The following is a 72,089-nucleotide window of genomic DNA, read 5'->3' as shown; positions in this document are numbered from 1 at the left end:
GGATGAATGATCAGTCCTCAATAAAGGTCTCACCTTCATCCCACTACGCTCCTGAATCAATGCATTCAACACGCGTTGCAACATTGAATTTTTCTTCTGCTACCTTCGCTCCCATGCTTACTTTTCCATCAGGACTCCCACCCACCCTCCGAGGATCCCTTCTCTCACCTTCAACACACCCCATCCACCTGGATACCTGTGCTGGTCTGCTACGCGCCCTCGATCTCTTCATTTCCAACTGCTGCAGTGACACTGTCTGCCTCAACCTGTCCACCCCTCCCACCCACTCCAACTTCTCACCCTCACAACGTGCAACCTACCATTCCCTCCACTCCAACCCCAACCTCACCATCAAACCAGCAGACACAGAGGGTGCAGTGGTAGTTTGGCGGACCGAACTCTATACCACTGAAGTCCGGCATCAACTAGCAGACACCTCGTCCTACTGCCGCCTTGACCATGACCTCACCTCCCATCACCAAACCATCATCTCCCAGACCATCTACAACCTCATCACCTCAGGGGACCTCCCACCAACAGCCTCCAACCTCATAGTTTGGAACCACACACTGCTCAGTTCTACCTCCTATCCAAAATTCACAACCTGACTGCTCCAGTCGTCCCATCGTCTCAGCCTGCTCATGCCCCACCAAACCTATCTCCACATACCTTGACACCATCCCGTCCCTCTTGGTCCAGGATCTCCCCACATACATTCCAAGACACCACTCACGCCCTCCATGACTTTCATTTCCCCAGCCCCCAATGCCTTGTCTTCACCATGGACATCCAGTCCCTGTACACATCCATTCACCATGGCAAAGGCCGACAAGCCCTCCATTTTTTCCCCTCTCCCACTGACCCAACTAGTACCCATCACTGGCACATTCATTCAATTGGCTGAACTGATCCTCACCCTCAACAATTTCTCTTTCAAATCCTCCTACTTCCTCCAGACCAAAGGGGTAGCCATAGACACCTGCATGGGCCCCAGCTATTTCTGTCTCTACGTCAGGTACGTGGAACAGTCCATCTTCCACAGCTATACTGGCACCATTTTCCACCTTTTCCTCCACTACATCAATGACTGTATGGTGCCACCTCTTGCTCCCACAAGGAGGTTGAACAGTTCATCAACTGCACTAATACCTTTCACTCTGACCTCAAGTTCACCTGGACCATCTCAGACAGTTCCCTCCCCTTCCTGAACCTCTCCATCTCCATTTCCGGTGACCAACTCAGCACGGACATCTACTTCAAACACACTGACGACCACAGCTACTGGACAGCACCTCCTCCCACCCTGCCTCCTGTAAAAAAGGTATTCCTTATTCCTAATTCCTCTGCCTCCACCACATCTGTTCCCAGGAGGAGCAATTCCACCATAAAACATCCCAGATGGCCTCTTTCTTCAAAGACTGCAGCGTCCCCTCCCATGTGGTGATGACACCTCCAGCGCATCTCCTCCACTTCCAGCACCTCTGCCTTTGAACTTGCCCCTCCAATCACAACAAGGACAGAACCCCTGGTCCTCACCTTCCACCTGACAACCTCTGTATACATCACATCATCCTCCACCATTTCTGCCACCTACAAACAGACCCCACCACCAGGGATATGTTTCCCTTCCCACCTCTATCGGTGTTTCAGAGAGACCATTCCCTCCGTGACTCCCTTGTTAGGTCCATGCCCCCCACCACCAACCCACCCTCCACTCCCAGCACTTTCCCCTGCCACTGTAAGAAGTGCAAAACCTGTGCCCACACCTCCCCCCTCACCTCCGTCCAAGGACCAAAGGACCAACAGAGATGTATCTGTACTTCCACACACCTCATCTACTGTGTCCATTGCTCTCTGTATGGTCTCCTCTACATTGGGGAGACAGGACGCCAACTTGCAGAATGTTTCAGAAAACATCTCTGGAACACATGCACGAAACAACCCCACCACCCTGTGGCCGAACACTTTAACTCCCCCTCCCACTTCACCAAGGACATGCAAGTCCTGGGCCTCCTCCACTGCCAAACTCCAGTCACCCAACACCCAGAGGAAGATTGCCTCACCTTCCGCCTTGGGAGCCTCCAACCACACGGGATCAATGTGGATTTCACCAGTTTCCTCATTCCCCCTCCCCCCACCTTATCCCAGATCCAACCTTCCAACACAGCAGCACCCTCTTGAACAGCCCTACCTGTACATCTTCCTTCCTACCTACCTACTGCTCCACCCTCCTCTCTGACCTATTACCATCAACCCCCCCACCTTCATCTACCTATCATAATCCCAGCTACCTTCCCCCCCAACCCAACCCCCTCCCTTTTATCTCTCAGCCCCCTTGGGCCACCCCCTCATTCCTGCTGAAGAGCTTATGCTCCTCGGACGCTTTTCCAGCACCACACTCTTCGACTCTGATCTCCAGCATCTGCAGCCCTCACGTTCTCCTGGTTTTCCTTGGAGCAGAGGAAACTGAGAAAGAATATAATTGAAATGTATAAAATTATGAGGGGTATGGACAGGGTATAGAGGAAGAAACGTTTCTTCTTGGTGAAGGGAAAAATGACCAGAGGCATAGATTTAAGTTAAGCCTTGTGAGGTTTAAAGGGGATTTGAGGACGTTTTCTTCCACCAAAAAAAGTGGTGGGAACCCAGAATTCACTGCTTGAAAGGATGTAGATACAGAAACTCTCACAACATTTAAGAAACATTTAGATGTATACTTGCAATGTCAAGGCATATAAAGCTAAACGCCAAGTGCTAGAAAATGGGATTAGAATAGTTAGATAGCTATAAACCTCTATGATTCTTTGACTATGACTAAATCTCCCCTTGACCTTCACTATTCTAAGGAGAACGAACTCAGTCTCCCCACATAACGGAAGTACTTCATCTATCTATGGCTTTGTGATTTTCGTAAGATTTTTATATTTTTTCTTCACCTGATTTCCACTGTTCTGATTAATGCAATAAATAGATAATGTGGCAACTGTGGTACTGACAATTGCTTTTGCCAATGGTGAAAGTAAGCCAATGGCTTTCTTTAACTTGTACCTAATTGAGGAAAGAGGTGAAGAAAGAACTGATGGATACCTGCCATATTTGACTGCACCAGAGGTATCTGTCTCCACCTTCATTGCATGTAGAGACAGAAAAGCAAGTACTTAATTTTATCAGAGGATCAGTGGTATGCAACAGCTCCTAGTCAAGATGAAAGCTGTGATAGGTCAATGATATAAATGAAGACAATACTAATCTGTGGTCTTTTGTGGACTATAGTTCTTTACATTACATGGAAAACCTTTGCAGTGTTGACAAGAATTATAGTGTCTTGCTTATTGGAGAGATTGCAGATAATGTCAAAATATTTATTGAATAGCACTGATAAATCCTCTTCTCTTTGTATTTTCTAGTGGTTAAATCAACTCAAAAGCTTAGAACACTATTTAAAACTCTCAGTTTCTAATCAGCAGGTATCTCAAATCATGCTAACGTTGAAGAAGCCCCATTATTCATGTAATTCTGTAAATAGTGTAGAAGGTATTGGATATAGAAGCTATAGAAGTATTAAAGCTATTCACAGGAAAACACAGTACATGTTGCATTCTTGGGCTAAATTTTGCATTCTATGGTGGCGTCAGGCTGAAAGTAAATAATTTGGAAAAAACAGACGATAAACCCTGAGCAGCAGGAGGTCAAAAGCTGATCATGGCAACCAGGGAATAATGCCACAGTCTCAGAATGAAATAAGGGGAATGACTTATATTTTTTAAGAAGTGATTTGCAGCAAGTACAGTTAATAGGCTACAAAATGGTGCAAAACAAATGTTTCATTATTCAGGATGTAGAAATAAGTAACAAGTAATTTGTATTTATTGGGTGCTTTTCCCAAGTTCAGTATATCATAAACTTTAATACTTCTATAGCTTCTATTTCCAATACCTTCTGATCAGAAACTGAGAGTTTTAAATAGCGTTCTAAGCTTCTGAGTTGATTTAATCACTTGCTAGTGACACTGTCAGATTCAAAGTCAAACCATTAGGATTTCACAGGTTATTCTGAAACTCAAAACATCTAAAAGTGTCATTACTCAGTCAGTCAGCAGATGGCAATCAAATTCCACTTTTCCTTTCCCACTTGAACAGAATCTTTTGCAAAGTTCAAGACATCCATGTTCCAAATAACATCATTATTCCTAAATCACAGTAAATGTTTTTGAAAATCATCACGCAAAGGGTGATGCGTGTATGGAATGAGCTGCCAGAGGAAGTAGTGGAGGCTGGTACAATTACAACATTTAAAAGGCATCTAGAGGAGTTTATGAATAGGAACGGTTTAGAGGGGTAAAGGTCAAGTGCTGGCAAATGGGACTGGATTAACCTAGAATATTTGGTCGGCCTGTACAAGTTGGATCAAAGAGGTGTACAGCACGGAAACACGCTGACTCTAAAACCACGCATTATGTTAATCACCGTTATCAAGTCTTCTATTAATGCAGACTACTCCCTGGGGACCTCTAGTTTGTTCAGTCTCACAATGTATTGCAGTCTCTCATTGCTGATAGCATCCCAGTAAATCTCTTCTGCACCCTCTCAAAAGCTTTAACATCTTCCTATATTGAGGAACATGAAATTGAACAGTCTCCTGCGTAACCAGTATTTTAGAAAGTTTTGACATAATCTCCTTGTTGTTCTTCATTACTCTATTTAAAAAGCATATTAGATATTTGGCTTTATTAAGTTTTCTCAACTTAATCTGCAACTTTCGAAGATGTATGTACATAAACTTGTAGATTTCTTGCTCCTTCGCCCCAGAAATTTGACCATTTAGCTAAAATGGTCTCTTTTCATTTTTCTTAGCAAAATGTCTCACCACTCTTCATTATATTAAATGTCACCTCCCATTTAATCTTCCCATTTCAATAATCTGCCTGTCCTCCTGATATCTGTTACTATCTTCTTCACCATTAGCCACATTTCTGAACGTTGTATTTTCTGCAAAATTATGTCCTGTATACATAAGTCGAATTCATTAAGATGTCACAGAATAGGTGGTGATTGTATAATGCTGTCAATGGAACACCATCATATATTTTTCTCCAGTTTAAAAAATAACCATTCACTATGTTCTTACTTTTTGTCCCTTAACTAATTTTGTATCCACATTGCCGCTGTTTCTTTAATCTGATCACCCCGTCCCTTCCCTTCACAACCATTTTAAATTTGATGCGTTTTTAAAAGACCCTAGTGCTCACTTTTATGTTAGCTATCTATTCCAATACTCTGTCCTTAATTGCTTTGTCTTTCAAAATCAGTACTTTCTATATTCAGCTTTCTATAGTACTATGATTATTAGTGACCTATTGGAGGATTCAAGACAGACATCCATAGTTCACAATTTCACCCTTTAGTTTGGTTCAATTTTATCTTGATTCAATCAGATACCTTAGAGTCAGCCAGCACTTAAGAAGTTATAAAGCTCAAAAGGTGGGCAGTTCTGTAACTGGAACTTGAGGGATCACAAGTTAACCAGTTAACCATGCTATCTGTCTAATCACTTTACCACTGCAGAATGTTGCACATATGAGGCTGGCTATTTGTATCATTCCAGAAAACTAATGCCTAATGCAAACGCTTCTATTATCATCATCTACAGGCAGAAACAGGGTTTTGTGCTACTCATTGCATGAAGGAGTAAGCTTTACATTCTTTATTAAATAATATTTCTGTCCATGAACCAGTCATGACTTTTTGCACAGTCACTTCCTGAAATTGTCAGCACACAGTAAGTCATTAATGGGAAGATTGCATGGAATCCTATTGGGATCTAACAGCTCAATGTCAACATTTTTAACAAGTTGCATTTATATCGTGCCTTTAAGACAGGAGGATCCCTAATTTGCTTACCACGAGCATTATCAAACAAAATTTGACACTAGGCACATAAGGAGATATTAGGGTTGATGAGATCAAAGTGCTAGATTTTAAAGAGCATCTGTAAAGTAGGAAGAGGCAGCAAGGTAGACATTTATGTAAGCAATTCCAAAGCAAACAGCCCCATCGGTTTAAGATAATGATGGAATCAATTAAAATTGAGGATACACAAGACTAGAATTAGAGTATGTTATCTCAGAGGATCATTGGACACGAGGTGGTTAGTTCTTGGGAGGATTTTTAAAATAAGTATGAGAACTTTAAAATGGAGGATTTACTTAACCTAGAGTCAATGTAAGCTGACAAGTTCAGGAGTGATATGTAAATGAACATGTTGGGGGTGACGAAACAGAGTTTTGTATGAGCCTATTTATGAAGTGCAGAAAATGACTCATCATACACCAGAATAATCAAGCCTCAAATTAATCAAGGTATGAACAAGGATTTCATCAGCAGATGAGCCAAGTTCAAGATAAGGTGGTGATAAGGAGATAGAAATGAGTGGGCTCTGTAATGGTGCAGATATGTTGTCTGAAACTCAGCAGAATCAAATGATACCAAGGTTACAAACCAGTTCAACTTCAGACAGCTGCTGGAGTGTGGATGGACTCCATGATTCAGCAAGAGAGTTCATGGCAGGGACCAAAGACAATGGTTTTAACATCTTGATATTTAATTGCGAGGAAATTTCTGTTCTACTGCTGGAAGGTAACAGTGGAGGAATTCAGAGGGGTGATTGTAGAGTACAGCTAGGTATCACCAGCATCCAATTGGATCTGATGTTTTGGGATAATAATAGCAATGAAACAGGAGAAACCAAGTACAAAAACTTGAAGAACCCAAGATAACACTGCAATTGCAATATCAGGAACATAAGAACATAAGAAATAGGAGTAGGAGTAGGAGTAGGCTATCTGGCCCTTCAAGCTTGCTCCGCCATTCAATAAGATCATGGCTGATCTCTTTGTGACCTCAGCCCCACTTACCCACCTGTTCCTTTACCATTCAAAACTTATCTTCGCTTTAAGAACATTCAATGAGGAAGCCTCAACTACTTCACTGGGCATGGATTTCCACAGATTCACAACCCTCTGGGTGAAGAAGTTCCTTCTCAATTCCCTGCTTCCATTTTATCTTTTCTCTTCATAATCTTATATATTTCTATAAGATTCCCCCCTCATTTTTCTAAATTCCAATAAAGATAATCCCAGTCTACTCAGTCTCTCCTCATAAACCAACTTCCTCAACTCTGGATCAACCCAGGGAACCTCCTCTGAACTCCCTCTAGTACCATTATATCTTTTCTCAAGTAAGGAGACCAAAACTGCACACAGTACTCCAAGTGTGGCCTCACCAGCACCCCCATATAGCTGCATTATAACCTCCCTGCTTTTAATCTCTATCCCTTTAGCAATGAAGGATAAAATTCCACTTGTAGAAATTCCCAACCTTGTAATTCATGCATAAGGACACCCAGGTCCCTCTGCACAGCCGCAAGCTGCAATTTTTTACCATTCAAATACTTGTCCTTTTTATTGTTATTCCAACCAAAATTGATGCCTTCACATTTTATTAACATCGTACTCCATCGACCAGACATTTGCCCACTCACTTAAACTATGTCTTTCGGCAAAGTTTCATAGTCCTTTACACACTTTGCTCTACCATCATCTTAGTGACAACCACAAACTTTGACACACCACACATATCCCCCAACTGCAAATCATCGTGTAAATTGTGAATAATTGCAGTCCTAACACTGATCCGAGGCACACCACTAGTCACTAATTACTAACCAGAAAAGCATTCATTTATCCCCACTCTTTGCTTCCTGTTAGTTAACCAATCCTCTATCCATGCTATTACATTCCTGATAGTGCCATTCATCTTTATCTTACACAGCAGCCTTTTGTGCGGTACCTTGTCAAATGCTTCTTGGAAGTTTAAAATACACCAGCGACTAGATCTCCATTGTGCATGATACTCAAAATGCGTTCATAGAATTCCAGTGGTTAAGCATGACCTGTTTTCCATGAACCATGCTGTGTCTGCCCAATGGGACAATTTCTATCTAGGTGCCTTGCTATTTCTTCCTAGAAAGTAGATTCAAGCACTTTCCCCATTACAGAAGTTAAACTAACAGATCTATAATTCCTCATCTTTTGTCTACCTCCTATTTTTAAAAGTGGTGTCACATTTGCCAATCTGCTGGAACTGCTCCAAGTCCAGCAAATTTTGGAAAATTACCACAAATGCATTTGCTATTTCTCCCGCCATCTCATTTAGTACCCTGGGATGCATTCCATCAGGGCCAGAAGACCCATCTATCTTTAGCCCCATTAGCTTGCCAACACTACCTCTTTCGTGATAATGATTGTTTCCAGGTTCTCACCTACCTTCATCTCCTTGTCAATTAACTGGCATGTTGTTAGTGTCCTACACTATGAAGACTGACACAAAATACCTGTTCAATGCCTCAGCCATTTCCCGATATCCCATAACTAAATGCCCCTTTTCATCCTGCAAAGGACCAATGTTTACCTTAGCCACTTTTTTGTTTTATATATTTAAAGAAACTTTTGCTATTTGTCTTTATATTCTGAACTAGTTTACTCTCAATCTATCTTACTTTTCTTTATACCTTTTTTAAGAGAGGTCAGAGCAGAAACTTTTTCACTTGTGAATAAATACCTAAGAATGGAAACAGACAAATACAGTCCTAACTTGCTCAACAATAGTGAAAAACTTATTTTCTTGGGTTGGGGGGGGGGGGGGGGTAAAGAGTTGGAATTCATACGGTCAACCATGCCAAAAGCTACAGGCTGTTTATGAAGGACATTGGGATAGTTTACCATGGATAAAATCTTAATGATTTGGTACTATCACAATTAGAAAGTCACATGTTTTGATGAGTCATTTTGATACTCTGGCAGGGATGAAAACTGATTGAAGGAATTTTAAAATAAATCTGAATTAGGCAATTATTTGTGAGGAGAGGTCAAAGGTTGGCTCGGGGAGAGAGACGATATCTTCAGATTTGAAGAGGATCCAGTCCAGCCATCCTGGCAATGAAAATATTTGAGCACACTGTTGATGATTACTTTTTCAAAACCAGAACCTCAGCAAAAGGACCTTTGGTTTATCCTATTTAAATGTCAAAGAGCATGATTAAATGGATTTTTAACAAAAGATGTATCATGTGCCAGACAACATTCAAAATTGCAGGCAATGATGTCAATCAGAAAGCAATGTGATTGCAGAGTTTTAATTACAACTGGAGTGGGTATGAGAATATGTTGAAGGAACCTTTCATAAAGTGCAACTCTTGACAGAACAATACCCCTCTTTCTTGCTAGAGGCCTTCCACCTGCCCTCTGAATACATTAAATTTAAACAAATATAGAAGAAATCTGGTCTACCATGTCCAAAGACAGGAAATAACTACAAAAAGTCATTAATATACACAAACTTGGCTTGCTGAGCTTGAAGGTTTGTTTTCAGCCGTTTCATCACTATACTAGGTGACATCATCAGTGAGAGTCTCCATGAAACGCTGGTGCTATGTCCCACCTCTCTATTTATAGGTCTTGGTTTCTTAAGGTGGGTGATGTCATTTCCGGTTTTTTTTCCCCAAGGGGAGGTAGATAGGATCTAAAACAATGTGTTTATTGATGGAATTCTGGTTAGAATGCTACGCCTCTAAGAATTCTCATGCGTGTCTTTGTTTCACCTGTCCTAGGATATGTGTGTTGTCCCAGTCAAAGTGTGTCCTTTGTTTGGACGTATAGAAACTAGTGGATAGTAGGTCGTGTCTTTTGGTAGCTAGTTGGTGTTCATGTACCCTGGTGGCAGGTTTCCTGCTCTAGGAACTCCCCTCGGACAGACGAAACAAAAACACGCACGTGAATTCTTAGAGACATTGATTTAGACCCTATCTACCTCCCCTTGAAAAAAAGAAAAGGAAATGACATCACCCACCCTAAGAAGTCAAGACCTTTAGGTAGAGAGGCAGTACATACCACCAGTGCTTCACCAGAGACTCTCACTGATGATGTTACCTAGTATGGTGACAAAACATCTGAAAACAAACCTTCAAGTTCAGCGAACTAACTTATCATCTACCTGAGCTACAAATTTTCTCAAAAATCGCTAACAAACTTTATTCCACAAGATTTTAAGACAACTCAAATGAGCAGTATCCCAAAGAGGAAAATAAAATAAATTTATTACACAGTAAATTCCAGGATAAATGTACCAAAGAAAGGATAAAGTGAATGCAAACCTCATTTCAACATAATGCCATGGAGACAATTTTCATTACATACAATTAAACAAACTGAATACAGAAAATAAACAATTTCTATGAAATCGCTAACATTTGAGTTATAGATTAATGCTCAACAAGTGATCTACAAATGATAATTACACTTTTTTTTGCTTAAACAACACTGTATGGTGAAACAGCAAAAGGCAATAAAACTGAATAGAAATAATTTTTAGAACAGCAAATTCAAAAACATTTTTGTGAAACAGTCAGCATGTGAATTTGTCAATAGATCTTCCAGGGATGCAAGCCAGATTGGATACAATATTCCAGACTACAATTTTATTAACATTTGGTCCCAGTGATAGACAAGGTTGCCTGTATTATTTTTATATGTGAGAAAAAGATGGACCACTTTAAATTAATACTTTGTATACTGTATTTAATATGTGCTAATGTGCTTTGGGGATCAAATTAGGTGCGTTTGTGATACTACAAACATAATAATCAAGATCATAAAGCACAGGCACTTTTCTGCAGATTAACTTGTTTCAGCGGAATGGAAAGGCAATGATCATACCTCGTTTTATACTAGTACAGCATGAACTGTACATCCCCAACTTCATTGTGACCTGTCAAAGTTGCTACAACTGTCTACAATACTTCGTGGCTGGCACGGTGGCACAGCGATTAACACTGCTGCCTCACAGCACCAGAGACCCAGGTTCAATTCCCGCCTCAGGTGTGTGGAGTTTGCACATTCTTCCAGTGTCTGCATGGGTTTCCTCCCACAGTCCAAAAATGTGCAGGTTAGGTGAATTGGCTATGCTAAATTGCCTGTAGTGTTAGGTGAAGGGGTAAATGTAGGGGAATGGGTCTGGGTGGGTTGTGTGTTGGTGAGGACTTGTTGGCCCGAAGGGCCTGTTTCCACACTAAGTAATCTAATCTATTTATTTTACCATTATCATCCATGTTAGTCAGACCACAGGTGGAATGCTGTGAACAGTCTTGAACCCCCTATCTCAAGGAAGATACACTAGCATTGAAGGCTGGCCAGAAATGTTCACTAAACTGGTAACAGCTATGACAGGACTATTTTGTGAAAAGAGGTTGAGTAGGTTGGGCAATGTACTTGTTGGAATATGGAAGAATGACAGGCAATTTGATTGAAACACTCAAGATTCTTATGGAACTTGACAGGGTGGATGTGGACAGCTCGTTTCCCCTTGTGGAAGGGTCTAGGACCCGAGGGCATAATCTGAGATTAAGGCTTTTATATTTGCGAAGAGAGGGGGAGGAATTTCTTCTCCCAAAAGATTGTGAATCTGTGGAACTCTTTACCAATAAAGACTTGGTCATTAAACATATTTAAGACTCAGACAGTTTTTTTTTAAAATTAGCAAGGGTGTTGGGTGATATGGAGAACTGGCAGAAAAGCACAGTTGAAGATTATCAGATCAACCATGATTTTATTGAATGGAAGAGCAGACTCATTGGGCTGAATGGCAGTCTTCTGCTCCTATGTCTTAAGATCTTACTTTAGGGAATGTCTTGGATCAATAGTAAAGTTGAGGAAAATATCTACAGGATATTGTACAGAATCAGTACAATATTGCATCTTAACATTGGTTCAGATTAATCTGGTGCAAATAAAATGCGCTATTGCTTCTAGAGGCTGGGAAGACCTGCAGGAATAAATTCTGACCTGACTCATTTATCTGAAAAGGTTTTTGAAATTCAACAAATTCAGAATTGACCAAACCTAGGGAAAAATCTTATCTTCCATTTTACATTCACATTTTATTCTTCAAGTAAGGCACATTGTTACATGTGGTGTATCATGAGGATTTTTAGTAAGGCACACTGGTTGGTGTAATAAAATTTTGATCCATATCTGCAAACTGTCACAATAACCGATTGTATTGTTCCAAATGTGGATGCGCCTGAAGAATACACTTAAATCTTAATAACAGTAGAAAATATTGATGTTGAGAGATCAACTGACAAATCAGGTATACTGCACAATATTAAAGTATTTTGACTCAAGTGTAATGATCCTACAATGGAGTTAACACCAATGTGCTGAACAAACCTTATGACAACACTTACTGTAATATTGTTCGTTTCAAACTGGCCAGCTTGAAAGATTCCATTGAAGCGTCGGAGGCTGAGGGGTGACCTTATAGAGGTTTATAAAATCATGAGGGGCATGGATAGGATAAATAGACAAAGTCTTTTCCCTGGGGTCAGGGAGCCCAGAACTAGACAGTATAGGTTTATGGTGAGAGGGGAAAGATATAAGAGACCCCTAAGGGGCAACTTTTTCACGCAGAGGGTGGTACGTATATGGAATGAGCAGCCAGAGGAAGTGATGGAGGCTAGTACAATTGCAACATTTAAAAGGCATTTGGATGGGTACACGAATAGGAACGGTTTGGAGGGATATGGGCTGGGTGCTGGCAAGTGGGGCTAGATTGGGTTGGGATATCTGATCGACATGGACAAGTTGGTCCGAAGGTTCTGTTTCCGTGCTGTACATCTCATAATTATGACTATGACTCTATAACAAAAAGGGATAAAAGCCTAGCTAACATGGTGTGATCACAGTTACTGGATTTGTTGGCTATCATAACCACACAAAAATTATTAACATACAATTACGAAATATAACATTTTTGATCTGAAATTTATTAAGTTGGCATATGTGGAAGGTTACTGCAAATGCTGGCACACGTTTTAAAAATCATATTTCCAGACAAGCGAATGAGTGAACTTATTAACAAGTTCAAAAATTGAGAAAGTTGAATTACTGTTAAATTATGCAGAAACAAAAATCTCCAGCAATTAATAATTTTTAAAAAATATCTAATCCATGCAGCATTTGCCTGGACAAAGCTTTCTTTTTTAACCAACGTAAATTTATGAGGATATAAATTAATTAGAGAAATTCCAACACTTTAAAGTCTTGTTCAACATTCATCTCATGAATACTGAAAGCTTCTTGAATGATCTAGGAAAGATAAATTATACAAATGGTCCTATGTGCAATTCAGATAGAAAGACAGACACTGAATCAGTAATATTATCTGCAAAATATTTCACTCATGGAGCAATGGCACTTATCAATAAAGGTTAAAAAATAACAATTGCAAGGCTAGCTTCTCCAGTGGTATTATAAACACAGATGTTCCAATGAAATTTATTAAGTGGCAGTCTCTTTGTATTACTGGCTCTTAATTCACAGCACTCAGAACATATATTTACATTGGGTACAATTAATCAGACTTGGATAAAAGCTATTTTTTAAAAACATATAAAAGGAACATTTTCATGAAACTTTCACCAATTGTTCTTGTGCAGTTGAGCTAGAAAGCCAGAAACCACCCATGATCGTGACTTGTTCCAATAATAATGAAATATTTACATTTTAGGTTTGATTTATATTCACACATACCATGGAAGCAGAGGTTTGATAATAATACAAATCTCCGCTCAGAATTTTCAGCTATAACTTGATAAAATTTAGAAATTAACTGTCTGAGGAGATCACTGAACGGAAGATAACAAGCTAAGGCTATGGCTGAAACCACAGTGGACTAGTTTTCTTTCATTAATATAATGGTTCAGAATCATGATTTGCCAATCCATATGGTGATAACACAAGGAAGGAGAAAGTAAATACAAATTGTCGGAAGATCACACTATTTAATGGCGCAAATTAGACAACGATTTGAAACTGTGCATATTGAAAATTGCCTCTTGAAAAGCTTGCATTGCATCCCATGAGTTTAGATTTTTGTGATTGCCACAGACTCATGAATTAACGTGGATTTTGAAATACTGTCAGTGAAATACCAAAACTATTTACCAACATAATACTGGTAGTGACATGATGACAACAACAAATTGTGTGGATTTTAATCTTTGCTCCACTTAGCAAAGCTCAGTATAGGCACAACAATATAATGAAGGTATAATTTCAGCTGCTTAACTCAATTATGTAATTGCATGAATCAATTCAGATAGAGGAACGTAATGGCCAGAGACAAATCCATCTCAGCATCAATATTAAATGAAGCAGAATGTGTGCTCTAATTACTTGTGTTTAGGCTACACTACGAGAAACATTCTTCCTGATTCAAACTTACAAGTGCCTAAGCACACACCATAAACTACACATAGTTTTGTGATAATCCGCATTGCTTACGGTACAGTGTATTGTTAGTATTGTCAGTTATTAGTCATTGAAGACTTCTCAATTCAAATGTTGATTATATAGAATCCTATTTATGGCTTTTTGTGTAAAGTGTAGAGCCGAAATGAAGATATTTTCTGTTGAGACTTTTTTTAAATGGTATTTTTTGTGTATCTTGTCAAACTTCTTTGGTACCAAACAATTCTGCAAGTAGCTAGACTTTTCTGTTAACTAACAAGATTTTGAAGATACTGAAAATCCCAGACATTTAGTGTCTAAAGAAAAACAGGTTTCTATAGTAAAGAAAAATCATGCAACTGGTCACGTCAAAAACATCAAAATATGACCACTAATATATGAACTGCTTTTGCATGTCCACACTGCTCCATCAAACTTCTTTAGTAAGGAGCATTTTCACTGTTATAATGTTCTTAGTTATCATTATCCTTGGAGAAAACAATTAACAAAATGAAATATCAAACTTGTTGGAGTTGTTACTTACTGGTTACATTCAAGACTTACATTTCTCTTTACACATCACAGAGCTCTGTTTCATTTGTCTGATTATAGGTGGGAGTTAAATTAAGGTCCTGATGGCCATGTGTCTTGCGATAATTAGCTCCACATTTTTTGTTTTAATGGTATATGGGTGGCAATGGCAAGGCCAGCATTTATTGCCCATCTCTAGATGTCTTGAGAAGGTGATAGTGAGCAGTATTCTTGAAACACTACAGCTATTTGGTTTAGGTAGACCTAAGGGCGTTAGGGAGGGAGTCCAGGATTTTGACCCAATTGATAATCCAGTGTCTTCTAATAATCATAATAAATTCCCTCTCACATTCTCCTCAAAAAATACTGTGCCAGACATGACAAAACTAAGATTTATAAATGAATTATTTTTAATACATTTAAAAGGATCAATGCCATTTGAACATTTAATATTGACTTGATTATACAAATGGATAAATACCAGACAAAAAGCAAAAAGACACAAACATAAAATGTGAGCAAGTTATTGTCCAACAATGCACAAATACAAAATAGAAAGGGCCCATGTTACAAATATCTTTCTAAGGGACTTGAGCTATTGAGTCAGCTTCAACTACCAGTATCATGTGAAGGCGACAGACCACAGGTAAAATGTGAAGGTAAATGAATGGAACTGCAGCTTAACATAGGTTGTTTTGACATGGAAGAGGAATGGCCTTTTTTCTCCTTTTGATATTTTCAATTATATTAATAAACCAAACATTCAAAACAAAGTACACAGTACTTTAACAAAAAAGGTTTTCTATGGTACTTCACAGATAAATAATCAGATAAGAACTGATGCTAATGTCGTCAGGAATTGATTTTTAAGGGATTCGAATCATAGAAATGCATGGTGCAGAAGGAGGCCATTCAACCCATTAGACCTGGTTGGCTCTTTGAAATAACTATCTGATTAGTTCAGACCCATGCTCTTTCCTTGGAGCCTAGTTCGCTTATCCTTCTCGAATACATGTCTGATTTATTTTTGAAAGTTCATGAATCTGATTCCTTACTTTCTCAGTTGATGCATTCCTGATTTTCACAACACACCGCATGACTACAATTCTCATCTCCTATCCCATAAAGGAAGAGAGGGAGGAGAGGGAAGAAATTCCACAATATAGGGCGGCACACTGGTTCAGTGGTTAGCACTACTGCCTCACAGTACTAGGGTCCCAGGTTCGATTCCAGCCTTGAGTGACTGTCTGTGTGGAGTTTGCACATTCTCCCAGTGTCTGCGTGGGTTTCCTCCCTCAGTCCAAAGATGTGCAGGTCAGGTGAATTGGCCATGCTAAACTGCCCATAGTGTTAGGTACATTAATCAGAGGGAAATGGGTCTGGGTGGGTTACTCTTCGGAGGGTTGGTGTGGACTGGTTGGGCCAAAGGGCCTGTTTCCACACTCTAGGGAATCTAATATGTAATGGAGCATTATGCACTAAGTGCCTGCTGGAGGAATCTCGATTTTGGGTGAGACTGTGAGGGACATTTAGAGGGACAAAAGAGATAACATTCGTTGCAAAGAGCAAGATCAAGGAGGACAAATTTGAGAATAATTTTACATAAGGGATGTTAGAAAACTGTGCTTAGCCAAGATATGGTGAAACATGAACAGGATCCAGTCTGGGGATACTTGAATGAGTATAAATCTGCATAACAGTGCTATTTTACTGGTCAGAGACAAGTGCAACTATAGCGCAATGCAAATTAATATACAATTAGACACAAATGACCTATCTTCAAAACAGCCATGTTTTCAGGACAGACACAGGTCCATGCCAACAGTTCCATCTTCCGGTATGTTGGCCCTAATTCCCTTAGGAAGGCAAGGACTAACCTAGTCACAGAGTGACAGACTGAACAGCAAGTCACCCATAGCTGATGCTGCGCACATACATTCATACGAAAGAGTGAAGTCTGGCAACCACTCACCTGTTTATCCACCCACCCAGCCTGGAAGTCCTGGAGATCTGCAGGTAGCTTTGTTAATATTGAGGTTATTATTCAGATGCATTTGGTACAACAGCATCATACCACAATATATACTAGAATGCCTTAATTAACTAAACAGGGCAATCTCACCCCTTTCATCACAAGCTCTGCAGTTTTTGGCACACTAAATTAAGGATACGACCACAAACTAAGCAAATGGTCACTTACTTGGCCTTGCATATCAAAAGGGTTAACAAAAGGGTTGCCTTTGGTAACTCCACACTGCAGAGGCAGCACTGCCTGCACGCTTACAATGTTTAAGATGTTACTATAACTGTTATTTCAGGCAGCTGTTAGCAGAAGATGGCACAGATCAAAACTCAGCTGAAAAATACTACACTATTATCTGGTAACTGCAAACAGTGCGATTTACTCTTCTTTATTGAGGGTCAAGCAAGAGGAAATGGAGTGATGGTTTGAGGTGAATGCAAACAAGAGACAATGAGTGAGGGGGTGAGGGTTCTGCTTAACAGCAGACATGATAATGCAAGTGCAAACTAGTATGGTCACCAGTCATTAGCAGTGGGAGAAACCACATATATGCTAGCAGACAGTGCACAACTGTTTCCTTGTAATGTCAGGAATTAGAATGGATCAAAAGAAATTTTGAGAAAGCATACATAAAGCTATGGCCAGTAGCAGTTTTGATTTTATTCATTTTTAGGCTATAATGGCTAATTAAAACAATTTAGATCTGTTGCACAAATTATCTTGGCTCGAAATTGAAAGGAAATCGGCCTTTTCAGTGTGGGTTACGATGGAAGTTGTGCAAATGTAAGAATGGTTAAAAAGTAGAAAACGTACACGTTTGAGAAAGGTTGCTTTTGCATGTATTCCTGATGCACCTATATCAAAGTTAAGACATTTCAGTGGGAGATTAAGTATATATTATGCACATTTATTGAGTCAGAAATGTTCATTTATGGCCTTGAATTTATGAAAATCAGTAAAGTTATTTTTTTGCAAACTGGGAGCCAACTTTATCAAGTTAAGGTATTGAAAACAATGTGTATGGACAAGACAGATCACAATTATCAGCACAAACTTATAAAACTGCAGTTCATTGAACTTGAGAAATAAAACAACCAACTGAGACTCAACATTTCATACCCTTTTAGTCCAATTTCAGATATGCCAATCTGTTTTTACTCCTGTAAATGATCCTTTTATGTACAGTAGTCATTTAATCATACATATTTAGCAAATCTAATTAGAAAAATTCTCTGGCTCAATATTTTCCACTAATTTTGAATGTTGGTCAATATTTTCTTCTGAGAGTAGCAAATAAATTTGTGGTAAAATTTGAAAATTAATTTTAAATTTTCAGAGCTTTAAATTGGCAGAAAGTGGTTTGTGTAAACTCTCTTGAATCCACAATGGTCAACCGGTTATTGAGAGTTACATGAATATGAAAGTGCAGAGTGGAAGGCAACATAATATAAGATGCGGAGTTCTTTTCAACCCTCGTACTGCTGTTGATACCGTAAATTAAGCTCTCGTAGTTCTCGCTCTCGTACTCTCCGTGACTTGTTAGATTTTGTTGATCTACTGGATCTTGTGGACTGGGCTGATTTGGTACTTTGGCATCGAGATGAAGCTCTCTTCAAAAGGTTCTGAGAGATAGAACGATGCAAGTTCTTCATGGAGGAGGAGGCTGCCATGCTGACAATCCAAGGGTGCTTCAAGGCTTGGCCCACTGTTAGTCTTTCATTGGGATCCACAGTCAGCAGTCGGTCTATAAAATCCTTGGCTAGATTTGATACACTGGGCCATGGCTATAAGCAACATAAATAAAAAAAAGATCATTACAACTGCAGAAAAAGTCTGACAAACGAGTAGAACATTTCACCTTGAATACTACAGTGGCAAAACATGCTGACACACCAATTATCTACAGCTTTTGAAACTTTAAGTTTCATTTTATCATTTTGCTGTGCCAATATATTTTTTTAAGCTAATAGCAGTGGGTGCAGTTTGATTCTTTAAGTATTTTACCACATGAAAGTCTAAGTGTATACAATGTTAATGACAGTTAATTTGAGTTCAAGATAATAATGCCTCTACGTAATTGGCACCTGGGGCATTAGTTTATTTATGGACAGCTCATCAGCATGGCTAACATCAGAAAGGTTCTGGTCCAAACTTTTACTACTCTGGGATAACTTTCAAAACTCACTATTGAGTTCAGATCAGTGCCAAAGTCATTGCCTGGGCTTTAAATTGTGCAGCTGTCTGGTGGAGCCCCAATTCTTTATAACTTGAACTAAAATGTCAATTGAAAAGCTTTGTGCCAACTTTTCAATATTAATTCCTTCTCCAAGATGAGAACCTACATATTGTGCAAATATAGTACCAGGACACAGTTCAGGATTTCAAGCAATAGTGTAGAAAACACCATACTGAACAACACAGGAAATAGCCTGCCGTTTCTGATATCTATGCGATATATACGGAAACACATGTGTAACACTTTATTTGACAGTGAAATGTTGGATTTTCTAGGCATTTGAATTAATGAGGCAAAACATACTCCACTCCACACTTCCTTTTCTCCAGTTCTGCAAACTCAGCACATGCCAACAATTTTGTTAAAGAACACATTTTTGATGCTACCAAGTTAAAATAGTGAACTAGTTAAAAAGTATATTTTCACAATTAATTGATACTGGGGTCAAAATTTAAGATAGGAAGATTGAGATGAGAGAAAACGAAAACAACAAAAAAAAACACGCCTGCTCGAGTTTATCTGGTGTTACTGCCTCTAAGCATAACCAATAATCATTTAGCTACACAAAATCTTTAATAAGTTTCACAAAAACAGACAATGCTGGAAAAGTTCAACAGGTCTGGCAGCATCTGCAAAGAGAATGTTAATGACAGTTATTAATGACTTGGATGAGGGAGCCGAAGGGTGGGTCAGTAAATTTGCAGATGATACGAAGATAGGTGGAGTTGTGGACAGTGAGGAGGGCATTTGTCGTTTGCAAAGGGACTCAGATATGATGCAGAGCTGGGCTGAGGAGTGGCAGATGGAGTTCAACCCTGCCAAGTGTGAGGTTGTCCAATTTGGAAGAAGAAATAAGAATGCGGAATACAGGGTTAATGGTAGGGTTCTTAGTCAGGTGGAGGAACAGAGGGATCTTGGGGTCTATGTACATAGATCTTTGAAAGTTGCCACTCAGGTGGATAGAGTTTGTAAGAAGACCTATGGTGTATTATCGTTCATTAGCAGAGGGATTGAATTCAAGAGTCATGAAGTGATGTTGCAGCTGTACAGGACTTTGGTTAGGCCACATTTGGAGTACTGTGTGCAGTTCTGGTTGCCTTACTTTAGGAAAGATGTGGAAGCTTTGGAGAGGGTGCAGAGAAGATTTACCAGGATGTTGCCTGGAATGGAGAATAGGTCGTATGAGGATAGGTTGAGAGTTCTCGGCCTTGTCTTGTTGGAACGGCGAAGGATGAGGGGTGACTTGATAGAGGTTTATAAGATGATCAGAGGAATAGATAGAGTAGACAGTCAGAAACTTTTTCACCGGGTACAACAGAGTGTTACAAGGGGACATAAGTTTAAGGTGAAGGGTGGAAGGTATATGGGAGATGTCAGGGGTGGGTTCTTTACCCAGAGAGTGGTGGGGGCATGGAATGCGCTGCCCTTGGGAGTGGTAGAGTCAGAATCATTGGCGACCTTTAAGCGGCATTTGGATAGGTACATGGATGGGTGCTTAATCTAGGATAGAAGTTTGGCGCAACATCGTGGGCCGAAGGGCCTGTTCTGTGCTGTATTGTTCTATGTTCTAGAAATCAAAATAAACGTTTCAGGTCCGGTGACCCTACCTTTAGTACATTTCACTCAGGTGAAATATGTGAACATTTCCTTTGCAACAAGATGGTTTGACTATAATGAGATAAACAATGTTCATAGTTGCTGCAAAAGTAGTTGTTTGGTTGTACAAAATTTGAGCATTCTTGAAAAACAACAGTCATTTTGTCCCAGTTTATTTTGTCTTACACTTTCAAAAACACTAATTCAAGGGAAACATATTTACTGCATGAGAGTGTTGATTGATTGGCAAGTGGGCTCTGGTAGAGGTGATGCCATAGAGAATGCAACCATTGATGTTGATTGACAGTTAACTGCCAGGCCTTATTCACATTTTAAACCAGGTCAGCTTGACTCTGACAACTCAGGACAAAACCCTCACTAATGAACAGTGAATAGATTTCACTTATTTTGTTGAGTTGAAACAGATGCAGAAAACAGTAAATGTTCTTTCTGTCTGCATTGAACAAAGCCTTGCGTACTGCCAAAAGTTTGGAACAGAACCTTTCTGATGTTAGCCTTAGTGATGAGCTGCCTTAGTGAGGAGTGTCCATAAGTAAACTATTGTATGTCACTTCCAGTACATACAAGTGCATCACACTGAGGTAAAGCTGACTATTATTGTTGGGCATACTTGAGATTTTAATTTCATAGAATTAAAGGATAGGACAGCAGAGACCATTCAGCCCATTGCACTGGTTCTTTCTGACAGCAATCCTGTTAGTCCCACTTAGGGCGTTTCCCATTTATTGCGATTTTTTTCTTCAAGTATTATTTAACTCCCTTTTGACGGCTATGGTTGAATCTGTAACCAACATCCTATCAAGGATTTTGTTTTGGAATATCAAACTAGATCAACTGACTTTTCGCAATGTAACATCACAAACAGTGCATTTGTTTGCACCACCATTTTACATAAAATACCCCAGTATGAAAAAATTGTTTTTGGAGGTGATGTATTCAAAATCAGCCACATTGCTTAAATTCTACACAGCATGTTCTAGCCCTCACCGCTAGAGATAGTGCAAACAAATTACAGGGAAGACTAAAATGGCACATAGCTAGAATGCATTCCACATTAGAGCAATTCAGCAAAACTACTGGACTGGTCACTAAGAATAAAGCCAAAAATAATGTCTACTAATACTGAACTGGCAAAGGCTACGACAACGGATGAATGCGCACCACACAACAATCAACAGACAGGAGTGTTCCCTCCCAGATGGGGAACACTTCAGTGTTCCAGGACATTCTACCATCCTCCAAGGCAGACTTCGGGACGGGCAGCAGCAAAAAGTGGCTGAACAGAGGCTGATAGCTAAATTCGGTACCCATAGGGAGGGCCTCAACCGGGACCTTGGGTTCATGTCACACACACACGCACAGACATGCACACAGACACCCACACACACCCTTACAGACAAACACTCCCATACTCTCACATGCACCCCCTCACAGATTTGACACTCTGCACTCACTACACAAACACATACACTTTCTCACACTCACAACTCCCAACCCAGACAAACACACATACAGACAGACAAAGACCAACATGCACACATATTTTGTGGGGTGAATTTGTACTTGCAGGGTTACATTGTACTTCGCTCAAAAACTGCATGCATTCATGTAAAAGTCTGTTATCTCACATTTTAGATTAGAATCAATCTAAACATCATGGCATAGACAGAGAACACAGGGGGCCAAGACCTTCAACATATTGTCTAGCTATCACCATTGTTAACAGCTAACCTGAGAATGCAACTTTTTAAAAAAAGGTTTTGTGATTTACACATGAAAGAAGTGAAACTATCATGGTATTCTAACAGATGAAAGGCTTAACAGACAATCAATTAAGTTTTCAATGTATAACTTCAGTTACATCACACTGTAAATTTTTGCTATAAATTCTGTGTTAGGATTGAGCCCTCCACTATCACCTGAAGGAGCGACGCTCCGAAAGCTAGTGTGCTTCCATTTAAACGTGTTGGACTATAACCTGGTGTTTGTATGATTTTTAACTTTGTACACCCCAGTCCAACACCAGCATCTCCAAATATTGAACTCAATATCCTAAACCATCTGTAAAACAATAAACTACAAATAGCTTGTGTCCCCGTGGATTTTCCATTTCTAGATAAATAATTATTGAAAAGGACTAGAGGGCATCAGTTTCAGGTTAGAATAAAAGGGAACCTAAGAGGCAACTTTTTTTTTTACACAGAGGTTGGTACACATATGGCATGAGCTGCCAGCAGAATTTGTTGAGATGGGTACATTAACAACATTTAAAAGGAATTTGGACAAATACATGAATAGAAAGGGTTTAGAAGGATATGGGCTAAGTGCAGGGAAATAGGGTCAGTGTAGGTGGGCATTTTGGGCCAAAGGGCCTGTCTCTGAGCTGTAGGCCTCCATGACTCTATAATTATCAGTAAAAGATTTCGTGAAATCTGTTGCAGTAATTGTGAAGTACATTTCTGCATTTAGTATAGTGAGACCCTACTTGAAACAAATTGCTAATAATTAGTGTACATGACACAGATTAAAATTTAAGTCTGACAATGCATTTGGGAAAAAAAAATGTTAGTATGGAATTTTTCTAGATAACTAAGTCTTTAGTCTTAACTAAACTGTTGCACAAGTTATTTTTCATTCAAATTATCAGCATTTACTAAAGCTACATGGTTAATTTCAAGGTGCGGCACAGTGGCTCAGCAGTTAGTACTGCTGCTTCACAGTGCCATGGACCCAGGTACGATTCCAGCCTTGGGCGACTGTCTGTGTGGAGTTTCTCCCTGTGTCTCGGGTGCTGTGGTTGGTACAAAGACGTGAAAGTTAGGTGAACTAACCATGTTAAATTGCCCATAGTGTTCAGGGATGTGTAGGTTAGGTGTATTAGTCAGGGAAGGGAAAGGGTCTGGTTGGGTTACTCTGCGGAGGGTCGGTGTTGACGTGTTGAGCCAAATGGCCTGTTTTCACACTGTAGGGATTTGATGATTCTATGATTGTGATAGGATTTGTTGAGAACAGTTAGTTAGCTGTTATTTTAATATCAGCTCCAGATCACTATGAATGCATAGCTTTAAAGGCTTTAAAGGATGATGCTAACATCATCCCTTAAAAAACTGATTCGCTAGATAATTATGTTTGTAAAAGGCACAATATACCATAATAAGCAAATGAAGTGTTGTAAGCCAGCTATTCTCAAATATTTCCCATTCTGAACCAATCTTTGTGTTTCAAAATTGCCATTATTTCAGACCTAGGGGACTGAAGTGAATGGAAGTCACCAAGTCATTCAGGCCTCAAGAATTAGTTGGTTAGGTCACACCCACTACCAAAAAAGGTGTGACAATTTAAAGAGGTCATACAGCTTTTAGCTATTGCCGCCACAGAACTTGCAACCCTAAAGTTTCAGCTCACAACCCCTTTAGCAATCCTGTCCATTGCTAGGCCTGATTACTTCTAAAGTAGTCATCCAAACTTTGTGCATTTTCATGGTATGTGCAATATTTATATTTGCAAATTCAAATGAAGGAATCTAGACAATGAATTCGGAAATAACCACACTGTCTTTTGTCAGAATGGGAAAGAGGTTTAAATTTTTGGAAGCATCCAGTGAATTGTTTCCTTACGAAGCGTATCCAGGGAAGCTCTTCTTGAACAATGGAAACTGTCCTTCCTTGATACAAAATCTTTACATCACAGTTAGCAATGCACACAAGACAACCCCCAGCCACCTCTCCACAGTCACATGCTATTCAAGACACAATGCAGTGACCTGACCATCTCCAGAATCAATATAATGTAAACCATCCCTGAATGGTCAAATCTGTTGCAAATTGCTTTTTCTTTTGTAACTATAGAGGAATAGTCAAATTCCAACTGTAATGTTCTTATTGATTTCTGAATAGGAGATGAAAACGTAAATTGTAGGAGATAATAATGTAAATTGCTCTGAATGGCAAGGAAATTGCCATGTAAACTTCCTCTATTGAATACAAGTTTGTTATTACTTTTATAGCAACTTGAACTAAGCTTTCTACTTTAGTACTGAGTGGGTGTTCAGATAAGTAGGGTATGGATGCTAGGGTAGTTGCTCCTCCTGCAGAATGGGGCAGGTGGCTACATCTGGGGGAAGTGCACCCAATTTCAGCTCCTTGAAAACCATGTTAGGGAATTGGAGCTGGAGCTGGATGAACTATGCATCATTCGGGAGGCTGAGGGGGTAATTGAGAGGAGTTACCAGGAGTTGGTTATTCCTAAGGTTCAGGACAAGGATAGATGGGTTACAGTTAGGGGGAGGAAAGGGGACAGTCAGACAGTGCAGAGATCCCCTGTGGACATTGCCCTCAGCAATAAGTATACCGTTTTGGATACTGCTGGGGGGAGGGGGGATGGGGGAGATGACCTACCAGAGGAAAGCCATAGTAGTCAGTTCTCTGGCACTGAGCCTGACACTGTGGCAAAGAAGGGAAGGGGGCAGAATAGAAAAGTACTCGTGGTAGGGGAATCAACAGGAGATTTTGTGATCAGGATCGGGATTCCCGGAAGGTATGTTGCCTCCCTGGTGCCAGGGTCCGGGACATCTCTGATCGGGTGTATAAGGTTCTAAAAGGGGAGGGCGAACAGCAGAAATTCAGTTACATATTGGCACCAATGATATAGCCAGGAAAAAGGACTGAGGATATAATAAGTGACTTCAGGGAGTTAGAATGGAAGCTGCAAAGCAGGACAAACAGAATAGTGTTCTCTAATTTACCACCGGTGCCACGAGATAGCGAGGTGAGGAACAGGGAGCGGGCGCAGCTTAACACGTGGCTGCGCAGCTGGTGTTGGAAGGAGGGCTTCAGATACGTAGATAATTGGGATGCCTTCTGGGGAAGGTGGGACCTGTGCAAGAAGGACGGGTTGCATCTGAACTGGAAGGGGACCAATGTCCTGGGTGGAAGGTTTGCACGAGTAGTTCGAGAGGGTTTAAACTAGTATGGCAGGGGGGTGGGAACCTGAGCTGTATACCGGAGGTGAGAGTTGATGCAGATGAGGCAATGGCAAGAGGTAGACCAGCTAGTGGGAAGAATTTTCCTGGGAAGGAACCAAGGGATCAGTTAAAGTGTGTTTGCTTTAACGCAAGGAGTATCAGGAATAAAAGTGATGAGCTTAGAGAATGGATCAGTACCTGGTGCTATGATGTTGTGGCCATAACAGAGACATGGGTTTCTCAGGGGCAGGAATGGTTGCTGAATGTTCCAGGGTTTAGAGTATTTAAAAAGAATTGGGGGGGGAGGAGGGGGTGTAGCATTACTAATCAGAGAGGGTATCATGGCGACAGAAGCTTCCATTGTGGAGGAAGATCTGCCTACCGAGTCAGTATGGGTGGAAATTAGGAGCAGCAAGGGAGCAGTCACCTCATTAGGGGTTTACTACAGGCCCCCCATTAGCAGCAGGGAGATGGAAGAAAGCATAGGTCGGCAGATTTTGGAAAAGTGTGGACATAGTAGGGTTGCTGTAATGGGTGACTTTAACTTTCCCAATATTGATTGGAACCCCCTTCGAGCAGAAGATTTGAATGGAGCTGTTTTTGTAAGGTGTGTTCAGGAGGGTTTCCTTCAGTATGTTGACAGGCCGACGAGGGGAGAGGCCATTCTAGACTTGGTGCTCGGAAACAAGCCAGGGCAGCTATCAGATCTTGTGGTGGGAGAGCATTTTGGTGATAGTGACCACAACTGCCTCACATTCTACATAGCTATGGAGAAGGAGAGGACTAGGCAAAATGGGAGAATATTTAATTGGGGAAAAGGAAACTATGATGCAATTAGACAGGAGTTAGGAAGCATGGACTGGGAGCAATTGTTCCATGGTAAAGGCACTATAGACATGTGGAGACTGTTTAAGGAACAGTTGTTGCGAGTGATGAATAAATATGTCCCTCTGAGACAGGCAAGAAGGGGCAAGATAAAGGAACCTTGGATGACGAGAGTGGTGGAGCTTCTCATCAAAAGGAAGAAGGTAGCTTATATAAGGTGGATAAAGCTAGGGTCAAGCTCAGCTCGAGAGGATTACAGGCAGGCGAGGAAGGAGCTCAAAAATTGTCTGAGGAGAGCCAGGAGGGGGCACAAGAAAGGCTTGGCAGAACGAATTAGGGAGAACACAAAGGCATTTTACACTTGTGAGGAATAAGAGAATGGTCAAAGAAAGAGTAGGGCCAATCAGAGATAGCATAGGGAACTTGTGTGTGAAGTCTGAGGAGGTAGGGGAAGCCCTAAATGAGTTTTTTGCTTCTGTCTTTACGAAAGAAACGAACTTTGTAGTGAATGAAACCTTTGAAGAGCAGGTGTGTATGCTGGAATGGATAGAGATAGAGGAAGCTGATGTGCTGAAAATTTTGTCAAACATTAAGATTGACAAGTCACCAAGCCCGGACCAGATTTGTCCTCGGCTGCTTTGGTAAACAAGAAATGCAATTGCTTCGCCACTTGCGAAGATCTTTGCATCCTCACTCTCCACTGGAGATGTACCTGAGGACTAGAGAGAGGCAAATGTAATTCCTCTCTTCAAGAAAGGAAATAGGGAAATTCCCGGCAATTACAGACCAGTAAGTCTCACATCTATCGTCTGCAAGGTGTTAGAAAGGATTCTGAGGGATGGGATTTATGACCATCTGGAAGAGCATGGCTTGATTAAATGCAGTCAACACGGCTTTGTGAGGGGCAGGTCATGCTTCACAAACCTTATCGAGTTCTTTGAGGATGTGACTACAAAAGTTGATGAGGGTCGGGCTGTGGATGTGGTGTATATGGACTTCAGCAAGGCATTTGATAAGGTTCCCCATGGTAGGCTCATTCAGAAGGTCAGGAGGAATGGGATACAGGGGAACTTAGCTGTCTGGATACAGAATTGGCCGGCCAACAGAAGACAGCAAGTGGTAGTAGAAGGAAAATATTCTGCCTGGAAGTCAGTGGTGAGTGGTTTTCCACAGGGCTCTGTCCTTGGGCCTCTACTGTTTGTAATTTTTATTAATGGCTTGGATGAGGGGATTGGAGGATGGGGCAGCAAGTTTGCAGATGACACAAAGGTTGGAGGTGTCGTTGACAGTATAGAAGGCTGTTGTAGGCTGCAGCGGGACATTAACAGGATGAAGAGATGGGCTGAGAGGTGGCAGATGGAGTTCAACCTGGATAAATGCGAGGTGACGCATTTTGGATGGTCGAATTTGGAAACTGAGTATAGGATTCTTGGCAGTGTGGAGGAACAGAGGGATCTTGGTGTGCAGGTACATAGATCCCTTAAAATGGCCACCCAAGTGGACAGGGTTGTTAAGAAAGCATATGGTGTTTTGGCTTTCATTAACAGGGGGATTAAGTTTAAGAGTGGTGAGATCTTGTTGCAGCTCTATAAAACTTTGGTTAGACCGCACTTGGAATACTGCGTCCAGTTCTGGTCACCCTGTTATAGGAAAGATGTGGATGCTTTGGAGATGGTTCAGAGGAGGTTTACCAGGATGCTGCCTGGACTGGAGGGCTTATCCTATGAAGAGAGGTTGACTGAGCTCGGACTTTTTTCATTGGAGAAAAGGAGGAGGAGAGGGGACCTAATTGAGGTATACAAGATAACGACAGGACTAGATAGAGTCGATAGCCAGAGACTATTTCCCAGGGCAGAAATAGCTGGTTGGAGGAAAGTATAGAGGGGATATCAGAGGCGGGTTCTTTACATAGAGTTGTGAGAGCATGGAATGCATTGCCAGCAGCAGTTGTGGAAGAAAGTTCACAGGAGACATTTAAGAGACTGCTGGACATACATATGGTCACAGAAATTTGAGGGTGCATACATGAGGATCAGTGGTCGGCACAACATCGTGGGCTGAAGGGCCTGTTCTGTGCTGTACTGTTCTATGTTCTATATGGCTCTGAATAATATGGTACGATAATGTAAATTTCTTACAATCTATCTATAAGTCAGAGGTATCCCACCCTAGCCTTGGGACATCTAATTTCCTGCAGGTCAGCAGAGCAAGTTAACTCTTTAATATCACACTATCACCCTAGAAAACTTTTTCTTTTCTCTTCTGATGCAACTCCCATTGAACTTCCATTTGATATTTCCTCTACTACAAAATATACACTCTTCACATACAAGTCTGAGTGTTGACAAATACTGAGAAGGAGGACCATAGCTCTATCCATGGAAATACATGGCAAACTCTGATTTATTACTCCTTCCATCCAGGGAGCCTTCTGTAGCTCATCCAAAATACCAGTTAATCAGTATGGATCAGAGTTTGATGTTGGGACTCAATTTATCTTGATTGTACAGTGCCTCATCCCACAAACTATTTATCGAGGAGGTGTGACATGCAAATATAATCAAAAGAATGACAGGATTATCCAATTATTTTATTCTTCTGATATACAGTTTTGTTAAAAATGCCACACTTCCATCAGTCATGGCACATGATCATAAAATGATTAAACACAAAAGGAAGCCATTTGGTCCATTATTTCTGTGCTGGCTCTCTGAAAGGGCAGTTTATTAGTCTTACTCTCCTGTCTTTTCCCTTCGAGTTGCAAAATTTTCTTTTTCAGATAATGATCTAATTCTTATTAGAAAGCTATGATTGAATCTGACTCTACCACATCTCAGGCAGCAGGTTCCAGGCTCTAACCATTGTCTTCTTCGTTCCCTCTCTCCCTTTCTCCCCATCACTTCTCTCCTTTTCTACCCAGCCTCTTTCCAATCTCCCCCTGCCCCTCCCTGTCCTCTTCCCCTCCACAACCTCCTCCTACATTTGTAGTAGACTTTGTCATTTGTAATTTGAGGGTGCATTTTGAGTTGCATAAGGTATTCATCTTATGTTTCAGTAATATTACACACAAATTTATGTAAAATTCTTATCAATTTGAACATGTAATTACTGCAAGCTACACCACACTTCATTTTTTTTAAACGTCCTGTTCACACACGTCATAACATAGCCCAAGAGCAGAGGTACAGACACAATCACTATGCCACAAAACCCTTTACAGTATACTTCAAGTGTTAGCTAAAATTGCTACTTTGGGTAGAAATAATTTTTTTTATAGATCAGAACAAAACTAGATACCACACAGCATAAGGCAATAGTTGGGAATACATGTACTGCTGTGGGCGCAATTAAACGTCCAGGTCCTGGTATTTAATATGCATCCAAATGCACTTATTATGACCTGATTTCATTGCACGTACTATTAAATTATATAGTTCAACTGGCTGGGGTGTTTAGATCAGAATTGGAATGTTCCAGATGGATTATTTCAATAGAGTAAGCACTTTGGTCCATTGTAAGATAGAGCAGTGATAACTGTATTGATTACGTATTACTAACTTCTTTACTTTTAAAATGAAGTTACATTTTTATAGCTGCATTTGTAACAAGGGTTCAGTGATTTTTGATCAATGTCAAACTTTTGAGTTCTACAATAATACCTTATATATGACTACTTGTATTTTCTCTTCCCTTACATTTATCTCTGCAGTCCACCAACTCAACAATGATGCACATAACAAAATTCATTCCATTCATGAATGGGAAAAATTAGAGGGAACAGTGCTCCTGGCTATGGGATAAATATTGGACTTGGCATGAGCAGATTCATTCATTCTTCAAAGTTTGCCATGGAATGTCAATCTCAGCTGCCTACTCATACAAATGTAAGTTGAATGCTCCGTCCGAAAGCCACAACCTCAAAGTGTAAGATAATTTCAAAACTGCAATTAGTTTAAATCTAGATTATGTGCTCAATTCCTGGAGCAAACTTTTATTCCACAATCTTCTAACTCAATATTGTGATTGCCATCACTGAACCCTTTCAGGTGAATGTTAAAAACCCCCATTAGATTACACCAAAACATAGCAGAAAGGTTGTTCCAGTATCATTATAAACATTCATGTTTCAAACAAACTAACTGAACCCCACTTATTTCATTGCTATTTATTGGACTTGCTCCATAATGTATACAGTACTAAGACTGAATATTGCGGCATTAGATGTCCGGAAAAATTATGAGCAAGCCACTTGAGCCTGCTCTGCCATTCATTAAAATCATGCATGATCCAATTATTCCACATTCTCATCAATCTTCAATAGCCTTAAATCAAGAAGCAAATCAAGATCAACTTTATTAAGAATCCAAATTAGAGTGGCGCAGGAAAAGCACAGCAGGTCAGGTAGCATCCAAGGAGCAGAAAAATTGATATTTCAGGCAGCCACCCTTCATCAAGAATGAGGCTGAAAGCCTCGTGGGTAGAGAGATAAAATTTTACTTCTCCACCCGCGAGGCTTTCAGCCTCATTTCTGATGATGGGCGCTTGCCTGAAATTCAATTCTCCTGCTCCTCAGATGCTACCTGACCTGCTGCGCTTTTCCTGCACCATTCTAATCTTGACTCTAATCTTCAGCATCTGCAGTCCTCACTTTCGCCTTTATTAAGAGTCCACCTACCATTGCCTTAAAAATATTAAAGACTCTTTCTTAAAAGGAGGTGAAGGGAAATTCCAAAGACTTGTGATGCCCAGAAAAAAAAAACAGTACTCAACTGGATCAAGTGGACAATCCCTCTTTTATTAGGAGAAAGTAGGACTGTGGATGCTGGAGAGTCAGAGTTGAAAAGTGTGGCGTTAGAAAAGCACAGCAGGTCAGACACCAGAGAGCATAAGTCCTTGCTCGAAACATCGACTCGCATGCTCCTCTATGCTCCTCAGTTATATTTATTCTACTCAACTATTACCAATGAACTACAATCTATTTCCAAAATCTATTATCATTTGAGTAAGATTGCAGTGATAATTCTGAGGAACTTTGATTATCAGTACACGTTCCATTCCTGTTTTTAATATTTAAAAAAAAAACAAAATTAGAAAACAGGTACTGAAAATAGCCAGATGAGAACATGATTTGCAAATTGGTGCTACAAAATGAAAATGTTTTTAGCTTACTGGGGTGACTATTGAATAGGAACAGGAGTATTAATGAGTCAAAACTCTGAGGCCAGAGTTCATTGCCTCCTATTTATCACTGGATTCTTCCTTTCTCATTTTCCATTTATGTGGTGGCACTGAAATTACTGTAATTACTTATAGTTTGGAGCAGTGCTGAATATTACAAGGAGACTGCCTACTTTCATTTTGTAATAGTTGTGGATCTGTCTGACATTAATTAACAACTTTGGGAAAGAAATCACTGCATTGAAGTTCTTGTGTTCTTTCCCTCCATTTCCTAAAGAGTTCTGTAAAGATTTCTCCATTGTCCCACTATGTCCAATTTATTATGGATTATTACAAAACAATCAAATTAAATATGCGAATCTGAGAAAGACGAAGGTGCTATTATGAAATGGAAAAATTGTAAGGAAAGCTAAAAGATTAATGAATAGGAAAGTTGCCTATAGAATTTCTTTTAAATATTTTTGACCTTTTCAGAGTGAGATATTCTAAGATAACTTGAAATAGAACCATAGTATGCTGTGAAAAGATAAGGCCTTTCATTTTTCACTTCATTATTCTTCAAGTGCTGAAAAGAAATGCTTTTTAAATCTAGATAGGGAATAAAGGCCAGTGATTGTCAGACTGTGTAGTTTGACAAAAGGGTGCTTATTACTGTTTCAGTATGTTAGGTGACTATCAGTTCCTTTTGCTTTCTGTATACATGACTAGGAATAAGAAAGACCTGCTCCAAGAGTCTCGACTATCAAAAGTTATCTTGGATGGTTTATAAATGCTGTCCACTGCAAATGGAACTTTTTTGTCAAAATGAAATGTATGACAAGCATTCTTTAATAACAAATATCTAGGAACCTCTTTCCCACGGCCTAGCGTCAGTTATCCTCCTTATTCAGCACTGCTCCAAACTATAATTACAGTAATTCCACTGCCACCACATAAATGGAAAATGAGAAAGAAAGAATCAGGTGACAAATAGGAGGCAATGAATTCTGACCTCAAAGTTTTGACCCATTAATACTCCTGTTCCTATTCAATAGTCACCCCAGTAAGCTAAAAACATTTTCATTTTGTAGCACCAATTTGCAAATCATGTTCTCATCTGGCTATTTTCAGTACCTGTTTTCTAACTTTGTTCTGTTAAAAAAGATTTTTAAATATTAAAAACAGGAATGGAACATGTAGCGATAATCAAAGTTCCCTAGAATTATCACTGCAATCTTACTCAAATGATAATAGATTTTGGAAATAGATTGTAGCTCTTGGTAACAGTTGAGTATAATAAATATACTGCCTAACAGCACAGCAGGTTAGGCAGCATCGAGGAGCATGCAAATCGACATTTCAGGCAAGGGCTTATGCTTGAAATGTTGACTCTCCTGCTCCTTTGATGGTGTCTGACCTGCGGTGCTTTTCTGGCGCCACTCTTTTCAACTCTGACTCTCCAGCATCTGCAGTCCTACTTTCTCCTAATAAAAGAGGGATTGTCCACTTGAGACAGTTGAGTACTTTTTTTTCTGAGCATCGCAAGTCTTTGGAATTTCCTTTCACCTGCCTTTTGGGAAAGAATCTTTAATATTTTTAAGGCAGTGCTAAGTGGACTCTTAATAAAGTTGATCTTGATTTGCTTCTTGATTCAGGCTATTGAGGACAGATAAGATTGTTCTGAATTGCCATCAGTTTCATTATTTTTGTATAGCAAGGTATCCAGTAACTTCAATTATAATTATTTTCTACAATTACAACCAAATTTAAGATTTAAAATGTAGCCATCCAATCAGGACTGCATTATGAAGATACCATACTGAGTAAATAGTATTATTTATAGCTTTGAAAATATTTGTCATAGAGCTTATAAACTAAATTACACCTGCAATACAAAATCTTACAACACACTTGCAATATCTAGATCTCTGAAATGAACATGTAATATAGGAATCTGAACTATGTGGCAGCTTGGCTTAATGCAATTTCCTTTCATTTTACAAGAGTGATGTTGAATTCAGTTCAGAGTGATTAAAATGTTTCTCTTTACCAATTAAAGGCTCTCATGAGAATTTAAAAACAGATTGTATGGTAGGTGGAGGAGAGGTGGGGCACTGTTTGAAACCAGAGATTTCTCTACCACTCTAGCTCATCGGTTACCTTGGGGAAAGTATAGTACCTGCTATGTATTCCTGTGCCCAGGTCTATGAGTTCCATGGACAGTGAAACGAGATTACTATAATGCAACATCTAATGAATGTGCTATGGTGATACAAAAGTTAGAAATCAGCAAGGCATGGGAAGGTAAATTAAGGCAACCACGAGTTGGTTTCAGAGTCAGGAGGAGGAGGACTCATAACTAATAAGGACATTTTGAGGAAAGCAAGCTCATGAGGCAACTACAGTCCTTGGCATCTCCTGAGCAGAGAGAACCTAGAACTACTGGTGACATGGAAATTTGGGGTAGCAGAGCAAGAGGAAGTGAAAGGAGAAAATACACTGGGTTTAAGAACAGAACAGATAAAAGATTTGAGAATACCACCAACATGTTGGCAGGTATGAATGGACATGAATGTTAAGGTGTACTGTTCATTGATATTGTAAAACATGCCACTTGAAGAAAAAAAAAGGTTAGTGTAAATAACGATTCCTACAAAATCAAAGAAAATTAACTAAACGTCAAATAGAAATCAAGTAGTCTTTAATTTTCAAATTATGTACAGCACATAGTATATAATGTTACAGCTTAATACTAAATATTTTGCACATGCATTTCTTTATTCCATACTTGCAGTTTGCTTGCCTCTGAGCCTGGAATACAGTATCTTTTTATACCCCGGTTCCATCTCATACGCAGCACCGCATCGCACTGCCCCGCCCCACCCCACCCCAACTGCACGCAACCCTCTTTCTGGTATTTCCAGGAGCTACATTTACCACAATTCTGAAAATGGCTGTGGCCATGCTCCTAATCCTCTGCTGATTTTATCCCAGCTGTTTTGAGGCACATGTGCCTCAATCTGTTGTGATTTGCAATCTGTCTACACTTCATGAAAACAACTGATTTGCTATTTGGCATTTTTTCACAGTTAGAAATTTAGAGTCCAGAACTCTATAGATTGGTCAAATATCTCAAGAAATCACAATATCTCACTCCTCACTCTCGCTCAGACACACGGAACACACACATCTCAGACAGTGCATACTATTTAAATTCCTTTCTCATGCCATCGTTTGATATAAACAAAGGATAACTATATTGTTAAATCTTACAGTTGCAATGGGAAGGCTTCAGAAATGAGATATCCAGAGTCTAGAGACAGTATATTCCTGTTCGGGTGAAAGGAAAGGCTGGCAAGTGTAAGGAATTCTGGACAACTAAAGAAATTGAGGATTTGGTTAAGAAAAACAAGGAAATATATGTCGGGTACAGACAAGATAGACTCTAGAATCCTTAGAAGAGTATAAAGGCAGTAGGAGTATACTTAAGAGGGAAATCAGGAGGGCAAAAAGGGACATGAGATCGCTTTGGCAAATAGAGTTAAGGAGAATCCAAAGGGTTTTTTTTACAAATACATTAAGGACAAAAGGGTAACTAGAGAGAATTGGGGCTCACAAAGATCAGCAAGGTGATCTTTGTGTGGAGCCACAGGAGATGGGGGAGAGATACTAAATGAGTATTTTGCATCAGTGTTTTCTGTGGAAAAAGACATGGAAAATATAGAATCTAGGGAAATAGATGGTGACATCTTCAAAAATGCTCATATTACAGAGGAGGAAGTGCTGGATGCCTTGACATGCATAAAAGTGGATAAATCCCCAGGACCTGATCAGGTGTACCCTAGAATTCTTTGGGAAGCGAGGGAAGTGATCATTGGGCCCATTGCTGAGATATTCGTATCATCAATAGTCACAGACGAGGTGCAGGAAGACTGGAGGTTGGCTAACATGGTACCACTGTTTAAGAAAGGTGGTAAGGACTATAGAACAGTGAGCCTGACGTCAGTGGTGAGCAAGTCGGTGGAGGGAATCCTGAGGGACAGAATGCACATGTATTTGGAAAAGCAAGGACTGATTAGGGGTAGTCAACGTGGCTTTGTGCATGGGAAATCATGTCTCACAAACTTGATTGTTACTTCTGCAAAAAACTCAAAGAGGATTGATGGACGTGATCTATATGGACTTCAGTAAAGCGCTCCACAACGTTCCCCATTGGAGACTGGTTAGCAAGGTTAGACCTCATGGAATACAGTGAGAACTAGCATTTGGATACAGAACTGACTCAAAGGTAGAAGACAGAGGGTGGTGGTGAAGGGTTGTTTTTCAGACTGGAAGTCTGTGACCAGTGAGTGCCACAAGGATTGGTGCTGGGTCCACTACTTTTCATCATTTATATAAATGATTTTGTTGTGATCATAAGAGGTATAGTCAGTAAGTTTGCAGATGACACCAAAATTGGAGGTGTAGTGGATAGCGAAGGTTACCTCAGATTACAATGGGATCTTGATCAGAAGAGCCAATGGGCTGAAAAGTGGCAGATGGAGTTTAATTTAGATAAATGTGAGGTGCGGCATTTTGGGAAAGCAAATCTTAGCAGACTTATACACTTAATGGTAAGATCCTAGGGAGTGTTGCTGAACAAAGAGACCTTGGAGTATAGGTTCATAGCTCCTTGAAAGTAGAGTCGCAGGTAGATAGGATAGACAAAGTGGCATTTGGTATGCTTTCCTTTACTGGTCAGTGTATTAAAGCACAGTAGTTGGGAGGTCATGTTGCGGGCTGTACAGGAAATTGAGTAGGTTACTATTGAAGTATCACGTGCAATCTGGTCTCCTTCCTATCGGAAAGATGTTGTGAAACTTGAAAGGGTTCAGAAAAGATGTACAAGGATGTTGCCAAGGTTGGAGAATTTGAGCTATAGTGAGGGGTTGAACAGGCTGGGGCTGCTTTCCCCAGAGCTTCGGAGGCTGAGGGGTGACCTTATAGGGGTTTACGAAATCATGAAGGGCATGGGTAGGATAAATAGGCAAAGTCTTTTCCTTGGTGTGGGGGAGTCCGAAACTAGAAGGTATATGTTTTGGGTGACAGGGAAAAGATATAAAAGAGACCTAAGGGGCAACCTTTTCATGCAGAGGATGGCACGTGTGGGGAATGAGCTGCCAGAGGATGTAGTGGTAGCTACAAGTGCAACATTTAAAAGACATCTGGATGGGTATATGAATAGGAAGGGTTTGGAGGGATATGGGCCGGGCGCTGGCAGGTGGACTAGATTGGGTTGGGATATCTGGTTGGCATGGATGAGTTGGACCGAAGGGTTTGTTTCCGTGCTGTACATCTCTATGACTCTATGATAATGTGTCCAGCTTTAAAAAGGGGGAGAATGGTAAATCTGTTGCAGATCAGTCAGTTTAACATCAGTGGTGGGGAAGCTTTTAGAAACCGTAATGTGATAGAAAATGAACAGGCAATTGGCAATTACAAGCTAATAAAGAAGAACCAGCATGGATTTAACAAAAAAAAATCAAGTTTGACCAATTTGAATTTTAGATGAAGTGAGAGAAAGTGATAGATGAAGTGCATGTTGTGTATCGGGCTTCCCAAAAAGTGTTTGACAAGTACTGAGCTGAATGGCAAAATTGAAGCTATAACAACAAGGATACAAAAGTGGCCAGGAAAAAGAGTATCTGAGGTGAATGGCTCTTTGGAGTTCAGTCAATACCAAAACTGCTGTTGTTATTGATATACACTGATAAAATGATCAGCGTTAATAATCTCAACATACAGACTCTTTTAACAATGAGCCCGAAGCCAATAAACAGAAAACAGTACTACTAATGATGAGGTTACACCATCATTTTTCTCGGGAAAACTTTCATAACCCACTTGTTATTAATGCCATTGACACATATGTCAACCGGTCATTCATTTGGCAGAGGATTACGCGTAAAATCAAAACTTCCAAGATTTAAAATAAAAATCTTGAACAAGTTTACATGTTTTGGCAGCACTCTTCTGTTATCTGTTCGATAATTTATTTTCTCTCAGGGAAGTCCCCTTCAAAATTGGTTCAAATTAAAACGTATGGAATATAACAAGTCACCTTCAGCGGACAGGATATATTAACTGAGACTAATTTGACCTGTAGGAACAATGACTGGTCAAAGGATCAATTTGATTTGCAGGTCTTTTAATCATCTGGCTTGAATTATTACCCTAGCAATTCTCCACACTATTTGGCAGGGAATTTATGGGCAGTTAGTAATATTGTGCAGCTGTTCATCTCTCCTGTCATTACTTTTATGAGTCCACCCAATATTTTAATCTATTTCTCTGGATCTGCAACATAGTACCTAAGGAACTCCACCTAATTATTATTTTTCAGTAACTAATTGTTGTCCATTTGTGATTAAAAGATGACCTTCAAGCAGCTGATGTTTCAACTTGCTGCAGGATAGAACATGTAAACATTGCAATTTTTTTTCCCTTTACATGCAACTCCCTTCAAGGACTTTTTATACAAGTTGTGTACAATAGCTGTGAATAAAAATGCTAGAATACAATCAGTCACTGTTCCAACAGGTCTGAATAATCTCAGATAATATATCCCAGCTAGAAAAGGTAACTTGTTATATAACAGTGTACATGTTGATTTGAATTCATTTTGATAGGGACTTGGAGGGAAAGATGCATAGCATACTTTTATTTTAAATTTTGAAGATTTGATTATCATCAGGAGGATAAAGTAAATTCAAACTGGCCATACCCATTTCCCTTTACTTGATGACTATTTGGGTTTTAATTTTGAAATTTACTCCCAGACTCTCCCAATCTTCATGATAACTTTTGGGGTTTGATGGCTTTTATAAAATCTCTGCCTAACCTGTTTCATCTCTACCACAAGGAGAAGAACCCTTGCTTCTCTGTCCAAATAACTAATGCCCCTCAACTCCATTCTCGTAAACCCCATCTGCATCCCCTTCAAGGCTTCTCTTGCTATGTTATTTATCTCATTACTGTTTACAGGATGTTAATGTGCAAAAACTAGCTGCTGCTGTACGTCATGCATATTTCATTGGCTACAAATTCATTTGGATGTCTTCAGGATGCGAAAAGTGCTGATTAAATCCAAACCATTTCCTTCTTTGTGTTGCTGAACAATGGTAAAACTAACACAGATAGTTAGCTCCCTGAAAACAAAGTCAAAGTTTGATAAGGTACAAAAAATATGGCAACATCACATTGGACATAGTACTTAACTTCTGTTATGCAACTGATAATGACCAGAAACACAACATTGATTTCTTTTACATTTTCACTTTTAGTTAGGAAAATTATGTGGGATTAGATGGTGTCAAACTGTAATTTATCTCTATGGTACCATTAATTCACTGGTCTTAAAAATATCTTAAAATAAAAAAAGTTTCAAAACTAATTACACATTTTTAAAAAAAATCAAAATTTGGTATTAAAAACAGTCAATAACCTTAGGCTTATTATGCAATTTCACAGCTTTCCTTTACTAAATTCAGAACTGAATTGCAAGATGAGGCCAAGTACACATTGGGGAAAAAGATTTAGATATTTCTAATTCTATTCACTTTAATGGAATTAAGTGCATAATAATCCACCATTATATCAGGGTACAAATTACACCGCAGAATGCAAAAACTCAGTTCATAAATAAAACTGGCTTAATTAGGAATTGTCAGGCATTTCAACTTTGCAACTTCAATGATATCAATTCTGGCACAGATTCAGTGTAAGTCAATGATTCAAGTGAAGATACAAAGCAGGACTTTCCAAAGTGACGGTCATGACTACAGAGCCGAAATTTTGAGGGTGCGAGATCTGAAGCAACATTGGCAATTAAATAGCCCTGACCAAGTTATAGCAGCTATGCCCCATTCTAGTAGCCAGGCCCCCACTCTCCCAGTCATCATCCACTTCACAGTTCTGAGTGGTGGCCCACAACATTCTAGCCTTGAACTGAAGTCACAGTAAGAAAATGTTTTGTAAGGACTGATCAAAGGAAGGCATTATCCTGGAGAACTAGTGGTTAAATGTTTAAATAAAACTGGACAACCCCAAATCATCCCAATTCATCCACTGTTTTAGAGCTCTCACTTTGAAATTGGCTTTTTCCTTAGGTCAGGGTCAGATTATTCTGATGTAATATTGAGTTAATTACATTAAATAAAAGGGAAAGAATTACTCAGATCATTATTTCCAACAACGTGGTACACACATTCTGAAAAAAATGATTTATATTTTCATTATCCACAGATGTCAACAAGTTTTCACTTGTCAACGGATGCTGACCCAAGATTAATTGGTTCAAATTGAGTTTTAAAACATTTTTGCTATTTTAATTAAATAACTTAATTTAAATTTTTAGATCATATATCTGAGGTAAAAATTTTCAAATGATCAAGAATAGAATTCTATGAAACTGTAGAGGAACAGTTTTATAGTCAAACGCAAAATAAACTGTAGTCAACACTTTGTAATTCTACTGGTACTGCAAACAGGTCCTTTACAGCTACATGTGTAGCACAAATTAAACATTCTATGCATCCACAGCTTACAAGCATTAAACAGACAAGGGTTGACAGCCAAATAACTGATGAGCATGTGAATAAGTGAGTAATGTTAGTCACTTTGTGTGGCTTATTTTTCTAAATCATTGGTCCCTGATGCATATTACAAGTGGACAACAGATGGTAATTTTAATATTGAGTTAAAACTAATTAAAATTTTACACCATAGACTTAAACACAATTTACTAGAAGAAATTTAGGCCAAAAGTGCAGGCTGACATCGTGGAGCCAGCTCAAAATTATAAAAATATTTTTATGAAGTAACTGAAAAAGAAACAAAAAGTGAAGACTGATTTGCTAAGAAAAAAGTTTCTTTGAATTTTGTTTACGTTTTGTAATACCTTGTGTGAGGAACTAACAGGGAGATCATTAGGCAGAAAAGAAGGTTTGCGCTTTTCCCAACCCCTCCAAACATTAAGGAATGACATGGGATCAAAGAGCTTGTGTGTGGGGCAGCGGTCCTACTGTATCTCATCCACAAAACATTCTTGATGTCAACTTAGATAGTATGTATGCAATGACTCAGAGAACCACACAATTTGTTCAGTAATGAGCAGGACAATCCTGAAGAAGGGCTGATGCCCAAAACGTCAATTCTCCTGTTCCTTGGATGCTGCCTGACCTGCTGCGCTTTTCCAGCAACACCTTTTCAGAAAAGACTACCAAACCCCATACCATCCAAGCCAGGCAAACACATTTTTAAACCAAGAAGCCACATGAGTAATCCAAACCAAAACATAGTATTTAAACAGCACAGCAGGAAGCTATTCAGTCATTATACCTGCACTACTTCCACAAACCAAAGACCCACTCTGCCAGATTCTTCCAAACATTTCCCATAAACGTTCTTTATTTTTCGAATGTTTCTCTTTTAGAAGCCAGTATGGATTCTAGTAAGAGAATTGGTCTCAACAAAAGTTTTGCACTAAAAAATCCCCTTCATCTCCCTCTTGCACTTGCTTTTACATTTATGAAAAAGATAAGAGTACTGACTGTATCTACCAGATTGCTTGCAAAACTCAATACATGCTCGTAAAACTCAGAATATGCACTTTTGTGGCAGAGTGATAGAGTCTCTACCTCTGTGCCAGGAGGTCAGCATTCAGGTCCCATATGCTCGAAAGGTGTGTAACAACATCATTGAGTAAGTTTATTTAAAAATATTTACAATGAATAGTGCAGAAGCTCTTGTGATGGTATGGTAATATCCCTTCCATTGATCCAGAAGGTCATGTCATATTTGTTCCAGTGATGTTTCATAACACATCTAAAAAACGTGGATTTAAAAATTCATATTCAAATTTTGGGAGAAGATTTGTAGCTCGGGTGCTCGCTGTTGTGGTTCTGTTCGCTGAGCTGGGAATTTGTCGTGCAAACATTTCGTCCCCTGTCTAGGTGACATCCTCAGTGCTTGGAAGCCTCCTGTGAAGCTTCACAGAAGCACTGAGGATGTCAGCTAGACAGGGGACGAAACGTTTGCAAGACAAATTCCCAGCTCGGCGAACAGAACCACAATAAAAATTCATATATTTTGTCTTAAATTATAGATTTAAAATATCGATAATTCCTGTATGACAGTTTTGTTGCACTATGACATGTCCCTATCTCTAGGCCAGAAGGTCTGGGTTCAAGTTCCACCTGCCCCAGAACAAGATGTCTGAACAGGTTGATTAAGTATCTATAATATGCTGCCATTAACTAACAAGCAATTTGAGATCATTAGTCAGGCTGGAGGTTTAGTTTGTATATGTTTGCGAGAAGCTACATATATTCATATACAGGGACCTGGCCTCTGTGTGGGAATGAAATATGCCCAGAAACTGCACCTTTTTTGAATTAAAGAAGGGTACGATAATTCCTTTTGCATTCACCATTGCAATGCCTTGACTAATTCGAGGCTACTTGCCAACCAATCAACATTCTTTCTCATACACTATAAAATTCTCGCATCTGGATAGGTACATGAATAGGAAGTGTTTAGAGACATATGGGCTAAATGCTGGCAAATGAGACCAGATCAGTTTAGGATATCTGGTCAGTGCAGATGAGTTGGACCAAAGGGTCAGTTTCCATGCTATACAACTCTATGACTCATTGAAATTTGACATTCTTGCATCTGTCCTGATGAACAAATAATGAAAAACTTTGACAGCATATCATAGATATGTACAGCACGGAAATTGACCCTTCGGTCCAACCTGTCCATGCCAACCAGATATCCTAACCCCCCACCTGCCAGCACCCAGCCCATATCCCACCAAACCCTTCCTATACGTATACCCATCCAAATGCCTCTTAAATGGTGCAATTGTACCAGCCTCCACCACATCCTCTGGCAGCTCATTCCATACACGTACCACTCTCTGCATGAAAAGGTTGCCCGTTAAGTCTCTTTTATATCGTTCCCCTCTCATCCTAAACCTATGCCCTCTAGTTATGGACTCCCCAAACCTAGGGAAAAGACTTTGTCTATTTATCCTATCCATGCCCCTCATAATTTTGTAAACCTCTATAAGGTCACCCCTCAGCCTCCGACGCTCCAGGGAAAACAGCCACAGCCTGTTCAACCTCTCCCTATTGCTCACATCCTCCAACCCTAGCAATATCCTTGTAAATCTTTTCTGAACCCTTTCAAGTTTCAGAACATCTTTTCGATAGGAAGGAGATTGGAATTGAACGCAATATTCCAACAGTGGCCTAACCAATGTCCTGTACAGCCGCAACATGACCTCCCAACTCCTGTACTCAATACTCTGACCGATAAAGGAAAGCATACCAAACACCTTCTTCACTATCCTATCTACCTGCGACTCCACTTTCAAGGAGCTATGAATATGCACTCCCAAGGTCTCTTTGTTCAACAACACTCCCTAGGACCTTACCATTAAGTGTATAAGTCCTGCTAAGATTTGCTTTCCCAAAATGCAGCACCTCGCATTTATCTGAATTAAACTTCATCTGCCACTTCTCAGTCCATTGGCCCATCTGGTCCAGATCCTGTTGTAATCTGAGGTAACCCTCTTTGCTGTCCACTACACCTCCAATTTTGGTGTCTTCTGCAAACTTACTAACTGTACCTCTTCTGTTCGCATCCAAATCATTTATGTAAATGACAAAAAAAAGAGAGGACACAGCACCAATCCTTGTTGCACTCCACTGGTCACAGGCCTCCAGTCTGAAAAACCCTCCACCTTTGAGCTAGTTCTGTATCCAAATGGTTAGTTCTCCCTGTATTCCATGCGATCTAACATTGCTAATCAGTCTCCCATGGGAAACCTTGTCGAAAGCCTTACTGAAGTCCATATAGATCACATCTATTGCTCTGCCCTCATCAATCTTCTTTGTTACTTCTTCAAAAAACTCAATCAAGTTGGAGAGACATGATTTCCCATGCATAAAGCCATGCTGACTATCCCTCATCAGTCCTTGCCTTTCCAAATACATGTACATCCTGTCCCTCAGGATTCCCTCCAACAACTTGCTCACGACTGAGGTCAGGCTCACCTGTCTATAGTTCCCTGGCTTATCTTTACCACCCTTCTTAAACAGTGGCACCACGTTTGCCAACCTCCAGTCTTCCAGCACCTCACCTGTGACTATCGATGATACAAATATCTCAGCAAGAGGCCCAATCATTTCCCTAGTTTCCCACAGTTTTCGGGTACACCTGATCAGGTTCTGGGGATTTATCCACCTTTAACCGTTTCAAGACATCCAGCACTTCCTCCTCTGTAATCTGGACATTTTGCAAGATGTCACCATTTCCCTACAGTCTATATCTTCCATATCCTTTTCCACAGTAAATACTGATGCAAAATATTCATTTAGTATCGCCCCCATTTTCTGTGGCTCCACACAAAGACTGCCTTGCTGATCTTTGAGGGGCCCTATTCTCTCTCTAGTTACCCTTTTGTCCTTAACATATTTGTAAAAACCCTTTGGATTCTCCTTAATTCTATTTGCCAAAGCTATCTCATGTCCCCTTTTTGCCCTCCTGATTTCCCTCTTAAGTATACTCCTACTTTCTTTATACTCTTCTAAGGATTCCTCGATTTATCCAGTCTATACCTGACATATGCTTCCTTCTTTTTCTTAACCAAGCTCTCAATTTCTTTAGTCATCCAGCATTCCCTACACCTACCAGCCTGTTTTTCCCAGCAATATTCAGGTTCTGCACTACTATGATGATCAAATGTATTCCTTGTTACAACTAGCTGATCGATTAAATTCTTGTTACATATGTAAACATAATTTTGAACATTTTAGTTCCCTTACAATATTCTAATGAAGAGTGTGCTTTTCTCTTCCATTTTTTCTTGACAACTACTAATGTATCTTATATCTTAGATAACCTTTGAGAATCTTTTCTGTGTTTGTCCAGAGCCTTGGCGTTTCTGTTGTAAATTTAGGCAGTATTCTAAATCCAACCAAACTTGTGATTTATATTCCACATTACTTTTGTAATCAACATTCTCCTTTATAAAAATCATCCTAATCAAGCAGCTATTGTTCCTCTTCCTAACTGACTAGACTCTATACCTTTACGTCCACAAATTTTGATATTTTGCTCCAGTTACTAAATTTCAGGTCATGAGTGTACATAAAGAAGTTTAGAAAGCCATTTCTACGCAGTTTAAAAAGAAAAATTGGACAAACCTACTGTCACGGACCAAAACAACAGAGCAAGTGTGGTAATCTCAGTGTAGTTTACCTTGCAAAGTTATCTTCAAAAACCTAGGCAGCTCCATCATTTATGGGTATGCCCTGTCCTCAGAGCAGAATAGATCATCCAGAGGGTAAAGGCAAAATGAAATACAGTGAAAAGTAGATTTTGCCTTGGTTATAGCTTTCTTCATTTCGTGCTTCATTTTACAATTTAAAATACCTGATAAGTCTTATAGTTTCACATATAAAAGAGGAAAAATAATCTGATCACTCTATATTACCTACCTTCAACTGAAGTAATTTTGAACATCAACTGGTGGAAAACAAGGGTACAGAGGTAGTCTTGACTGGGTTGGAGGGAGACTTCTAATGTCAATGACTAAAAACACTCAGTGTGACCATAATGGACCAACATGCCTGGGTTTTGATAGATAAAGCCATCAGACTATACTTCCCATCAAGACATGAGAAATCCAACATAAGGAAATAACTAACTCTACTTTGTTCTGTCCAACTTATCACTTGCAGATATATAATTCCTGCAGGAGAGTTTTGTTGCACTGTGACATGTCCCTATTATTGAACTGATAATTGCACAATACTTGTGCAGAGAAAACATTTTCCACCAGAAAGGTTTCCTTAAATGTTTAGTTTGCCAAAACAATCATGCTAAGTGGGATAGACTAAGGTCAAATCTAGACACCCACAGCTGGATACTACTGATATACTGTCAATGACAACAATAAGAATGTAGCTGACTGGAGACTCGGCAATCAAGGTTCCTTTCTCAGCTGACAAATTCCACATCCAAGAATGTTTTAACTATTCTGTTCAAATCTCTGCTATATGTTCTCTAACATGCCTCAAAATTCTAGAATACTGCCCTTTCTACTTTTGAATGCCATTTTTAATTTTTACTTCCTTTATAGTTAATCTCCAATTGCTAGACTTTGTCCTCCTGTGCCCCTCCATTTCCACTATTACACTCTTCCATAAAAAATGAGGCAAAATACTATCTCACTATTCTTGCCATTTTTTCTGACAAACAAGATTTCCTTTTTCAATTCTAATCTGCCTTTTTTAAAAATACTATTATCATTCACTTTTTACAAAAATCTACTATTTCCCATGATGTCACGTTCCAGTCTTTTATCAAATCGCCTTTTAGCTTGTTTATCCTTACTGCTTTCACTTTTTGCCTACAAACAGAGCAGTAAACAAAAAGTCCATTAAATATTAAAATAGTATGAAGCATTTGTTAAACAAAAAAATCCCTTTGTGTCGCTGGAGTTTAATCAAGGATGCCCGACTTACTACTGCTTTCAAGTGCTCTAGTGAAAGATATAGAATTTAAGAAACACAGGTACACAGTGAATTTTACGTTGGTTTTTGCTTTGAATTCATTATGGAGTCTCAAATTCTAGGATTAGGCATTAATTGAGCGGAACTATCCTTAAACATATTCAAATTTACTATCCCGAATTATCAATAAACTTTGTTACACTCTCTGTTCCTGCACCTACTGCAGAAGTTATTTATTAATAGAATATTAAGGTCAGGGCACTGAAAATACCAGAGAAGGAGTTTCCATGAGGGCACCAAAGCATTCTTAGGAACGGATCTTAAAATACACAGTCAAGCTCAAAAGGATTTCCATTTTCAAAGTCAATTACAATATTTTGCATTCATATTGCACCTTTAATGCATTAAAGTGTCCCAAGACATACTTCACTGAAATATCAAACAGAAGTTAATATAAAACTATTTAAGGAGATACTCAGACAGATAAAGGAGAGCGAGGCAGAGAGGTTTAGGCAGAAAACTCTAGAGGTTACAGCCTTGGCTGCTAAAGGCACAATTGCTAATGGTGGAGTAACTAAAATCAGGATGCTCAAGAGGCCAAAATTGGTGCAGCACAGATATTTAGAGGGTTGAGTCTGGAGAAAGGTATAGAGCTACGGAGAGTTGAGGCAATGGAGGGAGAAAAAAAAATGATGAGAATTTGCTTAACCTCGAACTAACTGAGTTCTTCAGAAGACTCTTCAATTCTGAACATGTCACACTGGACTCAAAATGTTAACTCTGCTTTTTTCTTCACCAATGCTGCCAGGTCTGCTGCATTTCTCCAACATTTCCTGTCTTTATTTCATATTTTCAGCATCCACAGTAATTTCTTTTTATTATTATATATCTGAAGAAACCACTTGTGACGAATGGGCATAAAATTGACATAGCTTTGTTAGATACATGTTTTCAAATTCATCTATGCCTTAACCCCCATCTCTGCAATCACCTCTAGCTCAATAACCCTTTGAAGTATCTGTATTCCCCTAATTCTGGATTCTTAAGCATTCCCAATCCTTATTGCTTGGCGACTGGTGGACGTGAATTCAGCCTCAACTTCTACAATTCTCTTTCTAAACCTCTGCAACTCTCTATTTCAATTCTTCCTTTGATATATTTTCTGAAACCTACTTCTTTGATCAGGCTTTTAGTCATCCACCCTGATATCTTTTTGTGTGGCTCTGAATCACATTCCATGCTGTAACATTTTTGCAAAGCACTCTGGAACATCTGTTTATGTTAAAGATACAATATAAGAGAAAGGTTGCTCATGTTCCTGCATAGGAATGTCCTGCTACACATATTAAAAGACATAGTTGTATTATAGGAACCAGAAGCTAACCTTCATATTCAAAACTTGTTCCCATAATATCTGAAGGGGTAGATTATAGCAATAGGCTGTGTGGGGAATAAGTATAATCAGATGAACGAAAAGTCTACACACATAATCAACCTTTCTGTAGGTTTTGTGCTTTCCACATATGCAGTATTATACCAAATCAATAAGAATTTATAAATCAGAGCTGGGTCACAAATTAACATTCTAATTTTGTTTCATAATTTTGTTTTATCCATACTATTTTAGAAATACACTGGTCTATACGTTGTGGCATTATGATCCCAAAATATTGGGCACCCATTAGAAGACTATTAGCAGTGGCTCTATGGGATTTAATAAAAATATATCCTCAAAGATGAAAGACCCTTATATAATCAACCATCATTGTCAATAATCAAATCCAGAAACTGAATATCTTCAAGTTCAAGTATTTGACCCATTTAAGGAGAAAGTGAGGACTGCAGATGCTGGAGATCAGAGCTGAGAATGTGTTGCTGGAAAAGCGCAGCAGGTCAGGCAGCATCCAAGGAGCAGGAGAATTGGCGTTTCGGGCACGAGTTCTCATTCCTGAAGAAGGGCTCTCGCCCGAAACGTCGATTCTCCTGCTCCTTGGATGCTGCCTGACCTGCTGCACTTTTCCAGCAACACATTTTGACCCATTTAAGTGTGGAATACTGCCATAATGGCTAAGTCTGAAGTGCAGCAAGCAATAATGATTTACCAGTATAACTGTTGGCTCTTTCTGGATACATCATTTTGATGTCAGAAGACCTTGAAAAATACAGTTTTTCTACAGAAAACTCCACACAGAGACAGTACAAGTTGCATTCTTAAGAAAAAACATAAGAATCTATGATCAAAACAGGAGGCAAACCTGTTGGCAAAGCAGCTGCTGAAAATACTCGTTACCATTTCTACTTGAATTGTCTCATGAAGATGAACTGTGATGTGTCAGTATTTCCTGCTTTGTTATTTATCAGAATTAAATGCTAAGAGAAAACTATATTTGAATAAAAGTTTCCTCTCTTGACAAAGTGGCAGCTGACTACAGTACTGTTGGCTGAACAGACACACATTGGTTTGCTCTGTGCTGTAATTAGAAGTGATATAGAGCTATTTCTCATATTCTTAGTTGCAGCTATCTGATATGAAACATATTTCCCAAAAAGCCCATGCACCTCTTGCATCTAATTCTCTCGGAGATTCGCCTGTTACAAGACAAACAATGCCATTGCGTCTGCTTGTGACCATGCCATTTGGTTGTTTGTCATCATGAAAGCAAGACTACACAGCTGATGAAAGGAATATAATCCTCACAGGGATGGCAAGTCAGAAAAGAAAATTTATGCAACTGTTCTCTCCCTTACTCACCACTTAACACATATAAAATCAAGTCAGAATATCATTGGATTAAGTTTCATTGCAAGCCTCGCCCACATTAACTGGGTGAACAATATGCTACAGATGAAAGAAAGGTACCAATAAAAAGAAAATAAGTTCTCCCAGCATTCTTGCCACATTTCACCCTCAACCAACAATGAAATAGAATGGGTCATTCACTCAACCGATTGTAGGATCTTGCTTTTACAAAACAGCCATCTCCGCTACATAGCACTGACTCCAATTAAAAGGTAATTTCAGTTGTATTTGCCATATTTTGGACAGACAATGAATAATTGTCTACATAATTGCAAGCAATTAATCATTATAATTCATGCAATTATTAATTATTCATGAAATTCTAACATGCTATATGCATAGGTTTACTTTTATGCAATTGTAGTCTATGAAAATTTAATTATCTGCAACACAAAGAAACGTCTATACTGTATAATTCAGCAAGAAACACATTTTTTACACCTTTCATCTCAACACATCCCAAAGCATTCCACAGCCACAGAATTATTTTTCTAAGAATTAGCTTTTTAAGAAAACGTGAGAAACAAAGTGAATAGAGCAAGTTCCTAAAAAGAAAATTGGTGAATGGTCAAGTCGTGTTTTCTGTTGCCACTGGAGATAAGGTAGTATTCCAATAATCATGGGGGATTTCAATATGAAGGTGTACTGAGAAAATCAAGGGGAATATCTACAAGATGTATTTTGGGAGCAGCTTGTGGTACAGCCACGAGGGAACAGACATTTCTGGATTTACTGATGTGTCACAAGGCAGATTTGATAAGGGAGCTTAAGGCAAAGGAACACCTAGCAGGAAATGACCACAGTATGATAAATTGACCTTGCAGTTTGAGGGAGAGAAGCTGGAATCAGATGCAATGGCATTATAACTGTGTAAAGAAACTACAAAGACGAGTGAGGAGATAGACAGATTGACTTCGAATGGAGACGAAGCCTACCAAGAAAGACAGTAGGAGCAGCAATGGCAGGAACTTCTGGAATAATTCAGGAGGCACAGCAGAAATTCATCTTAAGGAAAAAGAAACATATTAAACTGATGATGAGGCAACCATAGGGAAGTCAGGGATAGCACAGATGCAAAAGGAAAGGCATTTGATATGGTCAAGATTAGTGGGAAGCCTGAGGATTGGGAAACCTTTAAAATCCAGCAGAGAGAAAGTAAAAAAGCAATAAAGGGGGGGAAAGATGCTATACAGGCTAAGTTAGCTAGTAATAAAAAAGACTGCAAGAGTTTTCAAGCTATATAAAACGTACAAGAGAGGCAAGAGTGGACATTGGACAGCTGGAAAACAAGGCTGGAGAAGTAATAATGGGAGCAGATGAATTTCAGTGCAGAGAAACGTGATAATGCATTTTGATGGAAGAAACATGGAGACACAATACAGGTTCAATGGTACAACTTTGAAGGGGATACAGGAGCAAAGGGACCTTGAGGTTCAAGTGCATAATTCTCTGAATGAGGAATTTTTGATACTATGAAAGATTAGAGAAATTGGGCTTATTCTCCCTGGAGCAGAGAAAATGAAGAAGTGACCTTACTGAAGTGTTCAAAATTATGAACACTTTTGACAGGGTAAAGAAGGACATTCTGTTTCCATTAGTTGTCATATCAGTAACTACTGGTCTCAAATTCAAGTCTGTCAGCAAGATAGCTAGGAGTGAAATGAGGAGAAATCTCTTTGCTCAGACAGGTGTTAGGATTTGGGGGTGCAGTGGAGGCAGATTCCACAGGAGGTTTCAAAAGAGAGCTGGATTTACCTTTGAAAGTGTAAATATAGAGGGCTATGGGGATAGGGCTGGACAATGAGTCTAGCTCAGTAGCTCTTTTAGGAACCTCTACAAACATAAAAGGTTTAATGGCCGCTTTCTCTACAGTAAAATTCTATAATTCTACATGGCAGAGAAACTAAAGAGGTACTTTGCATCAGTCTTCATGGTGGAAGGTTACAGTAGCACACCAAAGTCAGGGACAGAGGCGAGTGTAGTGGCCATCACTAAGGAGATTCTGGGAAGCTGAAAGATCTGAAGCTGGATGAATTACCTGGATCAGGGTCTGAAAGAGATAGCGGAGGACATTGTGGAGGCATTGGTGGTGATCTTTCAGGAATCATTGGAGTCAGAAAGAATCCTAGTGTACTGGAAAATGGCAAATGTAACACTCCTGTTTAAGAGGGGAAGGAGGCAAAAGATGGGAAATTATAGACCAGTTAGCCTGACCTCGGCAGTTGGTAAGATTTTAGAGTCCATTATTAAGAATGGGATTGCAGAGTACACGATAAAACAAAAGGGGCTGTGTCAGCACAGCTTCAGCAAGGGGAGGTCATGCTTGAGGAGGTAGCAAGCAAATTAGATAAAGGAGTAAACATGATCATCATCAAGATGGTAGCTGGTGACTAACGAATTGCAGCAAGGGTCAGTGTTGGGACCACAACTATTCATGTTATACATTAACGATCTGAACAAAGGAACTGAGGGTATTGTTGCTAAGATTGCAGATGAAACAAAGATGGGTGGAAGGTCAGATAGTGTTGAGGAGGTGGGAAGGGTGCACAAGAATTGGACAGGCTAGGACAGTGGGCAAAGAATGGCAAACAGAATACAATGTAGGAAAGTGTGAGGTTTGCACTTTGGTAGGAAGAACAGAGGTGTGTACGATTTTTTAAATGGGGAAAGGCTTCAGAAATCTGAAACATAAAAGGACTTGGGAGTCGCTTAAAATTAACATGCAAGTTCAGTTGGCCGTTAGGGAGCCCATATCTAGGGAAGGATATGCTGGCCTTGGAGGGGATCCAGAGGAGGTTCACAAGAATGGTCCCAGGAATTGCCTAGTCTTATCATATGAGGAGTGGTTGAGGATTCTAAGTCTGTACTCAATAGAGCTTTGAAAAATAAGGGGGTTGCTCATTGAAACTTGCTGAATACGGAGAGGCACGGAAAGACTAGACGTGAAGATGGTGTTTTTAACTTGTCGATAAGAGTAGGACCCACGAGCACAGCCTCAGAATGAAGGGATAGCACTTCAGAATTGAGATGAGGAATTTCATCAGCCAGAAGGTGGTGAGTCTAAGGAACTCTGGTTGCCTAGTTATAGGAAGGATATTATCAAGGCAGGGTGGATTCAAAAGAGGTTTACCAGGATGTTGCCAGTATGGAAGGTTTGAGTTATAAAGAAAGGCTGACAGGCAGGGACGTTTTTCACTGGTGCATGAGATTGAGTGGCAACCTAGTACAAGTTCATTAAATAATGACAGGTATAGTTAGAGTTGATGGTAGTCATCTTTTCCCCAAGATGGAGAATTTCAAGACTGGGGGCACTTTGTTAAGCTGAGGGGAGAGATATTTTAAAAAGGCATAAGAGGCACATTTTTTTAAATACACAGGGTGGTTCACGTATGGAGTGAATGGACGTTTAAAAGACATTTGGACAGATACATTAATAGGAAAGGTTTGGAGAGATGTGGGCTAGCAGCAGGCAAGTGAGACTAGTTTAGTTGGGATTATGTTCATCATGGAGGAGTTGGACCAAAGGGTCTGTTTCTGTGCTGTTCTTGTTGAGTAAGGGAATCAAGGGTTATGGCGAGAAGGTAGGAGAGTGGGGCTGAGAAACATAGCAGCCATGCTCAAATGATGAAGGAGACTCAACAGGGCCAAATGACCTAATTCTGCTCATACCAATGGTCTTGCGGTCTTAAATGCTGAAAGAGGTAGGTGAGAATAAGGAATAAAAGAAAATCAAGATAGAGAGAAACAGGATTATGGAATCAAATTCCCTTCATTCCTGAGATATAAGAAAAAGGCTCTCCAAACATTGCAGAGCATGTCTTTTAACTATATGTTTCCCCAATGCTTGGGGAATAGTTGATTACCAAATTATATGTTGCACCTATTTCAAAGAATATAGATTTTACCAGACTAGTGTAGGGAAAATCATTTTTGGAATATCTTGCTTCACAGTAACAAACACAACGTTCCTAGTCATTTCAGGAAGCTGATTCGTGAGTTCTTCCAAATACACTTATTGCTTTTAAAACAGATTTCAGAAACTGTCGGATAGATAGTATTGTGGATAACTACACTGGAGACAGAACTGAGAGATCTCAGCGCATTTGCTTCATCTATTTGGAGAAAAGGTGAGGAACTAAAATAAAAGAAGGAATAATTAAACTGAAATACAACAGACAGACCCACAAAAATGGCACAAGAGGTTAGTGCTAAATGAATTAAATGAAACACTTACACGAAGAAAGCGTTAGTCTCTAATTGCGCTCAAGGTGCATGTACAAGCAGTACATACACAGAAGTTACCACAAGCAACAAGACAACAAATAGAAAGATTTCAACTTTCATAATAATGCATCGCAGATCAGCAACTTTCTGTAGGGAAATTCCACCATCTCACAAGATATCAGAGCTCACTGGTCACACTGTAATTTTTCAATAAACCCGGATCAATAATTTCAGGTGGCTATGACAAATGATACAGAGCAAGTCGATTCTTCATCAGTTAGCTCAGTTGACTGGATAACTGGCTTCCAATGCAGTAAGGCCAGTGTGGATTCAATTCCCTCACCGACTAAGGTTACCATGAAGGACTCTCCCTCTCACTCTCTGTCCTGGTCTGAGGTGTGCTGACCCTCAGGTTAAACCACCACCAGTAGTCTCTCTCCTCAATGAGTTAGCAGCCAGACGGTCTGGTTAGACTATAGTGACTTTACCTTTAATTGTCACAGTCAATACAGTGCTTCCAGTAATGAAATCACAACAATGCATCATTTTGTATTTCCTCCCACATGCAAGAAAGTTTTCCATAATTCAAACTAATAGAACCCTCCAAACTACTAACTCTGGAACACTATTAGAAAGCTAATAAGCAGTTCCATTTATTGAACTGGCAACATTGGCAGGCTTTCGCAAGCGTTTAAAAACCACCAACCTTTTACACCTGTAAGCAATAACTTGATGTATTATAAATATGTGGCTAATCTACAAATGTCATTGCTCTTGACATGAACATTTACTGCAATCTACATTTCCAGCTGGAAAAGGGCTGTTACCAAGTTTGTCACACATGGCAATGTTACTGTTAATGTGTATATATTGTTTTGGATTTCTCCAATGACATCATTGCTGGGCTTCACAAATTTTAAAACTCAACTGCACAGAGCTCTGCTTGCTCATTGTCCCATCCTGCCAACCACCACAACCATTATGTCTTAATTATTCAACTGCATCAAAAGACAACTCAGCAGCCTCCTGCACTATTCCTCCTTTCAGTCTTCCAAACTATCTCCATTCCCACATTTCTTTCCCACCTTCCTCAACACATTTGGGCCTGTCAACATTAGAACCATTTGGAAACAGAAAAATCTCTCAAATCAACAACTAACTATTAATTTATTGTTGTTTGAGACAGATTCGTCAGCTAGTTTAATGCCCTGTTATACTTTCACAACAAATCAAAACAGCAGTTAAGATGGCATACAATCCAGATCCAGAGTCCAATTTTTCCAAATTCCACAGTATTTTAAGTTCCTAAGTAATTTGAATTTATAAAGCACCTTTAAAATAGCAAAATGTTGCAAGTCACTCTGCAGCAGCCATGATGAGAATGCAAAGATCACACTGCACAGCACTTAGATCATACAAGTATATTTTATTGAACATTTTGTAATTCCAAATTTTATACGCTCTAACTTTTAGTGTCAAACTTTGGCGAAAGGTTTAAAAATATCCAACAGCAAACATTTGTGCTGATAAATGCATGGAAAGAATCAGAGAATGATTTCAGTGCAAAAGGAGGCCATTTAGCCCTTCGTGTTGTGCTGGCTCTCTGAAGGAGCAATTTATTTAACATTATCCTCCTACCTTTTCTCCATTGCCTGACAAATTGTTATGTTTCAGCTCGTTAGTTCCATTCTCATTTGAAAGCTGCAATTGAATCTGCCTCCACCACATTCGCAGGCAATACATTCCAGATCCTAACCACTCACTGCTTAAAAATATTTGTTCACATGAACACCATTGGCAAAAGAAGCAATCCCCTTAAACTTGCCTTCTGGTTCCTAATCTGTCCAACAATAGGAACAGTTTCTCCAAAAGCCTGCATGATTTTGAATGCTTCAATCATTCCCCATTCAATATTTCTTGGTGAATGCAGTTCCAACTTTCTACATGACTGATTCTAGTGATGAGAAACTCCATTCTTGAGAATCCTTTGTGCAGTTCAACTTTGAACAAAACATTTGTCTCATAATCAACCGCTTCAACAAGAAGAAATTGTAAAAAATGAGACTTACTGGCATTAGTCTATTGAGAATTTGTTAACTATATTACTGCTAAATTCAAACCTACAGTGCTAAATTTCACCTTCTAAACCCAGCCTTAACAGTTTCTGCCTATTGAAGTCCAAGATTTCAATAACAACATGCTTACCAGGGCCCCTTGAACTTGTTTGTGAACGCTTTATTTATTTAAGGAAATTGGTGATTTGTCTTCACATGGAATCATTCCTACAGCATAGCAACATTCCCAGGAAACTACTTACAGCACAGGCACCAAGGCTCACTCTTCGCAGTTGCTAAAAAGGTTTCCCTTAGGACCATGTTCCATTTTTTTAAATCTATACAGGTAATCTGCACTTAGTCACTGACAATGACTAAATGACTTGAGTGGCTCATTTGTACAAACTTCAATACTTTCCATCCTGACTGTACTATGGATGTACCTACTGACCAAGGACAACAGCAGTTCAAAAAGGCAGTTCATCAACAGCTTCACAAGGGCAATTAAGGATTGTGCAATAAATGCTGACCTAGCCAGAGATGCCCATGTTTTGTAAATGAATAATGAGAGAAAAAAAAACAGCCCTTATTCTATACTGCCCTCAATAACATGGTTGGAATCAGATGCACATTGCAGAAATCAGCAAACATATTGCAATCAAAGAACACTGTAAATCCTTCGAGAGTGTAAGAGTACTACTAATAAGTGACAGATGATGGGAAAATTTGTGAAAGTTAAAAACTGAAGCTACAACCAAAATATACTTAAAATTTTGTCTTCACCCTGAAATGTAAAACTTGATTCTACATGAAGAGCAGAACCAGAATGTAGGTTTAAAAAATGTGTTAGATTACAGAAATCCTCACATCTCATCCATAATCAGCATATGCTCAATCTTCTAGACAGTCTCCAGTAATACCATTTACAATAAAGGTTAGTTTGAAAACAATGTTAAGCAATTAACATATAGCTCAAAGTAAAATTAAAAAAGGCAGAAGTCCTTGCAGTGTTTAACAATCATTTGTACAAACATCTTTTTCCATACACAAGTTATGCACTGTGGATGATAAGGTAATCTACTTCAGTTTCTTTCCTTACCCATATCATGAGGTGAAAGGGTCAAGAAAGTTCCTACTGATATAGGGGTACAAATCTCAAAAATAAAATTCATACTGCACTAATCTATGACTTCAAAATGTATATAGCTTAAGAATAACAGGATAACAAAAATATATTATACCAGGATTTTGGCTGGGGAGCTAAGACCTGAAACGTGCATAGAAAAAATAATCTAGTTATAAATTTTACAGATTAATTTCTGCATTAATACAAGGAATGTATTTGGGAATCTGTATACAAAGAATTGTCAAACACTTGAGAAAGCTATATCTTCAGGACTTGATCAAAGGAAATTTAACCAGTTGAGACAGACATATTGTGCTGGGACACAAACTATGCATCAGCTTTGGTGCTTAAACTGCTAAACATGATAGATCACCACAAATTTAGAACTGCACACAACTTCTTTGGCATTCATATAAAACAATGCACAGACATGCAACAGACGGGGCCAAGAGGGGGAAGGGAAGGGTAGGGGGTGAAATGCCATATTGACAGCAGTGATAAAAATAACATTCCATTAAGGCAAGACGACAAATCCAAACAGCTTGTTTCTTTATTTAGAAAAAAAGATTAAATAACTTAATGGAAAATTAAATAATTCAGTTAGTGGCAATAGGTTGAACAAGGCTTGGATTTTAAATTCTTCACTTCATTGGAGAAAGGAAAGAACATAGAAGATACAGTGAAAGAAGCAAAAAGCTTCATGGTTTTGAATTCTTTAAAAGACCTAATCAGTTGGAGTAAGAGACACTATGGTTATTTTAGTAAACTCCAGAGAATATACAGACTCAGTCTCTTCTCATAGGACTGTCCCACCATCCCAAGAATCAGTCTAGTGTACATCTGCTGCACTCTCTGTGGCAGGTATATCCTTCCTCAAGTAAGGGGACCAAAACTGCAGATTGTGCCCCTATAGCTCTTTTGCAACAAAGGCCAAGTTGTCGCTTGCCTTCAATGCTTGCTTTCAATAACTCGGGGACAAAGTTACCTAGACCCCTCTGGACAATGATACAATCTCTCACTCTTTAAGAAAATGAATAACCACACACTTGTCTGCACTACATCCCATCTTCCATGCACTTGTGCATTCTTTCAGGCTGTCTAAGCCTCTTTGCATCCTCCTCGCAACTCATACCAAGTTTTATATCATCTGAAAACGTAAATATTACAATGGCCCCCACATAATCATGCATATCACCCCAAACTAATTTGGTTTAATTTTGCTTCAATACCCTTCTGTGTAGTTTATTAAAAGCCTTCCGAAAATCCAAATACAACACTTCAACTGGTTAGCCCCTTATTGATTCCGTTAGTCCTCAAAAAGACCCATCAAGAGTGCCAAACATGATTTTCCCTTCATGATTCAACGCAGATTTTGCTTAATCATAGTTATTTTTCAATATCCAGTAATCTCATCCCTTTTAAAAGATTTTTCTCTCACTACAGATTTCAGCCTCACATTTGTAGTTTCCCAGTTTTTTCTCTCCCTTCCCCTCCAATCTTCTCAATTCCAATGCTGCATAATCAATAAAACTTTTGAAGGTAATCATCAATGCATCCACCATCTCTGTAGCTTTTTTCACTTTTTGATTCCTGGGGATTTATCAACTCCTAGTAAAAAAAAAGTAATAATATTGGAGAAATTAATGGGATTAATACTATTGCTTCTTTCAGTTCAACACTCTCACTGGACCCTTGGGTCTTAATTATTTCATGGAAATTTCTGGTGTCTTCCTCGGAGAAGACAGAGGCAAAATACTTAATTAGCTTTTGTCTCATTTCTCTATCTGCTATAATAAATTCATATCAATCCATTTTTGTCTCTTGGTATTTCACATTCATATTCTATTCTTTTTATCAATTTCTTGGCCTTCCTTATCCAAATGCTAACATTTTCCCACCATCAGACTTAAACCTTCTTTTGGCAACTTTACAAGCCTCATTTGATCTAATATTATCTTTAACTTCCCTTGTTAATCATGGCTCTCTCATGTTGCCTGATGAGTATTTTTGCTTTATCGGAAGTATAGTCGTAATCATAGAGATGGACAGCACGGAAGCTGACCCTTCAGTCCAACCCGTCCATGCCGACCAGATATCCCAACCCAATCTAGTCCCACCTGCCAGCACCCGGCCCATATCCCTCCAAACCCTTCCTATTCATATACCCATCCAAATGCCTTTTAAATGTTGCAATTGTACCAACCTCCACCACCTCCTCTGGCAGGTCATTCCATACACACACCACCCTCTGTGTGAAAAAGTTGCCTCTTAGGTCTCTTTTATATCTTTGCCCTCACCCTAAACCTATGCCCTCAAGTTCTGGACTCCCCGACCCCAGGGAAAAGACTTTGCCTATTTATCCTATCCATGCCCCTCATAATTTTGTAAACCTCTATAAGGTCACCCCCCAGCCTCTGACACTCCAGGGAAAACAGCCACAGCCTGTTCAGCCTCTCCCTATAGCTCAAATCCTCCAACCCTGGCAACATCCTTGTAAATCTTTTCTGAACCCTTTCAAGTTTCACAACATCTTTCTAATAGGAAGGAGACCAGAATTGCACGCAATATTCCAACAGTGGCCTCACCAATGTTCTTTAAATACTAGCCTTTGCCCATCAACCATCAAATGCATTCTTCCAATCCACCCAGTCAATTTCCTCTTCATACTTTCACAATTGCCAGTGATTAGATTTGAGACTTTAGTTTCAGATTTATCTATATCCTTTTCAAAAAATTTAAAGATAAAATTCCATCATACTATGATTACAATTGCCAAAAACTTATTTTATAATAAGATTATCAATTATCCCTTTCTCATTGGATAATACCAGATCTGAAATAGCCTATGCCCTAGCTGGTTCCTCACCACATTGATCCAGAAAGCTACCTTGAACACATTCCAAGAATTCTTCCCCAATAGCATTGGGTAAATCTAATAAGTACCAATCTAAACATAGATTTTGAACCCTATGATTACTGCATCCCCCTTGTTCAAGGCACCTCTAATTTCCTGATTTATACTGTGTCCTACATTAGTACTCCGGTAATTCACTCCCACCAATGTTATCTGCCCCTTGCTACTCTTAACTCTACCCAAAACACTCTACTGTTTTTCAGATTGGAGAGTCAGGCAGAATAAAGGAGCCCAAGCGATCACTGTCCTTTAGGATAATGATGGACTCTAGGACTGTTTGAGCAGTGGATATTAAATATAAAAATAACGTGGATACAAGTATCACCAGGAGAAAGCTGTCAAACTACAATTCTTAATTTTTCTTCCATTAAAGATTGCAATCAGTACAACTCTCTTCCCAGAGAGGAGGCATTGAATATTTTTATGAGTGTGATAGATATATTCTTCACTCACAAATGAGTCAAAAAGAATTGGGGATAGGGAGGAAAGTTAACTAACAATCAGATCAGCTATGATCATATCAAATGGCAGAGACGGTTAGAAGGTTTGAATGGTCTACACCAGTGAATACCTTAGGTGACCAAGATCCAAAAGATCTTGAATAGCTCAAGCTAGATTCTAGATGGAATTTTTGTTCCTGGTTCAGGACATTTTCCACCTCTACTGAACTAACACAGGAGAAAGTACACAGAAGCTAGAGATATTGTTCTAGAGTAGCATGGTTCCCTGGGTGTCTGACCAGCCCACCCTAAAACAAATGCAGAGAGTGTTGGATGTAGGAGCTGGCTGTGCACAAGGCCTCACTAAGGTAATGCAGCCAAACTTTTAAATGAATAAAGTATAATATTTTGTTACAACCTTCATCCTCACATCAATCCCCCTTTGCCTGCATGACACACAGACTCCACGTGCCCATCCATCCCATCTCATGTCCTCCATTCCAACATTCCTCCGTTGCAACCAATGCCCAGTCACCCGGTAAGCCCAGATCAACCTGTGTCCTTCATACGCCACATGCATATTCCTTTTACAAATCTCAGCCTCCATTCTAACTTGTGTCTCTCCACTCACCCTCTCTGACCATTTAGCCCTCTGCATCAAGTTCTGATTTTGATCAGCCCTTTTACCAACCATATTCTCCATGGCAACCAATGCCTGTTGCCCAAGCCATTGCCCTTATAGCCTCCTTGATAACTTAGTGTCAACTCATACTAGCCTATGCTATCCTTTGCCGTTACCACTTAGCATGGCAATTCATCCAGTATTCACTTCAGAAGCCCATGCAAGTATCTGTTGTAGACTTTAGTTTTTAAAAACTCATTCATAAAAACATTTATTACATTTAACTCGCTTCAACTACATAATCCCCAACAATAACAACATTCCATTCAACTGCATAATCCCTTATAACAAGAAACATTGGGATTCCTAGTCCCACAAAAAGTCTGAAAGCACTTGAAACTGTCAATTAAACTGAAATGTCTGGCACCCAACTGCGAAAATTAACAATTGTGAAACCATCAGGATTAGGAAGAATGAGACAGCAAACAATTCTTGTGGAAACATTACTCGAGTCATATTTTCAAAGGCTTAAAGGGCTGGAGTTTAAAATGTTTTGATACTAAACTGTACCCTTTGGAAGTTACTTTTGTTAAGTCCTTTTGACACTTACTTTTGAGAGTCACTTTTGATGAGTTCTTTTGAGAGCTCCAATGAGCTTGACAGTTAATATGCTTATCCATTTTCTTATACTATAACATTCATGCTTACTTTTAATATTTCCAAAGGAAACCTCACCCTCCCAAAGGTGTCCCCAGATGATATCAGAGGAAGGGTCACTCAATCCGAAACTCAATTCAATCTCCAGAAAATTGCACTTGAGTGCAATCACTCAAGTACCAGACATTTTCTGACATTACCTTCAAGTTTTAAATATTTATGAACGTTAAAAAAACATAGATTGCTTCCTTGATTAACAATGTAATTCCAAAATGAAATTCATTAAACAAATGCAATTTGACTCATACATATTATACTTGAACAATCAGTTCAATGTGTACCAGCTAAAAGATGCACAACAATAACACTAACAATTCTTTGGCAGCATCTTCCAAACCTGTAATTTCTACTTCCCAGGAGATAAAGAGCCATAAGTGTTTAGAAATAACATTACCCGCAAATTCCCCTGCAAGTCACACAACATCCTGATTCAGAACTTTATAACATTGTCATTGTTGGCAGATCATGATCCTAGAACTCTCAGTATAACACCATTAGAAGTGTACGATTAGAAGGACTGGAGTGGTTCATCACCTTCTCAAGGGCAGTAAATATTGGCCTTGCCAGTGATATCCGCATCTCATGAGCCAATAAGTTTCCTTTCTCTTTCATAGGCTTAACTTGGTGTCCCCCAAATGCATCTATGATGTAAATGGTGAGATTTAAACATGCATAATTCTTAACATTATTTGATGAGTGTTCAGATTTTTCTGGTTTGACAGTTATTTTCCAGAGGGTTATCTGTATGTCAGCAGTTAATAATTAGCTTGCACGCATTTCTGTCAGCATAGTGACTTTCTTTAAAAACATTTTTTGAAACCTGACTTCAAATTGAATGGGTTTTGTGCACTGTTAATGGATTTTTGTTCATTTAGATTGCATTGTGACCCAACATTATAAATAATGGGGCCTCAAGGTTTGTTGGAGAGTTCTAGAAATTGTTTTCTTAAGGCAAATGACCATTGCTGAGAGAGAAAGACATGTAGTTACACTTAGATACTGCAGAACAGAACTGTAAAGTCCTTGGAAAAGGATGGCTACGTAGAAACGTGCTCCTGAGAAGGAAAGGCTTTAAAGCAAACAAGGTTACTTTAAAATGAAGAGCAAAACCTTAATTCCAAGTCAGAAGTGTTGAGATAAAACCCTGAAGAGGTTATTTAAAGTAGCGTCCATTTAAGCAGTGCAAGGTAGCTCCAGGAAGAAGCTACCAGCAATTCTAGTCTGAAACCTATCAAGGCATTAGATAGGGGATTCCAGCTAAAAAAAAATTCTATCAAGTCTAGGATCCGACTTTTCCAGTAACAAAAAAATGGGGTTCATAACATTTACCATCCACTTCAACTGCTTCCTGTGGTAGGAAGTTCCATATTTTTGGCAGTCTCTCAGTTAAAAAAAAAGTTTCCTTAGAAATCTCTACTTGAAATTTTGGTGGCTATCTTTTTTGATGGCCCTTGGATTTGCTCTTCTCCACAAGTAAAGTCACTATCAAAGCTCATTGGAATTTTAACGACCCTCAGGATAAAACCCTCAGCCTTTTCTTTTCAAGGGTTTTCATTTGTCCCATGTAGGTATACGCTTAGGGTTTAGTATCATTTAGTATCACCCAATTAATTTGTTACTTGTATGTCAATTCTGCAAAGTTTACTCCTGTCTTCTTGCAATATGTTGCACTGTTCCTCAGGAGTGACTATCCAGCTCTCAGGAAAGACTTTAAAGTTCCAATGAGCTTTGATAGTGACTTTACTGCCACCACCCAGTGCTATTTGTCTCACTGTCTAGCCAACTGAACTAGCTGAACCCTCAGTTATCACTTACACCTTTATGTGGATGGAGATGCGCTACTGATGACTCTTCTGACTGCCAATCCCTCCTGCCCAGCACTATTCCAGGGATCACTCCACAAGTGAGTTGAATCCATTTGTAAGCCTTTGCAAGCCCATGACCAAAGGAGCACCAACTGACCAGATGAGCTGCAAACAAAGTGGGTGCCCCATGCGCAGCCAGTAAAATTGCAATCTCTTCAAGAAATGCCCACTAATTATTGATTTATCAATAACTGCTTCAATCATCCGCGGTTTCCCGGGAAGTTCTTACCTCTGCAATGAACCTGTGGGAATTGTAAAAGGAGGCACAACATATGGGGGAACCAGCATAGTGCTATATTTTTTCCTAAATTTCCTGACCATAACTACCACCTCCAAGGAGCTAGGAAAATTCTGCCACAAATAGTTTAATTGTGATTCACATTCAAAATATCAAAAGAGTAGTGAATCCCAAACGTTTTCTCTATCTTCACTAAAGTGGATAGGTAATCTTTGTGCAGAAATAAACTTTTCTCAATGTCTTGGTCTCAATATTGGATTCATGGTACACTATTATGCTTCTATTTCTTATCACAGAAGAAATTTTGTAAGATCATTACTATAGCTTGCTGTGGAGTGCAATAACCACCAAGCGATCACAATACCAGACGGATAAGAAACACAAAGGATTCATTACAATATTGAAATTATTCAATAAAATGCTGATGTAATCGTGCATTTAATTTCCTGAGAATTTTCTTCTTTCTAAAACTTTTTAGAACACATTGTTTTCATGTCACTTACCTCCCCTGAGTAACTGTATTTACCCTTCAATATCTGTCTATATAATCGGGTACGATTATCATCTTCAAAGGGCATAGTTCCACTTAACAAAATGTAGGACACCACACCCAATGCCCACATGTCAACAGAATTTGTGTAAGGCTTCCTCACAAGAATTTCTGGAGCAATATATTCTGGGGTGCCACAGGTGGTCTTCATAAGACAGTCATCACCTTTCTTTCGAGTGCTTGCTAATCCAAAGTCTGTGATCATAATTTTGGAATCAGCACCTGGGTGATAGTACAGCAAATTTTCTGGTTTCAGATCTCTATGTGTAATGCCTAGGATATGCAAATATTTAACTCCCTCAAGAACCATTTGAAGCACTCTAGTAGCATCTCTTTCAGTAAAGGAGCCTTTGGCTATGATCCTGTCAAAAAGTTCACCTCCAGTTGCTAATTCCATCACCATATAAACTCTCTCTTGCGTCTCAAATACTTCAATGAGCTGTATAACGTTGGCATGTCTCACTCTCCTGAGGACGTTGAGTTCAGATTCACACACTTCTCTGCCTTCCTTGTACTTTGTCTCAATCAGTTTTATTGCATAAGGTTGTTTAGTGCTCTTGTGCTCCACTCTGACCACTCTACTAAAACTCCCACGACCAATCAGTGCCTTGATGTCATATTTTGCAGTCACTCTGGGGTCAAACTTTGCACGGTATTTGGCCACTTTATTTCTTCTAGGATCATTCTGCTGGTCCCAGTGTCCAGTTTGCTGGTACACATTAGTCTGATGAGGTGGTGGCTGGCCTGTCTTACCTCCACTCTTGATGGCGTCATATTTAATAAAGTGCTTGTACTTATCATGGTGTTGGCCAGTATACGGTTCCACAGTTTTAACTAAATCCAAATGAATGTTTTTAGGGGGCTCAGGCAGCACTTTGCTTGTCCCACAGCCCATCACTTTTTGTTGTTAGTGAGCCAGGAAGGCATCTTCTCTGTTCATTGTTCCCTTTCTTTTCATCCACTTATACAGTTTCCCTTTCTCTGCCAAAAGAGAAAACAAAACACAGATTTCAAACCACTTCTAATAGAGAATCATTGAGTTTTTATAGGAGAGCATTTAGCTCTCCACACTAGTCATCAAACATCAATTTATTCTAATATTATTTTCTGCATCTGACCCAGAGTCTTGTACTATGGTAATTGAAGTTCTCAACTAAATAGTATGGCACGATGGCTCAGTGGTTAGCAGGGCTACCACCCAGCACTAGCGACCCAGGTTCAATTCCAGCCTTGGACAACTGTGTGTGGAGTTTGCATATTCCCCCTGTGTCTTTGTGGGTTTTTGCTGGGTGCTCTGGTTTCCACCAACAGTCCAAAGATGCGCAGGCTAGGTGGCTTAGCGAGGCTAAATTACCCATACTGCTCAGGGATGCATAGGTTAAGTGTATTGGCTATAGGAAATGCAAGGTTACAGGGATAGTGTAGTGGGATGCTCTTTGGAGGTTTGAGGGGTAAAGTTTCTCCATATCTATCCTGTCTATGCCCTTCAGAACTGTGTACACCAGATCAGATCCACCTCACCTGCCTCAGCCTTTTCTGCACTAAGGAAAGCAACACCAGCCTATCTAGTCTCTCTTGTTAGATGAAGTCACTTCAGCTTGGTCAACACCCTAGTGAATCTCTTCTACATCATCCAGTGCAATTACATCTTTACAACTATATACCAGTTACAGTTGTGGCCTAACTAACGTTATATACAGCTCCATCAAGATATTTATGTTTTTATACTCAACATAATAAAGGCAAATATCCCATATACCTCACGACCACATAATCTACCTCTCCTATTGCCTTCAAAGATCTTCGAATATGCACAATGAGATATTGATCGATCCTTTGTCCTGCCTACAGTCTTATCCACTTGTACTCCCTTGCCAATATCATACTTTGCATGGTATTTCGCCACTTGATTTCTGCTAGGAATATTCTGCTGGTCCCAGTCCCAATGAAGAATCCCAATACTTGCTGCTGACAAGTCAGAAAGAACACCCTCCAAAGCGATCGCAACAAGAATCGGCTTTCATTTCATGAAGAGATTGGCAATTATGAAATACGGTGTTTGAAAGCTTAGAAGGTGAATCATTTCGATGTGCAGTAAAAAAAAGGCAGAGAGGCGGTGGACCTGAAAAACTGATCAAACTTTCGCACCCCAGCCACAGCTAACGCTTTGGAAGATGAACCCTGTAGCCCGGGCGGACCCTTCCCCAGAGTGTGAACCCGCCACAGCCCTCACCTGACTCGGCTCAGAATCGCTTTTCCAGCAGGCCCTGCCGCACGCCTGGTCGCGCTCATGCCAGCCTGAGAGACTGGGCCGCGATAAAGCTGCACACACTCCAAATCCCACCGCCCTCCTGAACTCTCCCTGATCTCGCGCACACGCCGGTGCGCGATGACGTCACTTCCACGCGGCCACACGCCGGCGCTTCGGGGGGTCGTCATAGCAACGTCAATCACTCGGCCTATTGGCCTCCTCTCTGGACATTACCTTCGTATTCCATTCATGGGAATGAGAGCAGCATGGACAAGGCCAGCCAGTACTTAATACCTTTCAGAAGTCGAACTGCCGCAGTCTTTGTGGGCTACCTTCGCAGCGCTGTCCGGGAGCGAGTTGTACGATTTTGCCTCAGTGACACTGAAGGGATGGGGATGGTGATCAAAGTCAGGATGCTGTGTTCCTTGGAGGGAAATAGGTGTGTTGTTCCCAAGGTAAAAACAATGACTGCAGATGCTGGAAACCAGATTCTGGATTAGTGGTGCTGGAAGAGCACAGTTCAGGCAGCATCCAAGGAGCAGCGAAATCGACGTTTCGGGCAAAAGCCCTTCATCAGGAATAAAGGCAGTGAGCCTGAAGCGTGGAGAGATAAGCTAGAGGAGGGTGGGGGTGGGGAGAGAGTAGCATAGAGTACAAAGGGTGAGTGGGGGAGGGGATGAGGTTAATAGGTCAGGGAGGAGGGTGGAGTGGATAGGTGGAAAAGGAGATAGGCAAGTCGGACAAGTCATGGGGACAGTGCTGAGCTGAGGTTTGGAACAAGAGTGAGGTGGGGGAAGGGGAAATGAGGAAACTGTTGAAGTCCACATTGATGCCCTGGGGTTGAAGTGTTCCAAGGCGGAAGATGAGGCATTCTTCCTCCAGGTGTCTGGTGGTGAGGGAGCGGCAGTGAAGGAGGCCCAGGACCTCCATGTCCTCAGCAAAGTGGGAGGGGGAGTTGAAATGTTGGGCCACGGGGCGGTGTGGTTGATTGGTGCGGGTGTCCCGGAGATGTTCTCTGAAGCGCTCTGCTAGGAGGCACCTAGTCTCCCCAATGTAGATGAGACCGCATCGGGAGCAACGGATACAATAAATGATATTAGTGGATGTGCAGGTAAAACTTTGATTGATGTGGAAGGCTCCTTTAGGGCCTTGGATGGAGGTGAGGGAGGAGGTGTGCGCACAGGTTTTACAGTTCCTGCGGTGGCAGGGGAAGGTGCCAGGATGGGAGGGGTGGGTTGTAGAGGGGCGTGGAACTGACCAGGTAGTCACGGAGGGAATGGTCTTTGCGGAAGGCGGAAAGGGGTGGGGAGGGAAATATATCCCTGGTGGTGGGGTCTTTTTGGAGGTGGCGGAAATGTCGGCGGATGATTTGGTTTATGTGAAGGTTGGTAGGGTAGAAGGTGAGCACCAGGGGCAATCTGTCCTTGTTACGATCGGAGGGGTGGGGTTTGAGGGCGGAGGTGCGGGATGTGGACGAGATGCATTGGAGGGCATCTTTAACCACGTGGGAAGGGGAATTGCGGTCTCTAAAGAAGGAGGCCATCTGGTGTGTTCTGTGGTGGAACTGGTCCTCCTGGGAGCAGATATGGCAGGGGCGGAGGAATTGGGAATACGAGATGGCATTTTTGCAAGAGGTAGGATGGGAAGAGGTGTAATCCAGGTAGCTGTGGGAGTAGGTGGGTTTGTAAAAAATGTCAGTGTCAAGTCAGTCGTCATTAATGGAGATGGAGAGGTCCAGGAAGGGGAGGGAGGTGTCAAAGATGGTCCAGGTAAATTTAAAGTTAGGGTGGAATATGTTGGTGAAGTTGATGAATTGCTCAACCTCCTCGCGGGAGCACGAGATGGCGCCAATGCAGTCATCAATGTAGCGGAGGAAGAGGTGGTGAGTGATACCAGTGTAATTACGGAAGATCAATTGTTCTACGTAGCCAACAAAGAGACAGGCATAGCTGGGGCCCATATGTGTGCCCATGGCTACCCCTTTGGTCTGGAGGAAGTGGGAGGATCCGAAGGAGAAATTGTTAAGGGTGAGGACCAGTTTGGCCAAACAAATGAGTGTTGGTGGAAGGGTACTGTTGGGGACGTCTGGAGAGTAAAAAACGGAGGCCTTAGAGGCCTGGTCATGGCGGATGGAGGTGTAGAGGGATTGGATATCAATGGTGAAGATGAGGTGTGGGGTGCTGGGGAAACGGAAGTCTTGGGGGAAGTGGAGGGCGTGGGTGGTGTCTCGAACATATGTGGGGAGTTCCTGGACTAGGGGGGATAGGACAGTGCCAAGGTAGGTAGAGATGAGTTCAGTGGGGCAGGAGCATGCTGAGACAATGGGTCGGCCAGGGTGGTCAGGCTTGTGGATCTTGGGAAGGAGGTGGAACCGGGTAGTGCGGAGTTTGCGGACTATGAGGTTGGAAGCTGTGGGTGGGAGATCTCCTGAGGTGATGAGGTTCTGTATGGTCTGGAAGATGATGGTTTGGTGATGGGGGGTGGGGTCATGGTCGAGGGGGCAGTAGGAAGAGGTGTCCTCGAGTTGGCGTTTGGCTTCAGCGGTGTAGAGGTCAGTGCGCCAGACTACCACTGCGCCCCCTTTATCCGCTGGCTTGATGGTGAGGTTGGAATTGGAGCAGAGGGATTGGAGGGCTGCGCGTTGTGAGGGTGAGAGATTGGAGTGGGGGAGGCGGGTAGACAGGTTGAGGCGGTTAATGTCCCGGCGGCAGTTGGAAATGAAGAGGTCGAGGGCAGGTAATAGGCCAGCATGGGGTGTCCAGGTGGATGAAGTATGTTGGAGGTGGGCGAAGGTGTCCCCGGAAGGTGGGCGGGAATCCTGATTGTGAAAGTAAGCTCAGAGGCGGAGGAGATGGAAGAATTGTTCGACGTCACGGCGTGTATTAAATTCATTGATGCATGGACGGAGGGGGATGAAGGTGAGTCCTTTGCTGAGGACTGATCGTTCGTCCTCAGTGAGGGGGAGGTCTGGAGGGATGGTGAAAACTCGGCAGGGCTGGGAGCTGGGATCTGCTGTGAGTGTGGAGCTGGGAGTGGAGGCGGAACCTGTAACTGGAGTGGGTGTGGTGGTGGGGGGAATGGGGATGGAGTCATGAGCAGGGATAGTGTTCCCCTCGGGGTTCTGGGGGGTGGAGATAGTGACAGTGGGGTCTGTGGGGGGGCGTGCCCCCACCCTCCTCTTGTTTATCTCTCCATGCTTCAGGCTCTCTATCTTTATTCCTGATGAAGGGCTTTTGCCCAAAACGTCAATTTCGCTGCTCCTTGGATGCTGCCTGAACTGCTGTGCTCTTCCAGCAGCACTAATCCAGAATGTTGTTCCCAAGGGTCTGTCGCTATTGTTCCTACAGTTGGGGTCAAAATGTATGGTGCTGGAAAAGCACAGCCGGTCAGGCAGCATCCGAGGAGGACAGTCGACGTTTCGATCATAAGCTCTTCATCAGGAATATGCATTTCCAGCAGCACACTTTTTGACCTTGACCTTGACCTCCCGCATCTGCAGTCCTCACTTTTTCCCCTACAGTTGGTGCAGATTGAGGTTTTGGAGAATGCTGTTGAAGGTCTGAGTTGACACAATGCATCTTGTGGATGCTGCATACAGTTGCCACTGGGCAATTAATAACATTGATGGAATAATTAAAATCACGGATGCTCAAAGTTAAAAATCACACAATACCAGGTTATAGTCCAACAGGTTTATTTGGAAGTAGTAGCTTTCTGAGTGCTGCTCCTTCATCAGGTGGTTGTGGAGTAGAAGACACAGAATTAATCAAAAGTTTGCAATGTGATGTAACTGAAATTATATATTGAATAAGACCTTTAAAATGAACATGTTGGTTTCAGTTATTTCATCTAGCCATTTGGATACAGAACTGGCTCAAAGGTAGAAGGTAGAGGTTGGTGGTGGAGGGCTGTGTTTCAGACTGTGACCAGTGGAGTGCCAGAAAGATTGGTGCTGGGTCCACTACATTTCATTATTTATATAAATAATTTGGATCTGAGCATAAGAGATATAGTAAGTATGTTTGCAGATGACACCAAAATTGTAGAGGTTTATAAAATCATGAGGGGCATGGATAGGATAAATAGACAGTCTTTTCCCTGGAGTTGGGGAGTCCAGAACTAGAGGGCATAGGTTTAGGGTGAGAGGGGAAAGATATAAAAGAGACCTAAAAAGCAACATTTTCACGCAGAAGGTGGTACATGTACGGAATGAGCTGCCAGAGGAGGTGGTGGAGGCTAGTACAATTGCAACGTTTAAAAGGCATCTGGATAGGTATATGAATAGGAAGAGTTTAGAGGGACATGGGCCAGGTGCTGGCAGGTCGGACTAGATTGGGTTTGGATATCTGGTCAGCATGGATGAGTTGGACCGAAGGGACTGTTTCCATGCTGTGCATCTCTATGATTCTATATGTAAATCGCAGAACATTTACAAGTTATATTCTCAAGTGAACTTTAACAATTGGCGTCATGTCGGCCCAGATAATGCATTTAAGGTGTGAGCATCCCTGTGTGAGACTGTCTGTGCCACAAAGGTCAGATTGATTCTAATCTAAAAAATGGATTTATGGAATCTTACATGGATTCATGCAGTTTTTGAGCAAAGTAAAATGTAATTCTGCAAGTACAAATTCACCCCACAAACGTATATGTGCATGTGGATACGTGTGTGTGTGGTGGTGGGGAGTTGTGAGTGTCTGTGAGAGAGTTTGTGTAATGTGTGTGAGTGTAAAGGGGCCAACACCAGCATCTCCAAATCACGGGTGCTCAAGGAATGCTCGGAGGGGTGGGGACAGGGTAGCACAGCAATACCTGGAAATTAAGGTACTGGTCATATTGGAACGCTGTTCCGAGGTTTACAAGACAAGTGGGACCAGTACGCGTCATTCACATATTTCTACTGCTTTTTGCTTTCCCTTCTGAGGGGTCAGATATTGCAGAGATTTATGGGTTGGAGGACACTACAGACATTAGCTATTGAGTCATTGCACGGTGGCACTGCTGCCTCACAGCGCCAGAGACCTGGGTTCAATTCCTGCCGAAGCGCAACCCACCCAGATCCATTCCCCTACATTTACCCCTTCACCTAACACTACGGGCAATTTAGTATGGCCAATTCACCTAACCTGCACATTTTTGGACTGTGGGATGAAACCCACGCAGACATGGAGAGAATGTGCAAACGCCACACAGTCAGTTGCCTGAGGCAGGAATTGAACCTAGATTGTTGTTAAATCTTTAATCACATAGAATGGATTGCAGGTTTCAATTCATTAATATGTAAAGCCAAGAACTTCTTTCAAGTCACATTCCCGAGATAATTTAAGGTTTTTTTAAAAAAGGTGACATTTCAGCTCAGACAACACATTAAAGGTGTGAGGTTAGAGTCTGTTTGTATTTCAACCTTGAGTCAGACCCGTGCCAGTTCCAAAATAGGAATTTATAGTATGCCACATGGACTAACCGCCTACAATTTGTGTGCTTTTTGAACAAAATAGAATATATGTGCAAATACAAATCTGCAAATAAACTTGTTGGACTATAACCTGGTATTGTGTGATTTTTAACATTGTTCACCCAAATCCAACACCAGTACCTCCACACCAATGTTGGAAACAGTGTAATTCAGAGTTTCTAGTGAGAGGAATGCCATTGGTAAGCTAGATAGTGAAGTTTATGGTGGGGTCTGAAAATAATAGTTTTGATCCCCTCCATATTCAATTGGGAAATATTTCTGTTCATCCAATCCTAAATAGTGGACAAGCAGTCTGAAAACTAAAGATAATGGAGGGACTGTGAGTAGACATTGTTGGAAATATGTATCATCGGGGAAAATTTGAAAACCGATGCAATATTTTCAGATTATGTTGCTGAGGAGCGTGTAGATGAGACTGGGGAAAGCAACAAGGAATAGATCCTTAACGCACATGAGAAAAACCCATTTTGAAAGTGGGAAAAGAAGGAACAGGTGATTTTCTGGCAATGACCAGATAGATAAAAATGGAATCAGAAGAGACTGTTGAGGCAC

General features: G+C 40.3%; 1 protein-coding gene across 1 annotated transcript; it reads right to left on the bottom strand.

Annotated features, from left to right (window-relative positions):
* Positions 1 to 15,267: 15,267 nt before the first annotated feature.
* Positions 15,268 to 66,184, bottom strand: pskh1 (protein serine kinase H1). The gene is made up of 3 exons (XM_072547463.1): positions 66,044 to 66,184; positions 63,764 to 64,791; positions 15,268 to 18,682 (listed from the first exon to the last, which is right to left on the bottom strand). Exons 2-3 carry the CDS (start codon positions 64,703 to 64,705, stop codon positions 18,365 to 18,367), a joined length of 1,260 nt encoding a protein of 419 aa, XP_072403564.1. The 5' UTR covers positions 64,706 to 64,791; positions 66,044 to 66,184; the 3' UTR covers positions 15,268 to 18,364.
* Positions 66,185 to 72,089: the final 5,905 nt, after the last annotated feature.

Source organism: Chiloscyllium punctatum, chromosome 26 (genome assembly GCF_047496795.1).
Source record: "Chiloscyllium punctatum isolate Juve2018m chromosome 26, sChiPun1.3, whole genome shotgun sequence".
NCBI lineage: Eukaryota > Metazoa > Chordata > Chondrichthyes > Orectolobiformes > Hemiscylliidae > Chiloscyllium > Chiloscyllium punctatum.
Note: the sequence above shows the minus strand (reverse complement) of the source record. Positions and strands in the feature narration are given on the sequence as shown.

Excerpts from the sequence above, each read along its gene's own strand:
- pskh1 (XM_072547463.1), bottom strand. The coding sequence starts at position 64,705 with ATGGGCTGTGGGACAAGCAAAGTGCTGCCTGAGCCCCCTAAAAACATT. Across the intron at positions 18,683-63,763 it reads AATACAGTTACTCAGGGGAG|CCATGGCCCAGTGTATCAAA; the intron begins GTAAGTGACATG and ends TGTTGCTTATAG.